The sequence below is a fragment of the Scylla paramamosain genome, chromosome 13 (genome assembly GCF_035594125.1).
Source record: "Scylla paramamosain isolate STU-SP2022 chromosome 13, ASM3559412v1, whole genome shotgun sequence".
Lineage (NCBI taxonomy): Eukaryota > Metazoa > Arthropoda > Malacostraca > Decapoda > Portunidae > Scylla > Scylla paramamosain.
In genome coordinates this window covers 7,077,089-7,149,177 of record NC_087163.1, presented here as the reverse complement: position 1 = coordinate 7,149,177, position 72,089 = coordinate 7,077,089, and the positions used below count along the sequence as shown (strand labels likewise).

The following is a 72,089-nucleotide window of genomic DNA, read 5'->3' as shown; positions in this document are numbered from 1 at the left end:
CTTAAGAACATATTTATTTTGTTGACATTGAAGATATGTTTGGCACAAAAAAATGTGCTCACATTACAACCGGACAAAGTAGTTTAAGCTTTGTCAAAATATGCAAACGTTACTTGCCGTAGCATTGTTCAAATCTGTGGGCGTTCAGTGCCCAAAGAAATACAAAAGAAGTACAATCAAAGGTGTTACTGTTAAATAGAATATGTCAAAGAACTTTGCCTCTAAGGCTCAGAGAGAGAGATATCTTGCTGACGTGCTAAGAAAACGACATACCCTTAAAAAAATGACGAGTGGATAATATTGTACCGAGATCACCTAATAAAGTGTTGCATATCGTGTTCTTAAACTTAAGAAAATCCGCTGAGGTTGCATTACAACTGATGGACATATTGTTGATGTTTAGAAAATCTCAAATTCTTCTGAGTGACAAAGGTAGTGAATTTGTGTCATCGTTCGTTTTGGAGCTCGAACATCTTTGGCAGATTTATTGATGGTTTATGGCAATCCAAGGTATGTGTGACGTCAGGCATCAATTTAATGCATTAATTGTGTTATAAAAGACATGATGATTTAATTGGTAGTTGCCAGGCTACTCAGGTGATTTTTTTTTTTTTTTTTTGCCAAGGGAAACAAAAATCCAATAAAAATAAATAAATAAAAAAAAACACTGAGATGCCGGTCCCCTAATAGGGTCAAAACAGTAGTCAAAAATTGAAGGATGTGTCTTGAAACCTCCATCTTGAAAAAATTAAATTCATAGGAAGGTGGAAATATAGAAGCAGGCAGAGAGTTCCAGAGTTTACCACAGAAAGGGATTAATGATTGAGAATATTGGCCCTTTTGACTCAGGTTTGTGCATTTTCAAAAGAACAGCAGCTACGATTCTGGGATTGCACAAATCTCATACAAACCTCTCTTCTCTAATGAGCCCAACGAAGGACTGTAACTGCATTCCTAATGTTTACTGAAAGTTATTTACTTCAAGCTTACAATAATTCCTCAGACTCTTTTCATCCAGATGATTCACATGAGAGCTCTGCTCACCCAGATCATTCACCCGAGGTCAGCTCATCCAGATTATTCAGTTGGGTTTTAGAAAATAAAGTTATGCTGAAGAATCCTGTTTAATTGGAGATGTCAGTACAGTAACCCATTTTAGCTGGTAAAGCAAGGAAATTAAAATTTTAGTACCTTTATAATTTATCTGCAATTTTTTGCTATTTCCGAAGTGGATGAGTGAACCAGACAATTCACATATTCCCTGAATGTTACATGTGTGTGTGTGTGTGTGTGTGTGTGTGTGTGTGTGTGTGTGTATGTGTGTGTATATATATATATATATATATATATATATATATATATATATATATATATATATATATATATATATATATATATATATATATATATATATATATATATATATATATATATATATATATATATATATATATATATATATATATATATATATATATATATATATATATATATATATATATGCTGACTCATTTTCATATTATTTTCATCTGGGTTCAATACATCTTAACTACAAGTAGTGTAGTAAGGATGCCGCTCAGCAGGCCACATTGTTCCTATACTATTGTTCCTAGCTTGGATCTACGCGAGTGCTCTTGACCAATCACAGCTCTCCGTACTTGCAAGAAAATAATTAGCAAAATTTGTGTAAAAGCTACGGGTGTTTGAGAGGGTGAGAGGGAAAGACAGAAAAGTGAACCAGCGCGGATCGGAGATAGTACTTCTTGTGCCATGAACGACGACGGCAAGAAGATGCCCGATACTTCTTACGCCATGGACGACGACGAAGAGAAGACGCCCACCTGCTTCGCCTGGTGGAAACGCCTCAAGAGGCTCTTCAAGCGGCGCAAGCGAGCAAAGAAGCCAAAATGCATTGCCGACGACAAAGAAGCTGTCAGCCACGATCAGGACAATGAAGTCAAAGAAAAAGACAGGGAAAAGAATCGTGCGCTCGAGGAAGACCAGGGAGAAGGGGCGATGGATGAAGGCGAAGAGGAAACGGCCGTAGGAGAAAAGCACGGCGAGGGAAACGTGGAAGAAGTAATCCACATAGAGAAGGGTATTGATGAGGTTGTGAAGGGAGAAATGGAGGAAGAAACAGTGGAAGAAGTAATCCACTCAGAGGAGGTTGTGAAGGAAGACATAGAGGAAGAAACAGTGGAAGAAGTAATCCACTCAGAGGAAGCTGTGAAGGAGGAAATAGAGGAAGAAACAGTGGAAGAAGTAATCCACTCAGAGGAGGTTGTGAAGGAAGAAATGGAGGAAGAAACAGTGGAAGAAGTAATCCACTCAGAGAAGGAAGACGAAGAGGAGGGAAGCGTGGCGGCGGAGGCGCAGGCGGAGGGCCTCGCTCTGGGCTCGCTGTGTGTGAGCGGCAAGGCTCCTGCAGCAGACGAGGAGGGCTGGACTGTGGTCCGCCGCAGGAAGAGGAGGCCAAAGGGGAAGGAAGCGCTGCCTGGCTTGGCTCAGGCGAAGGCGTCCTCGGGGGAGGCGCCGCGCCCACCGGCCAAGTCAAAGCCCCGAAAGGCCCGCAAGGAAAGGCAGCAGGCGGTGTCCAGCGTGCGCGCCTCGTGGCAGGAGGAGGTGACGGAGGTAGTGGTGCCCGTGGAACCCAACATGCGGCGCCACATCGTGGGACCGAGCGGCGCCACCCTCCGAGAACTGCTGCGAGAGTTTGACGGTGTGAGTGTGGCGGTACCGCCACCGCGAGACACCGTCACCCGCACCGTCACGCTGCGCGGCCCGCCGCTGCAAGTGAACGGTGCCGCTAAGCGCGTGCAGAGTCTGCTGCAGGACGCGCAGGTGGTCGAGGCGCAGGTGGAGGTGGTACCCGAGCAGAGGCGCCACGTGGTGGGTCCCGGCGGCGCCACCGTCAGGAGACTCCGGCGGCAGTTCCCTGGCGTGGCCGTGATTGTGCCCGCCGCGGACAACAGGGCAGCTCGCTTTGTGCGGCTGAAGGGCCCGCGCCGCCAGGTGACCGGTGCCCAGGCCTTCATACAGGCCTGCCTGGAGGCTGCCCACGCTGCCCACACCACCCCCGGTCACGTCCGCCCAACTGCAAACCATCTCCCTGCAAATCACCAAGCCCGCACTCACGCCCACGGCCCCTCCTGCCATACCGCCCACCACCCTTCCCGCCGGTGAGGCGCCTCTTCCTGAGCATCCTAATCCCTGTATTCTAAATTGAATTGCATTGTCATAAAGTAAAAAAACGTCTCTTTACTTTGTTTTAACGTAACATACAGACATTTTTAACGTAGCATAAAAGTAAAGAGGCGTTTTTAACGTAACAAGGTAAAGAGGCGTTTTTAACGTAACATAAAGTAAAGAGGCGTTTTTAACGTAACATAAAGTAAAGAGGCGTTTTTAACGTAACATAAAGTAAAGAGGCGTTTTTAACGTAACATAAAGTAAAGAGGCGTTTTTAACGTAGCATAAAGTAAAGATACTTTTTTAACGTAACATGAATCAAAGAGACATTTTTACCGTAACAAAGTAAAGAGACGTTTTTAGTGTCGTAACAGTTCTTTAATGAATGTCGTCAGTAAATAAACGAAAGGAACATATCAAATCTTAGGATTTGATATTGTTTCTTTCGTTTAGTAATGAAAAATTTACGTAACAATGTCGTCAATAAATAAACGTTTAGAAATGAAAAATTAACGTAACAAAGTAAAAAGACGTTTTTAGTGTCGTAACAGTTCTCTAAAGAATGTCGTCAATAAATAAACGAAAGGAACAATATCAAATCTTAGGATTTGATTTTGTTTCTTTCGTTTAGTAATAAAAAAAAAAAATAATGTAATTGCGTGACCTTTAAGAAAAAAAAAAAGATAAATAACAATTAGTAGAATATGACTAAAATAAATAGTCTATTGAAAATCAATAGTCTGGACCCTTAAATCCTTTTGGTTGTATATCAATAAATAAAGTAACTCAAAGAACCATCTAGTATCCTGTAATCGTCTAAAGCCTCTAAAATTATAAGGAATTTCTTCCCACAAAGTTTTACTTAATAGTGTTCTCAAAATGGCCTCCAGCGGCCTCGGATGATGTTGTCATTCCTCAGGTTGTAAAGTCTAGCAGGGAATATCAGAGATATATAAATCACAAGAAGTAAAACAGAAAATAAAACAATTAAAAAACAACACACCTGGGGAAATAAAAATAAATAAAACAGTATTACAAAACTTACCAGACAACGTGCTCGAAATACTTACCAGACTTTTCAACATCCGCAGCCATTTCAGCATGCCAAAATCATACTCATCCCAAAATCAGAACAAACCATCAACTGACGCTATTAACTATCGCCCAATTTCACTCCTAAAAGTACCCGGAAAATTTTTCGAGAAAATTATTAACAAAAGAACCAAAACATTTCTTGAAATCAATAAAATTTTACCAGACTCCCAACATGGTTTCAGGACAGCAAGATCAACTAACACAGCATTAGCGATAACAATAGAACTAATATCAAAAGCGCTTCTGGATAAAAAACAATGTTGCATTGCACTAAGGGACGTCTCAAAGGCGTTCGATAAAGTATGGCAAAATGGGTTAAAGTTTAAAGTAAGCCAAATAAAATTACCCAGCATCCTTAACAAGTTATTATGCAGCTTTTTAGACAACCGGACAGCCTCAGTATCCTTAAAAACTACTCAGGTCCACCATTCCAGCTACACAGCGGGGTACCACAAGGCAGTAGTATTTTACCCACACTCTACACCATCTATACCCACGACATTCCAGTACCAATCACAGACACCACAAATATACAATATGCAGATGACATCACACAAATAATCACATTCGCAGGCAAATTAAAAAAGATGTTAGCAAAAATAACGGAAAGTGAAATAAAAAACATCATCAATTACGAAAAAAAAAAATGGAAAATCAAAACAAACACACAAAAATTCACACTATTGCCCTTAACAATGAGAAAAATGGAACCAGTAACCATAGATGGGAAGAACATACACTACGCAAAAGACGCTAAAATTTTGGGGCTTAAATTGGGAGTAAATGGACACACAAAACATATAAAAGACATCACGAATAAAACACAGATAGCCTTAAATACCATCAGGAGATTCGAATTCTTAGACACCAACATCAAATTACATCTTGCTAAAGCGTGTACTACCAGTACTGACATACCCGGCCTACGCTCTGAACGCTCTATCAAATTCTCAGATACTAAAACTACAAAGAAAACAAAACGGACCACTTCGCTTTGCCTATAACGAAAAATATCCTTTCACCAAGAATACAGAAGAACTACATACACTTGCTAAAATAGAACCAATTAACAAAACACTATACAGAAGGGGAAATAACATTAAACACAAAATTATTAACACTCAAAGACACAACCTACACAACAACAATACACAAACACGAACAAGGAGTAGAACACACTTGGTTGAAGAAACCAATAAACAAGATATCAAAGCAACCTCCGAGACCACTATTCACAGGATAAAACACCACTTCTTATACTTCCACTAACTTCTAAGTCCACTATATAAAAATAAAGATGAACATATAACAAATAAATAAGTAAACAAATAACTCACTCAACAGGACGGCTATTCGTCTTCTTTCACTCTATCACTTCCTTCATAACTTCACCCAATCCTCATCTTCTACTCTTCACACTCTTCTTTCAGCCCACTGTCTATCCCCCCTTCCCATAATGATGGAGCAGAAACATGGGCACGGAAAAAAAAAAAAATGAAAAGATGAAGAACAGAGATGAGAATGTTGAGGTGGGTAATGAAGTGAGGAGAGTGGTATGCATTACAGAAGTGATAAGATAAAAAAAATTAGATGGTTTGCTCACGTAGTAAGATTAAATTAAAATAAATAGTCGGGAGAAAACAAAATGAGATGGTTTGCTCACGTAGATAAGATTAAAAGAGCCTGGAAAAAAACAGTTGAGGGAAGAAGATTGAGGGAGACACAGGGAAATGGAAAGATGGAATTCTAGTAGAACTGCAGAAGATGGGAATCTTATTAAACGTTATTATTTCACTAGTTCTTTACAATTTTTTGGTGTACTCGTTCCGTACCCTCACGTCATAAACTCGTAATACAGTGTTTCATTGAGTAACAGTCCACTACTGCCTGGCCTGGCAGACCGACGCCGCATGCAGTATAGTGTTTGCTTAGCGTGAAGTGTTTGCAGCGTGTCATCGGCACCTTGATAGACTGATAAACTAAACACACACTCACACACACACACAAAAGAAATGTCGTGCTTTTAGGTAAAAAAAAATATATATGATCACATTACTTCTACATGCTACCGTGAGTGGTACACTGGCGTGAAAGAGTTACCTCTCGTAGCTTCGCCGTTCATTTGATGTAGAGAATACAGGGTGCGGTCGCTCCCGAGTCCAGGGCGACTCTCGGGCTTATTTCTTTTTTTTTTTTTTTCTTTTTTTTTTATGTAGGAGGGAAAAAAATGTGCCCTGAGATGCCGGTCCCCGAATAGGGTCCGAAACGGTAGTCAAAAATTGAAGGATAAGTGTCTTGAAACCTCCCTCTTGAAGGAATTCAAGTCATAGGAAGGTGGAAATACAGAAGCAGGCAGAGAGTTCCAAAGTTTATCAGAGAAAGGGATGAATAATTGAGAATACTGGTTAATTCTTGCATTAGAGAGATGGGCAGAACAGGGGTGAGAGAAAGAAGAAAGTCTTGTGCAGCGAGGGCGCGGAAGGAAGAGAGACATGCTGTTAGCAAGATCAGAAGAGCAGTTAGTATGAAAAGAGCGCTAGAAGACAGGTAGAGATACAACATTGCGGCGATGAGAAAGAGGTTGAAGACAGTCAGTTAAAGGAGAGGAGTTGATAACACGAAAAGCTTTTGATTCCACCCTGTCTAAAAGAGCGGTATGAGTGGAATCCCCCTAGATATGTGAAGCATTCTCCATACATGGACGGATAAGGCCCTTGTACAGAATTAGTAGCTGAGGGCGTGAGAAAAACTGGCGGAGACGTCTCAGAACACCAAACTTCATAGAAGCTGTTTTAGCTGATGAGGATGAGATGTGAAATTTCCAGTTTAGATTATGACAAAAGGACAGACCGAGGATGTTCAGTGTAAGAGAGAAGGACAGTTGAGAGTGAGTGAAGAAGAGGGGATAGTTGTCTGGAAGGTTGTGTCGAGTTCATAGATGGAAGAATTGAGCTTTTGAAGTAGTGAACAATACCAAGTTTGCTATACCCCAATCAGAAATTTTAGAGATATCAAAAGTCAGGCGTTCTGCGTGAACTGTTTACTTCCTGAAGGGTTGGGCGTCTATGAAAAGATCTGGAAAAATGCAGGGTGGTATCATCAGCGTAGAAGTGGATAGGGTGAAAAGTTTGGTTTAGAGGATCATTGATGAATAATAGGAAGAGAGTGAGTGACAGGACAGAACCCTAAGGAATACCACTGTTAATAAATTTAGGAGAAGAACAGTGACCGTCTACCACAGCACACACGCCACCACAGCACCACACAGTCTACCACAGAACGGGCAGAAAGGAAACTTGAGATGTTACATAGTTACAGAGAGAAATATACAAGCCGTAGGAGGGTAGTTTGGAAATCAAGGCTTTGTGTCAGACTTTATCAAAAGCTTTTGATATGTCTAAGGCAACAACAGAGGTTTCACGAAGATCTCTAAAAGAGGATGACCAAGACTCAGTAAGGAAAGCCAGAAGATCACAAGTGTAGTAGCCTTGACGGAACCATACTGGCGATCAGATAAAAGGTTGTGAAGTGATAGATGTTTAAGAATCTTCCTGTTGAGAATAGATTAAAAAACCTTAGATAGGCAGGAAATTGAAGCAATAGGACGGTAGTTTGAGGGATTAGAACGGTCACCCTTTTTAGGAACAGGCTGAATGTAGACAACCTTCCAGCAAGAAGGAAAGGTAGATGTTGACAGACAGTTGAAAGAATTTAACTAGGCAAGGTGCAAGCACGGAGGCGCAGTTTCGGAGAACACTAGGAGGGACCCATCAGGTCCATATGTCTTCCGAAGGTTTAGGCCAGCGAGGGTATGGAAAACATCATTGCGAAGAATTTTAATATTAGGTAGCATGAAGTAGTCAGAGGGTGAAGGAGAGGGAGGAACAATCCCTGAATCGTCCAAGATAGAGTTTTTAGCAAAGAGTTCAGCGAAGAGTTCAGCTTTACATATAGATGTGATGGCAGTGGTGCCATCTGGTTGAAATCAAGGAGGGAAAGAAGAAACAAAGTTATTGGAGATGTTTTTGGCTAGATGTCAGAAGTCACGAAGGGAGTTAGATCTTGAAAAATTTTGACACTTTCTATCAATGAAGGAGTTTTTGGCTAGCTGGAGAACAGATTTGGCATGGTTCCGGGCAGAAATATAAAGTACATGAGATTCTGGTGATGGAAGGCTCAAGAAAAAGAGTGAGGAATGTACGCCTCCATGCCAGACACTATCGCCTCTGTTATGCGCTCAGCACACAGAGACGGGTCCTTGACATAAGAAGCAGTACTCATTCCAAAGAAAATCAGCAAAATACCTCCTCAGGTCCCCCCAACTAGCAGAGGCAAAATGCCAGAGGCACCTCCGCTTAGGGGGATCCTGAAGAGGGATTGGAGCGATAGGACAAGATACAGATATGAGATTGTGATCGGAGGAACCCAACGGAGAAGAGGCGGTGACAGCATAAGCAGGAGGATTAGAGGTTAGGAAAAGGTCAAGAATGTTGGGCATATCTCCAAGACGATCAGGAATACGAGTAGGATGTTGCACCAGTTGCTTTAGATCATGGAGAATAGCAAAGTTGAAGGCTAGTTCACCAAGATGGTCAGTGAAGGGAGAGGAAAGCCAAAGCTGGTTGTGAACATTAAAGTCTCCAAGAATGTAGATCTTCGCAAAAGAGAAGAGTCAGAATGTGCTCCACTTTGGAAGTTAAGTAGTCAAAGAATTTATTATAGTCAGAGTCAGAGGAGTTAGGTGAGAGGTATACAGCACAGATAAATTTAGTTTAAGAGTGACTTTGTGGTCGTAGCCAGATGGTGGAAAACTCGGAACATTTAAGAGCGTGGGCACGAGGGCAGGTTAAGTCGTTGCGCACATAAACGCAACATCCAGCCTTGGATGAGGATAGAGAAAGTAGGAGGGAACAGAAAAAGGGGCTACAGTCAGTTGCCTCAGACACCTGAGTTTCAGTGAGGAAAAGAAGATGAGGTTTAGTAGAGAAGTGGTGGTGTTCTACAGATTGAAAATTAGATCTAAGACCGCAAATGTTGCAGAAGTTGATGAAGAAAAAGTTGAGGGTGGTATCAAGACAATTAGAGTCGATAGCAGAAGAGCAGTCTTACCTGGGGACATCTGTGGTCCTCTCCCCAGACGGGGACTCTGAGGCTGGTATAGGAGTCACCATGATAATTTAGAATTTTGAGTGAAGGGTGTGTGTGTAATTAAGTTCTTGTAGTTTTGTGTGGAGGAAGAGAGTTGTCTTTAGAGGGCAGGCTATGCCTGCTCCCTTGTATTGTAAGACAAACGGAAACGTTCAGTGAGGTCACAGCTGGGTTTAATGATAAGTTAACAGCACCACCTGATCCAGTGCTTTAGACCTCACAGAGTAATTATCGTTTCGGAAGGTGCCTACTGCTTCCCCGAACCGAAAGCCGTCCACCAATCATGTAGGTATAATGCATCTGCCTCGTGGTCTAGGAGAAAAGGGTGTGGAGGTGACAATGTGTGAGTGCAGGGAACCCACACACCTAGGGAAGTCGGGAACAAGCTTAACATGAAGGATCAGCTACACAACCGGAACAAGGTTATATATATATATATATATATATATATATATATATATATATATATATATATATATATATATATATATATATATATATATATATATATATATATATATATATATATATATATATATATATTTCCTCCAAAATTTAATTATGAGAACACTTATGTACCGCAAAACTGTCTTTCCTTTTGATGAAGATTCGTTCAACCAAATTTCAGTAACTTCACACACACACACACACACACACACACACACACACACACACACACACACACACACACACACACACACACACACACACTCTCTCTCTCTCTCTCTCTCTCTCTCTCTCTCTCTCTCTCTCTCTCTCTCTCTCTCTCTCTCTCTCTCTTTCTCTCTCTCTCTCTCTCTATGATATATTCATGCAAGTACGTACACGTGCGCACGCATGCATGCGCGAGCGTGCACCCACCCCACCTCCACAGCCAACCTCCCACAACCACACACACACACAACCACACACACACACACACACACACACACACACACACACACACACACACACACACACACACACACACACACAGCAGGCAGGCCAGGGTAACAAACAGCAGTAATATCCTCTCGAAAACGTTTCCCGTGTCACACTTTGGCAGGTATATGTTCCCCCACTTTTCATTTTTTTTAGCTGATATATTAAAGACATCACACACACACACACACACACACACACACACACACACACACACACACACACACACACACACACACACACACACACACACACACACTCTTAAGCTTCCTTTGTATTCTTATTTGAACTGTGAGAAAGAAAGAAGAAAAAAGAAAAATGTGCAGGGAAATTAGCCATTTATAGATCACGTAAAGAATTTTTTTTTTCTTTTTTTACTTGCGTTTTAAGATGACAGTTCCATTCCCTTATAAATAAAATAAATAAATAAATAAATAAAGCACGATAACTTCCATCACCTACGTATTTGTCACCTATGAAATGAAACATGAACCGAGACAGTGGTTCATACAGATGAGGCTCACTACTCGCCGCTCCCTTTATCACCAGACACCTCCATCAAGTGCAGCGTTACCACTACCACCACCGCCACCAGCGTGAGGGACGAGGACTGACAGAGCGGACACCCAACTTTTATGATCAAGTGAGGCAGTGCGTGTTTGTTAGTGTGGCTGTCAGTTGTTGTGGTCACTAGTTTGTTTGTCATTTGCTTGAAAGTCAGATTCATGTACCAATCGCCGCACCATTACCACCACTATCACCATTACCATCACTGCCGTTACCAGCTCTGTACACGCGGCACGACCTGAAATGAATTAATGGGGTGGACTAAAGTGAAGATGAAAAGTAAAGTGAAGTGGAAAGAAAGGGAAGTGAACGTAAACAGGAGAAAAGTTAGAGAGTGGAGGTACACCTTGTTTTATTTGTTTTGCTTTTTATAGTGTCAGGTTCGCCACTGTAGCGCTCTATTGTTTTTCGCCTCTTTTATATTTGTTATAGTCCCCACATAGTCCCAGACAGTTGTTCATGTGATCATGATACAATACATACCAACAAACACTCATACCCTCTCCCACACATAATAATAGTCGTAAATTGTACCTCCTTGCTTTGTTGTTAATAATGTAGTCGGTTTTCTGTAATACCTCAGTTCAGTGTAGTAACATCACATTGCCTAACAAAGACGTAAAGGTGTGTTAATTGAAATCCCACGTAAGTCTTGTAATGACCACCACCGTCACTTCTTTTTTACCTGACGGGCGGAATGTCGGCATCGTGTCGGATTACTTGTATTTCTGTAGTGGATGCCAAGAATGTTTTAATGGTTGCGAGTCCAGCGCAGGTCATTCACCTTTGGTACGCACGAGGTGAAGTGGGGAGCAGTAACACCCACACACACACACACACACACACACGTCATTCCCTCGCACCATCTACACCCTCCCAACCCGCCTCTCTCTCTCTCTCTCTCTCTCTCTCTCTCTCTCTCTCTCTCTCTCTCTCTCTCTCTCTCTCTCTCTCTCTCTCTCTCTCTCGCGAGCGCGTGCGTATCGTGTATCATATCGTTCTTCAAAGGCCGCACATGTATTATCACGCTGCTGTATGCAATAATCAGTCAGATAGGCACATATTCATACATACATTTATTCCAGGCATTTTGCCACCGGTGATAAGAGTTGAAAGTGCATATCTCATAAAACGCTGCCTTTATTTTTCAAACGTTTGCTCACAGCGAAAAAGTCACGCCACAGCCATTGCCAGTGAATAAAAAATGAAAAAAAAAATGAAAGAAAACATGAGAGATAAAAAAAAATCTTTCCCATCAAAACTACATCGATAATAACGTATGATAATTTTTTTCATTTTTTTTGTTTTTTTTTGTCGATGCTTTTATCTATATGAAAGGCAGATGAGGTTACATGATAAGTGATGTTGCTTTAATTATGGAGGATCAGGTGTGTGCAGGTTAACTAGCCAACCAGTCGAGTGAGTGGTATTATTGTGGATAGATGTAAGATGAGAAAAAGAATTTTGCACATTTTTGTTTAGTATGTGTGTCTGTGTGTATGTAGATGGGAGGATGGGAGGATGTGGTAGGTGTGTGTTGATAGATCGGCTGATGAATGGGTGGTTGTGTTGGTGTATGACATATAAGTTTTAAAAGCACTCAAATCTGACCTTTTATCCTCATTAAAAATAAACTGAAATATTTTACTTATTCCGTCACTTTTGATAATGAACATTTCTTCTTTGCTTTTATTTAAAACATAGACTTTTCAACACTCGCCACAAACACTATTACATTCATTCCTTTGTCTCCCTGCCAGCAACTAACATCTTTCCAACCTCGTGTTCTGAGGTGTCCCTCATGAACTTCTCCAAGCCTTCTGCTCCCACGCCACTGTTACCACCCTCACCCTCACTGTAAACCTTCCTTTCCGTCCCCCAGACTCGTATCTTCCTCCGTGGTAATTGCGATGGTAGAGGCACTACTGGTGAAAGTGACAGGTAGGAGAACAAGCACTATGGGACACCTTACGGGGAAAATGACCAGGTAGAGCAGCCATTCTTCCCGCGGTGATTACTGAGTTTGCTCAGTACGGCAAGTAGGTGAAGTCACGTGAGGACAGAATCTCGGCGGTCAGTTTCACGGTGTTTTATAGCTATTATAGTGTTGAATCGTGTAGGCAATTCACGAAGGTTACAGGCCGTGGACTTTCCCCTTCGGTAAGTGCGCCGTAATGGTTAGGATTTGTGAGGTAGTTGAAGTGGAAGTAGTAGTGGCGGTGGTGGTGATGGCAGTGTGCGAGGGGCGGTGATGGTGGGGCTTGTGGCTGTGACAATCGTCTGAGTACAGAGTTGATTACGTGGTGCGTGTGGGACCGAGGGTAAAGCCTTGGTGTGTGTGTGTGTGTGTGTGTGTGTGTGTGTGTGTATGTCAAGAGACTGTGGATTGGCTAGTTTGGATGTAAGAGCAGCAATTGGAGGCGAGGTCTGCGTAATAGTAGTAGTAGTAGTACAAAGTTTAGAGTTAGTGTAACCCTCTCGCGCAACGGACCGTGAACACTCCATCAAATGTACAATATTTATCAACACCACGGGAATTGCGAGCTGCCGCAGTACATCACCTTGACGTATGTTGCGAGGAAATGTTGCTTTTGATGTACCATGTGACGCAGTGCAACAACCCGCCGTGTGTGCGGGATGCATTTCCTGTTTTAGCTCAATAGCGATGCAGCAAAATATGGCGCATTTCCATACTGCAGGTTATTACAACACAGTTACCATCAGTTGAATATAAAAGAAGATAGTCAATTATAATATTAATTATATGAAACGCAAATGTTGTTCCAAGTCTTGGAAATATTTTGCTGGAATATGTTTAAGAGGAATACATAAAATTATATTTGTAGCATTTTTATTACTTCGAAATTTAATTAGTTGCAGCATAAAAAGTCCAGTGACAAATTTTGCAAAAATAAACTACGAGTGAAATGTTGCTGAGAGAAAAAATGAATTATTCTTGTATACAATGGATGAGAAGAGAAATACAAATATGAGTTGGAAATATTCTTAATTACTATACTGTTGATTACTATTACTACTACCACTATCATCACTACTACTATTACTACTACTACTAGCAGCAGTAGTAGTAGTAGTAGTAGTAGTAGTAGTTTTAATAGTAATAGCAAACTCTGGAACTCCCTTTCTGCTTCTGTATTTCCACCTTCCTATGACTGGATTTCTTTCGAGAGGGAGGTTTCAGGACGCTTATCCTGTAATTTCTGACTACCGCTTTCGACTCTTTTCGGGGACCGGCACCTCAGTGGACTTTTTTTTTTATTGCAGTTTTATTGCCCTTGGTCGGTTCCTCTCCTACATAAAAAAAAATAAATAAATAATAATAATAAAGTAGTAGTAGTAGTACGTACGTACGTACCTATGTATGTAAGTAGGTAGTATTGCTCGAGGGAAAGAGAGAAGACGAAAAGGAGAAGAGAGAAAACACCGAAGGACGGTAGTGGATAGGGAAGGAAGGATCTTCTTCAGCAATAAAAGGTCGACTTATCGTGAGTTTGCTATGTCAGATGCAGCTGGATTGATCTTCCTCAACAACAACAGCTGAAGATCTCGCTGCACTGATACACCGTGGTGACAGATCACCCTAACAACGGACCCCTCTGCCCGAGGAGCCAGGTGCTATAAAGAGTTCATTTTTGTTCGTCACGCTGTGAAGACCTACAACTCAGGGAATGCCTTGATCTCAAGCCTCGAGGATTTATCTCCCTCTTTCTCCTCAAGCCGTTCATTGTCTCGACAGTGACTTAATGACAAACGGTGTCCACATTGTGGGGTACCCATCGATGCGCGGCACCTGCTGCTGCCGCATCACCACCACTCCCCAGCTCTCCACGAGTTCCACATTTCAGGAGTGCTCGGGACCGGGAATCTCCAACCTGCTGTTCGGGCCCACAGGCACCACGACTATCAACAGCTTAACTTGGGTGCGCGCTCCTTTCTCCCGCACATCTATCGCGTCATGGAGCTCTGTTCTGCCCCTCAGGATATTCACAACGCCTCCGCGCCCCTACAGCGCGCCTGTCCCCACATGATTGTTCACACACGGTGTTCTCGGGTTCTCCGGGGCACAGGAACATCACGGGATACTCTGTGGGCCGGTCAAGATCCTCCGCCAGACATTCTTTCCTAGTAGAAACTACGCAGCTTGAGGTGATGTATTAGTTACTTGTATGTCGTGATGCATGGCAGGTGGGCCACAGGGTTGCCTCCGGGGTACCCAAAAGCAAGTGAAGGTGCCCTCCTGGCAAAAGCTGGGGCTTTTACTGGCCTGGGGAATGTAAAAGTCCATATCTCCGATGCCTTCGGAGCGTCGTCCGTGTCAAACGTAAGTAAGAGATAATGCCCGGCCTAACACCCCAAGTGAGGGTGGCGGGGTTAGTGCCATGCCACGCCAAGCGGCCGATCGAATTGAACCAGCAATAGATTTTGGGGTTAGTACCGAGGAGCCGACGACGTCCTCCGTTACCTCCCACACGAGGTGTAACAATTATTATTATTATTATTATTATTATTATTATTATTATTATTATTATTATTATTATCATCATTAATTATTATGAATTGTTGTTGTTGTTGGTGGTGGTGGTGATAGTGTTATTATTATTATTATTATTATTATTATTATTATTATTATTATTATTATTATTATTATTATTATATTCATAATAAACATCATCATCATCAACGTCATTACTGCTGTGATTGCGCTTCATGTTCAGGTTTTTATCCTTGTTACCATCAAACCAGCAGCCGCCTGTGCCAGCAAGGAGAAAAATTTCCCTTCAGTATCATACATTTTTCGTATCTTCCTCCCACGTCACTTCATCTCACTTCTCCCCTCGCCCTTCGCATCACCGTCATCCCCCATCTCTCCTCCCTCTCTCCACTTCCTATCACCCGCCGCTCTTATCTCTCCCTTGCCGCTACTATAGTTCACTTGCCATTTTCTCCCCAGCCTGTCTGTCTGTCTATATGTCTGTTTGTCTATCTGTCTCTTTTTTACTAGTTGTTGGCTGGTCTCTCTCTCTCTCTCTCTCTCGTCTCGCTCTCTCTCTCTCTCTCTCTCTCTCTCTCTCTCTCTCTCTCTCTCTCTCTCTCTCTCTCTCTCTCTCTCTCTCTCTCTCTCTCTCTCTCTCTCTCTCTCTCTCTCTCTCTCTCTCTCTCTCTCTCTCTCTCTCTCTCTCTCTCTCTCTCTCTCTCTCTTTTCACTCACCACTGTTAACCAGGATTTATTGGACTCCTCAGTAGACCCTGGCAAGGCGTAGTGCCAATTCAGATTCCCTTCAATCCTGCGCATCCCTGAAGACTGCATCCTTTAGTATGTGTGTGTGTGTGTGTGTGTGTGTGTGTGTGTGTGTGTGTGTGTGTGTGTGTGTGTGTGCGTGTGTGTGTGTGTGTGTGTGTGTGTGTGTGTGTGAACATCCGTGATACATTTTACTTACATATATCTTTAGGAGCTTTATTTACCTTACAAAGTGACGAGTTGCGGATCATCTTATTACTAAATACACTCGGAAAAAAAATCCATATCTCGTGGCCGTCTCAGTCAGGGTCTGGACCACCAACCTTCAGGCCTCAGCGATACGTCAGATTATTTTGTTAAGCTTAAATCCATTATCTCGAGGCTCAGCCCTTAAGCTCCTTTCGGGGAAACTTCGTAATCTGTTCCAATTAGAATTTAAGAGGCTTTCAACTTTGGAAGTTGTGATTGGTGGATCCGAGGGCCCGGGAGTCTCGTGTTTGCCTAGTTTTATCACGTCGCGAGGCCGGAAGTGTCACCCGTAGCAGGGAGAGTTGGGTTATCCTTCCATTAGTTTGACAGCTGTATTTTATGTTGCGCCGAACAAAACACTGTTGTACACTTGAATTGTGAGAAGTGTTTGCTGGTACATAAAAGATGAACACGTGCATAAATGACAGCTTCATCCAGCACCACATTCTTTTACATCTCCCTCAAGAGCAACACTCCCTGCACGCACCGCACTCCTGGTGCACATGGGCAAGGTACTTCTTTCCTCCTCCCTTTCTTCCCAGGGGAAATACATTTTGGACGAGGGAATACATTTATTTCAGTGGGGAAATTTGAGGTGATGTCAGTGAGAGATGGCTGCTAGAGTGGATGTGGGGTCAGGCGTGTGAGAAGCGAGGTATGAGGAGGATGCAGGTCCGGGGAGAACTAAGTGGGGAGTTGAGTGAAAGGAGCGAGAGGGCTTCAGCGAGTATGAGAGCTGGGGATTGAGAGGTATGAGGGGTACTAGACTTAGAAATTGTGTTGCCTGCGATGGGGCTGTGAGGCTGTGTGTGTGCTGGGTGGACTTTGTGCTCGAGTCTGTGTGGGCCGGGATGGTGCGGCTCGGATAGAAAGGAGGCGCCAGCGTCAAGACACTGCACGGCACTTTTTCAGTCACCTGTTGCGCGGTGTCGCTTCAAGGCTGATAATCTTGCCCAGTTTTCTCCTCCACTGAGCCGAGGCGTTAAGGTGACTGGCATCAGCGTTACTGTGATTCACTGAGCGCGGCACCAGTAACGCTTGACAAGAGGAATGAATGGCTCCATTACCCCGTTGCATTATTTGATATTAATTAACGCGGTCGTTACTGCCACTGGTGAGAATAATTTGCGACCATAATTTACTTTAACATTGGAGAATTAGGTGATTAGTCACGAATTAATTTCAGGTCCACTAACTTTTTCTGAGCAATGGCTCTAGTTTGTCTGCTTACTGTACCTTGCTGGCGCCGCGAGTGTGTTTGTGGCGCTGCCGTGTTTGTTTATGCGCTACTAGTGTTTGTGTGGTGCTGGAGTCTGTGTTCGTTTGCTGCTAGTGTTTGTGTGCCGCTGGAATGTTTGTTTGTGTGGCGCTGGAGTGTTTGTTTGTGTGGCGCTGAAATGTTTGTGTGGCGCTGGAGTGTTTGTTTGTGTGGCGCTGAAGTGTTTGTGTGGCGCTGGAGTGTTTGTTTGTGTGGCGCTGAAGTGTTTGTGTGGCGCTGGAGTGTTTGTTTGTGTGGCGCTGAAATGTTTGTGTGGCGCTGGAGTGTTTGTTTGTGTGGCGCTGAAGTGTTTGTGTGGCGCTGGAGTGTTTGTTTGTGTGGCACTGAAGTGTTTGTGTGGCGCTGGAGTGTTTGTTTGTGTGGCGCTGGAGTGTTTGTTTGTGTGGCGCTGAAGTGTTTGTGTGGCGCTGGAGTGTTTGTTTGTGTGGCGCTGAAGTGTTTGTGTGGCGCTGGAGTGTTTGTTTGTGTGGCACTGGAGTGTTTGTTTGTGTGGCGCTGGAGTGTTTGTTTGTGTGGCGCTGGAGTGTTTGTTTGTGTGGCGCTGAAGTGTTTGTGTGGCGCTGGAGTGTTTGTTTGTGTGGCGCTGAAGTGTTTGTGTGGCGCTGGAGAGTGTTTGTTTGTGTGGCGCTGAAGTGTTTGTGTGGCGCTGGAGTGTTTGTTTGTGTGGCGCTGAAGTGTTTGTGTGGCGCTGGAGTGTTTGTTTGTGTGGGCGCTGAAGTGTTTGTGTGGCGCTGGAGGTGTTTGTTTGTGTGGCGCTGGAGTGTTTGTTTGTGTGGCGCTGGAGTGTTTGTTTGTGTGGCGCTGGAGTGTTTGTTTGTGTGGCGCTGGAGTGTTTGTTTGTGTGGCGCTGGAGTGTTTGTTTGTGTGGCGCTGGAGTGTTTGTTTGTGTGGCGCTGGAGTGTTTGTTTGTGTGGCGCTGGAGTGTTTGTTTGTGTGGCGCTGGAGTGTTTGTTTGTGTGGCGCTGAAGTGTTTGTTTGTGTGGCGCTGGAGTGTTTGTGTGGCGCTGGTATGTTTGTGTGGCGCTGGAGTGTTTGTTTGTGTGGCGCTGGAAGTGTTTGTGTGGCGCTGGAGTGTTTGTGTGGCGCTGGAGTGTTTGTTTGTGTGGCGCTGGAGTGTTTGTGTGGCGCTGGAGTGTTTGTGTAGCGCTGTAGTGTTTGTTTGTGTGGCGCTGGAGTGTTTGTGTGGCGCTGGAGTGTTTGTTTGTGTGGCGCTAGAGTGTTTGTGTGGCGCTGGAGTGTTTGTTTGTGTGGCGCTAGAGTGTTTGTGTGGCGCTGGAGTGTTTGTGTGGCGCTGGAGTGTTTGTGTGGCGCTGGAGTGTTTGTTTCTGTGGCGCTGGAGTGTTTGTGTGGCGCTGGAGTGTTTGTTTGTGTGGCGCTGGAGTGTTTGTGTGGCGCTGGAGTGTTTGTTTGTGTGGCGCTGAAGTGTTTGTTTGTGTGGCGCTGGAGTGTTTGTGTGGCGCTGGAGTGTTTGTGTAGCGCTGGAGTGTTTGTTTGTGTGGCGCTGGAGTGTTTGTGTGGCGCTGGAGTGTTTGTTTGTGTGGCGCTGAAGTGTTTGTGTGGCGCTGGAGTGTTTGTGTAGCGCTGGAGTGTTTGTTTGTGTGGCGCTGGAGTGTTGGTTTGTGTGGCGCTGGAGTGTTTGTTTGTGTGGCGCTGAAGTGTTTGTGTGGCGCTGGAGTGTTTGTGTAGCGCTGGAGTGTTTGTTTGTGTGGCGCTGGAGTGTTTGTGTGGCGCTGGAGTGTTTGTGTAGCGCTGGAGTGTTTGTTTGTATGGCGCTGAAGTGTTTGTGTGGCGCTGGAGTGTTTGTGTAGCGCTGGAGTGTTTGTTTGTGTGGCGCTGGAGTGTTTGTTTGTATGGCGCTGAAGTGTTTGTGTGGCGCTGGAGTGTTTGTTTGTATGGCGCTGAAGTGTTTGTGTGGTGCTGGAGTGTTTGTGTGGCGCTAGAGTGTTTGTGTGGCGCTGGAGTGTTTGTTTGTGTGGCGCTGGAGTGTTTGTTTGTGTGGCGCTGGAGTGTTTGTGTGGTGCTGAAGTGTTTGTTTGTGTGACGCTGGAGTGTTTGTTTGTGTGGCGCTGGAGTGTTTGTTTGTGTGGCGCTGGAGTGTTTGTGTGGTGCTGAAGTGTTTGTTTGTGTGACGCTGGAGTGTTTGTGTGGCGCTGGAGTGTTTGCTTGTGTGGCGCTGGAGTGTTTGTGTGGCGCTGGAGTGTTTGTATGTCAATTGTATGTTGATGTAGTTGTAGCGTGCATTTGACTCCCTTATGTATTTGTATGGCAGAGGGACGTTTGTGAAGCGCTCGAGTCTTTACGTATATGTGTCTGGCAGTGGAATATGTATGTGTAGCATGAGTGACATTCGAGTGAGTATGTATCACTTCTGTGCTCGTGTGGCACCTTTCTTTATTACTTTTTTTCTCTCTCCCTCTTTTTTTTTTTTTTTTTGGCGTGATAGCCCAGTTTAGCAAAGGAAAAAAAAAGCATGTGTGGTATTTCATTGTGTATTGTTTGTCGGCAAATTCCTATAGTTGTTTTCTTAATGTATTGTATATATTACCTATGCCTGTGCTTTCATTTGCTGCAGTGGAAAATGCATTACGCTGCTCCCCTCTGTTTGTTTTCCTTGTTAATACTTTCAAAATTTATGGTCACAATTTTATATTCGGTTGTCGCTCCCTATTCACACACACACACACACACACACACACACACATCATTGTTTCCTCATAATCTAATGATGTAGACATTATTTTTAGGGATCATTATGTAGACGGTAATGATGATGAACGATGTGAGAAATAGTTAGTGTACATTGAGAGAGAGAGAGAGAGAGAGAGAGAGAGAGAGAGAGAGAGAGAGAGAGAGAGAAGGGGTGGGGAGGACTGAGATAGATCGACGGAGAATAAGAGGTAGAATTAAATTTAAGAGAGACTAAAAGAATCCGTCGTTAAGAAAATTAATATCCTCATCGAAAAAGAAAATATAAATCATCGTAGGATCTCTCTCTCTCTCTCTCTCTCTCTCTCTCTCTCTCTCTCTCTCTCTCTCTCTCTCTCTCTCTCTCTCTCTCTCTCTTTGCGGAAGGCAGAACAGATAAGCCAAAAAAAGTCGAAAATAGATCAATAAAAGTAAAAAAAAAAAAAACATTATGAAGGTGTGTACAATGCGAGTTAAGCTGGAGGGGGAAGATAACAACACTTGCGAATACGTAGCACGAAGATCAAGTTACAAAGTAGCGTAGCATGATGACGTTCCTTTTCTAGTGCAATTGCGTTTCCTAGCACCCCCGCGGAGCAAGGGAAAACAGGAAGGTAAACCTCGGCTTCTGTTGGCTCTCTCCGTCTGCTCCCGCGTTCATTCTCTTTCCTTTTCCCTCTCTCTCTCTCCTCCCCCGCTTCTTTCACCTCTCGACCTTTCCGCCGACACACACTTTTAGCGGCGTAATACAGGACGCAGCGCTAATGGAACTGCCCGCTGATGTTTAGTGTCTCACGGGTAAATCGGTGTCTTAGGCAGGAGAGTGGAATATTTCCCTCGAGGCCAGTCGAATATTCCCCCTCGGCTCCGGGATATTTTCGCGTTTTGTGCGGTTTTGATTGGGACAAGTTTTCGGAGAGAGGTTTTTATGAAGGTTTTATTTATTTTGTGAGTTTTGCGGTGAACGAGCACGGGCGTGCTAATGTGTTTGGGTGTATATCGTATTGGTTTTTGAGAGAGAGAGAGAGAGAGAGAGAGAGAGAGAGAGAGAGAGAGAGAGAGAGAGAGAGAGAGAGAGAGAGAGAGAGAGAGAGGGACAAAGAGAGAGAACCCCCCCACCGCTTGGCTGAAGGCATGAAGAGACTGTTCAAAACGATATGCTGACTGTTCTCTCCAATTTCGACCTTGTTTTACGCAGAGGAAAAGTAAAAATGCCAGAGTACGCGCTAGGAGCATCAGACAATGTAGTTCATGAGTGCTCCAAAGCGTAAAGGACTGAAGTAGTGTTGAGGACAGGTTTGAAAGCATTCGAGGTTGTTCAAGGAAAGGGTGATGATGCTGCACACACTCATCATCTCAATAGTACCTGTGTGTGTGTGTGTGTGTGTGTGTGTGTGTAAGAGAGAGAGAGAGAGAGAGAGAGAGAGAGAGAGAGAGAGAGAGAGAGAGAGAGAGAGACTTTATAGCCCGGGAATCTTGTTACGCACTACATGGGAGAGAATCTAAAAAGTTTGCGTTTCACGAGTCTGAACATGCGTCACAAATTAAAAGCTTTTTTCCGCCTGGTTCGTGTGTGTGCCATGAGCTTTTACCGCTTTTACACTCCGTTATCGGCGAGGACAGATGCTCTATGTACACTGTCACCCAGAATGTTTTACCTTTACACGGTCCGAGCCTCCCTCCTTTCTCTCGGCGGCAAAAATGTATTGCAAAAATAGCATGTAAATGTAGGAGGTTGTTCATCGAAATATTATAATAAGCGTCGTGTCGTGGAATTCCTGTCGTCATGTTCTTTACCTTATTGCTGTTCTTTGGCCTTGACGCATGCCCAGAATCCCTATATATAGTCTCCTTGCATCCGCACCTCGCTGCTTTCTGGGAATGGCACCCGAAACCCAGCACGCAATGGTAGGAGGAAAACATTTCTTCTGAAAAAATTACAGGTACTTTTTGATGAGGTACGTCATAATTTCCGATCCAGATAAGATTGTAAGGTATCACTGAAATACTCTTGGAATCGTTTACTTTAACACACACACACACACACACACACACACACACACACACACACACACACACACACACACACACACACACACACACACATTTGCTATTATTACTAGTCTAGTTACTTAAATAATTCTTTAGATAGTTTACCTAAAATATTGCCAATTGGTGTTGGTGTAAACAATATTCATAATTATGTACATATATGTGACTGTCGGGAAGCTTCGGCTTGACAGTCTCTGCCATCTTTCTTCTTTTGTAAACATGTCTTTCTCAAATGTATTTATGCAAATGGGCAATAAACCTTTACTTACTTACTTAAAACCTTACTTACACACACACACACACACACACACACACACACACACACACACACACACACACACACACACACACACACACACACACACACACACACACACACACACACACACACACACACACACACGCACACGATTCTGATAACAATTTAAGAAAAAGGATTATGCATCGGGCATGGGAAAAACAGCAATAAGAACCTGACAAATCATATATTTGGCCCTTGAAAATAGTCCAGATTACAGAACAAAGCTAAGTTACAACAACCCTGCTCAGGTCGCTAAGAGTTTTTCCCTGACAGTGTATAGTTACTGTCTCCCTTGAATGGGGTGTGTTGTGAGTCATGTCTCAGCTTTACCTGTAGATTGGCCTCTATGTTTCTTCCGGGAAGGTAGCTGCTGTCATTCAGAGAGATCAAGACCAGGACTGTCATTAATCACACACACACACACACACACACACACACACACACACACACACACACACACACACACACACACACACACACACACACACACACACACACACACACACACACGTCCTCATTGCCTCCTTGTCTTATTTGTTCCGACACCAGCACGCCTCCGTCCACTCCTCACGCACCGCCATCACACACCAAGCACAGATTTGGTACAAAGTTGTATCGTCAGCCTCATTTTTTTTTTTTTTTTTTTTTTTTTCGGTATTACGAGTACGAAGTCTGCAGTTAAGGTTCATTATAATACATGTTGTCGATGTATATTTAAAAATTAATCGTAAAACTATCTTACCTATCATCCCGCGGTGAATGTTACTATTAGTCGCCTATGTAGTCAGGCTGTTTGCACGAGCGGTGGTCCTTTTCGAGTCGCTTTCATTCAGAGACCTTATAAAACCCGGTACGTATATTAGCCTTCCATGAATTTCTGAATACCTAAATCAGTTTCAAACGTTATTTTGCGCTACAGCTCCTTCAGAATTATGTTTTTTTTTTTTTTATTGCCTTTTTTTATGTCCTTTTTTCATTTTTTTTTTTTTTATTATTTTACATTATCCTTTTTACATTATCTTTTTTTTATATTATCCTTTCATGAATTTATGAATAATAGTTTATGAATAAATAAATCAGTGCCAAACGTTATATTCCTCTGTAGTTCCTTACAAATTACGTCTTTCTTATATACTTGTATTTAACCACCTTTGAAGCTTCCATTTAATATAAAATTATTTACTAATAATTGATCAAAACCGGATATAAAATTTAATGTTTTTTTTTTTTTTTTACATTATCATTTTTTTCCTTCTTTCTTTTCATATATCACCTTGAAACTTTCTACACACGTAGGTAGGTATCATAGCTACTTCTTGGTAAAATTTCATGTAATCTGAAGCGGTATTTAACTTTTCACCAAAAAGAAGCGTTGACTTTCCCCTTTTAACACTTTTTTTTTTTTTTCAGTTTGATTCGCGGACAGTACGGAAGACTCGAGCGTTTTCCAATCAGGTTCCCACATCAACGTACCACACCGATGACCACCACACTATGTAAAAGGAAGGCCCACTCAGTCAAGAGCCCCAGGTAGGTTCATTTAGTGTCATTGGGTCTCGCCTCCTTTCCTCCTCCCCTTCCTTCATCCCTCCCACTCGCCCCCTCTCGCCTCGTAATTTCCCTCGGGTAAACACCTCATAAATGCTATCCAGGTGATCCCTTTGATCGAGTAAAGAAAAAAAAAGTAATAAATTCCCGCTATTTTGGTTCAGGAGATTACAGGGAGGGGTGAACCATTAACCAAAATGCCATCCGGGTTTACGGGACGCCATTACCCGAACCAGAGTATCTTAACGACGCCGCTTCACACTTCACTTCCGTGTTATCTCCTGCGTATCTCAAAGTAATCTTGCCTAATGGTGGAATTTGTGGCGTGAAACGAAGAAAAGGATCCGGCTGCTTTAGCACGGGAGTGGCCATGCATATTGGAGGTGGAGGGGAAGGGTAACGAGTGAGGAGGGAGGGAAAAAGGATGGTGCTTGGAGAGTCTGTGAGAGCGTGGGTGTGGATTTAAAGTTCTGAGAATACCTGGAACCGAAAGAAAAAATAGTATGAGAATGGTGGAATATGTGAGGCGTGTTAAAGGTTCCAGGAGGTGGTGGTGGACTTTGGGAAGAGGAGAAGGTATGGTCGAGGGTACGAAAAGAAGAATGAATGACAAGATTAATATTGTACCAAGAATGTGAATGATAGCGCCCAAGTATCTGTAAAGAACGAAAGTTTTGATGAGGAAGGTAATTTGTCAGAGAGAGAGAGAGAGAGAGAGAGAGAGAGAGAGAGAGAGAGAGAGAATCAATATATCTTCATTAAATGCAAAAAAAAAGATGAATAAATAAAAAAAACAAATATTAAATAAATAGCTGCAAGAACAAATAACTTTATACAAATGCAGGGAAAGAAAGCAAATCAACAACAATCACGAACACCGTCAATTACGAACCAAAGCAACCTTCGCCAACCAAAACTGAAGCCCCATCCTGCATTCCCGTATCATTTTCTTCCCTCTCCCCTGCATCAGGCTGGCGACGCTGCTTCTTTCAGGCGAGAACCCAGGGATTTTCCCGCCTCGCTCTCTTATTGTGTCTCAGGGAATGGCGCACAGATTGTAATATTCACAGACTTGCACAATAATATCTTCGCTCTGTCGCTGCCGTGAGATACGCGTCTGATTTATCTAACGGAGTACAGTGTGGGTGTGCGTGTGAGGATAGAGAGAGAGAGAGAGAGAGAGAGAGAGAGAGAGAGAGAGAGAGAGAGAGAGAGAGAGAGAGAGAGAGAGAGAGAGAGAAGGAAGGAGGGAGAAGGAGAAGGAGAGGGAGAAGGGGAGGGAGGGAGGGAGGGAGAGGGAGAAGGAGAGAGTGAGAGTCATACACAGAGTGCCATACTCGAACAGACTGACAGACTCAGACACAAATAGACACAGACAAACAGATACACAAACACAAATACAAACAAACAGACACAGACATAAACAGACAGGCAGGAAGGCAGACAGACAGACAGACAGACACAAACACAAATAAACAGACAGGCAGACAAACACACACACACACACACACACACACACACACACACACACACAAAGAAACACATACAGAGTGCCGAAAGGGTGTTATTAACCTTGTAATTCAGGCTAGCACGCGCCACACACCACCTGGCCGCGTCACGCAGACACTGGCCAGACAATGCTCATTCAATTTCCGAAATACTGCTTAGAATATTTGTGCGTTATGAATATTCAGGAAGAGCCAGCCATAACTCATACGAATTTTAAGTTTAAGGACCGCTTGCAAACACACACACACACACACACACACACACACACACACACACACACACACACACACACACACACACACACATATACACACACGTTGCTAAATAATATGATAATGTGATACTTAAAAACTTATTATTATTACACACACACACACACACACACACACACACACACACACACACACACACACACACACACACACACACACACACACACACACACACACAGACACACACACACACACACGTTGCTAAATGATATGATAATGTGATACTTAAAACTTGGGTGATAAAAGAATAGTGGTTGTTCCGGCATTCATCTGATTCAAAGAGTGTATTAAGATTACCTTATGGATTTCTATTTAATAAACCCAGTGTCTTGGTGCCGTGGACCACAAAGGTTTCATAACAACTGTAAAATCCAAAATCTACCAAAGAAAGCTAAACACGCACCCAATTTCCTCCTTTCGCAAAACCGAAGAGAAAGAGAGCACTGGTAATGTTTTCATATTTAGATCAAAACGCAACATGTAATTTCGAATCTCCCTTCGTAACTCCAGAAGCCTGCCTGGGTTGATATTAAAAAAAATGTGATGTAGCAATAATTTCCCAAACCAACGATCAATAAACTTTCAAACTGAGTCCATTAGCGTAAGATGACTCGCCTCAGCTTCGTCACATTATGAGTGATAATAGCAACAGTAATGTATAATTTCAAGGGGGGAAGGTGATGCCACACTGATGTCCTAAGTGTGTGCACAGTGCACATAAAAAGGAAAGGAGTGACGTCATGCTTCGTTCTTTATAGAAACAGACACACACAGACACAGAAACACACACCAACACACACAGATACTCACACACACACACACACACACACACACACACACACACACACACACACACACACACACACACACACACAGATTCGATGTTTAAGAGTAGTATGACAATAAAATTAACAGATCTTGCAGACACTATAAGAGAGAGAAAAAAAAAATCTTGTCAATATGAGATGATTTAAGAGAGAAGAGTTGAAATCACATGTTAATCTGATAACTTAGACTGTTTTCACAAATCACCATTGTGAGGCAAAAAACTCAGCTAGCAACACAGCAATGAAATGCACAAGACTTGCACTGCTCAAGCCACACAGAACTTGGGTTAAATACTGCCCCTTGCAATGCTGGATGGAATGAGAAAGAATCTGAACTTGTTACATATAACCCTTGGGGAGTAATGAAGACCAAAATCAATAAAACCAAAGCAATAGAACTCCAATAAATGCACCTTTGTTACTTATCCAAGCATTACTAAACGTAACGACTAACTTGAATGACTAACTGAATATTACAACGCTGCAGTGAGGTGTGGAGAACATAATGTATCTTCTGACTGCACCACACTAGCTATGGGATAAGATTTACCCTCATTACTACTACTCCAAATGTAAGCCCAGTACCTCCACAGACTGCCTTGTGGAGAGAAATGTACTGCTTCTCCCGGCTCCGGAAAGATATTGTTTCTACTTGTCTTCTACTTGGCTTCTGAAATGTATTAACTTCTAACTGGCTTCCCTGGTAGACGTATTAATAGAAAGCCAATTTATCTGCCACGCTTACTTCCAATGTACTTAAAACTGACTATCTGTCCTGGGCAGTCTATCAATTAGTGAAGCTTGTAAGATCCGAGGACTTGAGACTGACTGAGAGAACACAAAGCACAGTGGAAGCGAGGGAGGTAAGTCGACTTCTGACTGTGACTGTTAAAATACAAACTCAATTCAACTGCCTTGTAACTCAAACATCTCTTCTGCTTCTGGGAACTAAGAGAAGTTGAGATTTCTGATCGTGATTACTTAAAACAAACTTAAATCAACTGCCTTGTAATCCAAACATCTCTGCTGCCTCTGGGAACTTTAGATACGTAGTTTTAAAAAGTCATGAAGGGAGTTATGTTCCTGCCTTGTGACTTGACATAGAAACAGTAACACAATGAAAGGGAAAAGAATGATATGGATGTCTTTTGCAGCTACTTGGTGGAGTGAGGAAACGTAATCAGTACTCACTCACACACAAACATGCACTCATTGCTCATTGCTCACTCATGCTGCTCATTCATTTACTGAGTAGAAAAATGTACACAAATGTTAATATACAAAAAAAAAAAAAAGCAGGATAGACAAGGAAGGATAGACAAGGAAGGATGGGAATGAGATATTGCAACTTGATTTACACACACACACACACACACACACACACACACACACACACACACACACACACACACACACACACACACACACACGCGCGCGCGCGCGCGCGCAAAAGGAAAGAAAAGCAACGCCATTTCCATCTATAAACCAGGCTGACATTCCCGTAAGAGAGACAGCCCTGATAGGACGGTGATAACACATAGACAGGTACTGGTACTTCCTTGCTGCCAGTCAACCACCAGAACTCAATGCTAAAGCTCGGAATACAGTTAGTAGTAGGCATTATCACAAGCTCATGATACAGATACAAAAATTCACTCTTTCCTTCGTCTCTATAAATACATACCGTAATTATTATCACTTGAAGGATTAAAAGTGTGTGTGTGTGTGTGTGTGTGTGTGTGTGTGTATATATATATATATATATATATATATATATATATATATATATATATATATATATATATATATATATATATATATATATATATATATATATATATATATATATATATATATATATATATATATACATATGTGTGTGTGTGTGTGTGTGTGTGTGTGTGTGTGTGTGTGTGAGAGTGTGCGTGCGTACGTGCGTGCGTGCATGCATGCGTGTGCGCGCGCGCGCGCACAATGAGTGTTGAGTGAGTGAGAGGATAATCACCTAATTCTTGACATTTTCCAGGATCCAAGGGTGTTGCAGGACCTCAGTCAGGGGCAGCCTGTCCTTGGGGTTGCATCGGAGGAACTTCACAATAAGATCCCGTGCCTTGGCCGAGACGTGAGAGAGGAAGTGAATATCGACCTTGCAGATGCGGGTGTAGGTGTCGCTGCTTCTCTCAGTCTCCAAGGGCAGGTTGCCACTTAGGAACTCATAGCAGAAGACGCCCCGCGACCACAAGTGTACCTTCTCGTCGTGCTCCTTACCTTCCACTATCTCCCAGGGGATGTTGTTCAGTGTGCTGTACATTATGGTTCGCCTAGAGAACGGAGCGTGGACAGACCAGCCAAAGTCAGATATCTTGAGATCACCGTGAAGATTTAGCAAGAGGTTCTCCGGCTTGATGTTTCGATGAATGACCTTCTTGGTGTGGCAGTACATCAGTGTCTGTGTGAGATGCTTGATGAATCTAGTAGACTTCTGTTCGTTGAATCTGCTGTCCTCCTGAGAGTGCAGTTCCTTGTACAGTTCCCTTCGTAGTACATACTCAAGGATGAGGTAAACACGCGTGTCGTCGTGGAAGTAGCCTTACATACGCAGGATGTTGGTGTGTCTAAGTGCGCCTGGATCTCAATTTCCTGCCTCAGCTGATAATCGCCTTCTTTAGCTGGAATTTGAACAGCACCGTGAGAGCCGTGATGTATTTCCTCACTTTTTCCCAGGCTAAATACACATTGCCAAACTTCCCCTTGCCCAGTGACCGTCTGACTTCACTGAGGCGTCCCTGCTTATCACACACACACACACACACACATGGAAATTGTTGGTGAAAACCTCTGCTTTGTATCAATTTACTTCAGAACTTTATTTTCCCCACAAGAGATGTCATTTTGTTTCCAGGGTTTCATGAGATTACATGCGTATAGTGGACATTTACGGTAATTTTATATAGTTTAATTTTCTTATATATAGTCACAGAATCATCATAGCAAGAGTACAGTATGAAGTTAAACATGAAAGCTACGTATGAAGTAATGGTTGTTCAGGCTCGAGGCTTCATGAGTTGGTTCGAGAGCCTGACTCATTATCATCGTTGGCCTCTCATTACTTAGAAATTCCTCTGCCCTCATCTCGCGTCGACCGTGTTGAGATTTTAAACCAAGAATTGTGGATACATACCTATGCAGGTAAGAGTAGAGTGCGCGAGATGGATAGGCACATATGTAAGGACTTAGTGGGCAGTAGCAGAGAATCATGTGAGTGGAGAACTTGCGAATGAAATTAGGTCGAATCGTTTGTCGGTCATCCTGCAAAATTCCTCCTCAGTCAGCACCTCGAGACACGCGGACTCACCCAGGCATCCTCTGCTGCTCAATAGTTTCATTGCATTACTAATCGCCCTTTTGCGTGTATGTGAAATTCAAGAACTTCTATAAATACGTTGAAAGTAAGGAACACATCACGAAAGTAAGTAGAATCATTAGCATTTCTTGATATATTGACTGACATGAAGCTGGTAGCCACAGTGATAACCCAAAAGTATGTGTTGCACTCGAATCCAGTGCTTGTATATAAATTCCATCCGAGTGATTTCACACACGAAAACATGTGAACTTCACCCCAAATAATTCCCCCTGATAAGTTCCTCTAATCAAACCCAATATTGTGAGAGTGGAATCCTTCTGAGGAAAATCTTGTGGGTGGAATGCTCGTGGGGGAAGTTTCCCTTTGGAGAACTTAGTGTACAAATCCAGGCGTAAGCTCCTGGACGACGAGCCGACGTAGTAAGGCTGTCATGGGCAACAAAACCCACACTTTGTCATTCTTCATACAGTGTAGCGACATGCAATGCCGCAGCACTCTGAGGGAAGAAAATATTTTATCTTCTTAGAATTAGGAGAGTAGGAGAGTAAATAATTGTTAAGGAGAAATGCGTCGTTTATTACAAGATCGCAATACACGATAACTATTGACTACGGTGTTGGATACTAAAGAAAATATATGGCCTTTGATTTCTAATTTATTTGGTTCATAATTTGCACCGCTGTCCTTCCAAAATTAGCAGAAAAAATAGTGGCACACTTTCGAGATACTTGTTATCAGGTAATCAAACATTTATTTATTCTACAGTTGCTTTAAGTATGTCTTTTGGCAGCAAAATTGTACAAAAGATGACTGACGGTTATGATAATAGCCTAAGTAAAACCAGCGATAGAGGAAGGCCAGGAATGCAACACGTCACCTGGGAGCGAGGAACTGAGGGTAATTCATCAAGAAGTGAAGTGGAGGGACGAACAAAGCTGTGCGTGTAACCTCCAACAGGAAAAAAAAAAAAATGCCACTTGACACGAAACACTCTTATTCTGGTAAACATTATCATATTCTTTGTTATTTACGTGATTGCCGTTGCATTAATTCGTTTTCGTACTACGTACTATCTCCAAACTCACTTAGAAAAGATACAACTGGTTCAATGTATATAACAAATCGATAAAGTATACAACGCAGATAAAAAGAAAAAAAAAGAAAAAGGTAAATAAATATACAAATGAAAGTTTCGTGTGGCGGAGTGAAACAGGCGTGATTACGTATTGATGGCGAAAAAGTCGATGTTGTTGAGGCAGACGAGACGACCTTGTTATTTAGCTGGTCGGGAGAAAATTTAGCAGCAGTTCAGAACATCTAATTGATGGCTTAATTGCTTGTAAAATGTCATCAGCTCTGGTTGATGGACGCCACGTTTGAAAAAATAAATAGAAGCAGGATTTGAAAAGGCCATGTTTGAATTCAATTGTCAACTTTTTTTTTTTTTACTCTCTCTCTCTCTCTCTCTCTCTCTCTCTCTCTCTCTCTCTCTCTCTCTCTCTCTCTCTCTCTCTCTCTCTCTCTCTCTCTCTCTCTCTCTCTCTCTCCAGATATCATCATGTTGCTACTGTTTTTTTCATTGTCTCGCAGCGTACGTGAAGTTTCGCACGTAACAGGTGGAGCCATCTGGTGGACGGGTTGGAATGAGACCTGGTAAATGTATACGTGGTATTTCCAATTACATTCCACCACTGCAGCCGCTTCCATGAATTCCACTTAAATTTTTCAGGATGATTACGACGAAATTAGTGTGTGTGTGTGTGTGTGTGTGTGTGTTAATATCATACTTGAAAATATTCTTGGGCATAAACATAACATACTCGTATTTGCAATATTCCCCTATTTGCCAGGCCTTTCGTGCAGTAACCACACAATACGTCTTTGTTAAGTCTTACTCTTACATCAACATGTTTATGTATTTATTGTCCAAAATCATTTTCTCCTCCATAAGTCATTCCAGTGAATCTAGCCATGCTTAGGTTCGACAAACATCAATCAATCACTCATACGTGTATTGCTGCAACTCTTATCTCATCGTTTAAGTTTTTTAATTAGTTTTATCTTAATTGAATGCATATAATGGTCTAAATATGTAATGTTCTTTGTACGTCTTTTAAATTGTGCACGTTTTGATACACCAAACATGAAATCTATCGTAAGTTAGTTTTCATTTTAGGAATGGTTGTTTTGTGACCATCACATCCAGAATATACAAGGTTCGGCATGTACCTGCAATCAGTGACTAATGAATGTCATACCGCTTGACTGCGTGTTTTAATTAGTCATTTTGCATCTATAGCTTTGTCTCGTGTGCCCCAGGAGTCAGGCCAGCCACTTCGGAATGTCTGTTCCCAGAGGTCAGACTTAACTACTACTCGTATGTTGTACAAAAAGTAGCGGAAATTTATATAATTATTTAATATGAATAGCAAAAATTAGACAATATGAACTATTTTAGTAAAGTATAGTTAAATATTGACATTAATTTATGTGATTGGGGATATTCAATCATGGATCGAATTCGGATTGAAGGTGTCGGAGGTTTGTGGAACTAGAATGGTCATATTGACTGTATTTTGATCACGACTTCAAAGACATCGTTTCAAGGTTTCGGTAACAGAAGTGCAGCCGTTTGTTTCTACAGTATGGCTTTTTTTTTTTTTTACATAGAGAATGAGGAATTTCTCTAAAGATTGGCTTAAAGTACAGTAATTATTCGGGTTCTGGTTATGGAGAGCTGTTATTTCTGTGGTTCAGTTCAAGTACTTGCCCCTCCAGACATAATCCAGACTGCAAACACACCACTGCCTTCAACTAATTGCAGTTTCATGCATCTCTGATGCCTTCCTGTTAGTACAATTCTTCACGAGGAGCTCCCTGAATACATTGAAATTTTGATCAGCAATAGCGAATTATCGTATATAGTTGCCCACATGCCCTCCACATGTTCCGTAAAGGCCATTAATGTCTCATATCCAGATGTCTCACATCCAGTGGTGTATCTAGTGTTAGGCAAACAGGACCCTGCCCCCTCTCCCCCCCCAACACCCTCTTAATGGGAACGCCAGTTTGGGCTTGTGAAATCAAGACCTCAGTTACAATACTAAGAATACATACACACATAGCAAGGCTGTCTCCACCAAAAAGGAGGTTAGTCAAGACCAGGCACACAACTTTCACATTCACACTCATCCACATCACTTTCTTAGCCCCTTGTCTCTCGACACAGAAGAGAAGTATTCCTTCCCTCAATTTACGCTGTAAAGTGAGGGCAGGAGTGCTTCTTCACACAAAGAGATAGACAACAAACTTCGAGCTTTCTTTCAGAAAAAGACGATGAGAAGAAGCACCTGATAGTTTTAAATAGTTTTAAAATTCTATTCAATATTTCACGATATCAGTAGCATGAATTACGGAATCAAACGATTTACAACAATGCCGTATATAGTTGTGTGATGGGTATATAGTATATATATACCCATCACACAAAGAGAGAGAGAGAGAGAGAGAGAGAGAGAGAGAGAGAGAGAGAGAGAGAGAGAGTTTTAGTATGTGTGAACCCGGTTAATAATGCGTCTCTGCCAGATATACTCGTATATATATATATATATATATATATATATATATATATATATATATATATATATATATATATATATATATATATATATATATATATATATATATATATATATATATATATAATTTTTTTTTTTTTTATTTATTTATCTTTTTTTAGGAGAGACTCCGGCAACAAAAATCTAATAAAAAAATAATAAAAAATAAAAACACTGAGATACCGGTTCCCGAACAGGGTCCAAAGCGGTAGTCAAAATTTGATGGATAAGTGTCTTGAAACCTCCCTCTTGAAGGAATCCAAGTCATAGGAAGATAGAAATATAGAAGCAGGCAGGGAGTTCCAGATTTTACCAGAGAAAGGGATAAATAATTGAGAACACTGGGTAACTCTTGCATTATAGAGGTGGACAGAATAGGGATGAGAGAATGAAGAAAGTATTGTGTAGCGAGACCACGGGAGGAGGGAAGGCATGCAGTAAACAAGATCAGAAGAGCAGTTAGTATGAAAATAGCTCTAGAAGATACCTAGAGATGCAACACTGCGGCTATGAGAAAGAGGCTGAAGACAATCAGTTAGAGGAGAGGAGTTGATGAGGCGAAAAGTTTTTGATTCCAGACTGTCTGAAAGAGCGGTATGAGTGGACAACCCCCAGACATGTGAAGCATACTCCATACATGGACGAATAAGACTCTTGTACAAAGTTAGCAGCTTAGAGGGATGAGAAAAACTGGCGGAGTTGTCTCAGAACGTCCAACTTCATAAAAGCTATTTTAGTTAGAGATGAGATGTGAAGTTTTTGGTTTATATTATATGAAAAGGACAGACCGAGGATTTCAGTGTAGAAGAGGGGGACAGTTAAGTGCCATTGAAGAAGAGGAGATAGTTGTCGGGAAGGTTGTGTTGAGTTGATAGATGGAGGAATTGAGTTTTTGAGGCATTGAGCAATACCAAGTTTGCTCTGCCCCAATCAGAAATTTTAGAGGTATCAGAGTTTTGTGGCTTCCCTGCGTGAACTGTTTACTTCCTGAAGTGTTGGACGTCTATGAAAATATATAGGTTCAGGTTTAGGTTTATGGGGGGATAGATAGTAAGGGTGAAAATAAGAAGAAAATCGGGGAAGATAATGGGTTGGATTAAGTGACGAAGGAAAGTGGAAGAATAAACAGATGACAGACAGACCGTCATGCTCTATGTTAATGTGATTATTTAAGGTATCTATGATTTGTTGTTTTTCTTCAATAGTGTGTTAGTAATAAATTCTCCTCACGTCCCTTGTCTGTACCGCATGGTGCTACCTTTCAAGGCTGACACCTATCTAGTTCCCCTCGTGGGTTGTGGGAGGGACCTGGATCCAGGCAACGCCACGACTCAGGGCGCAGTAGTAGACGCTCAAACTTGTAATGCTGTCTGTTATCAACCTTGCATGTGATGACGAGTGTATGTGACAGTGTAGTGTTTTATTTAGTATATACTGGATTAGGTGTAGCTTGTTCTTTTGAGCCAAAAGTGATTATTGGTTTGTTGGTGATCCAGCACTGAGTTGATATATGTATTGCCTTTGAGAATAGTCTTTAGTTTTTTTGTTTCACTTTATTTCCCCTATTATATAGTGTAATGTTGATCTGTTCTACTTTTGATAAATAATCTAATTCTTGTGTAGTTTTAGTGTATGGGTATTTTTTTGCCTTGTGCAAAACGGAGTGTTTTATTCTGAATTCGCTGTAATGATAAAATTTGTGAGTTTGAAGGAGCATTTAGAGTGTAGGTTGAGTATGTCAGGATTGGGAGAGAAAGAAATATATATATATATATATATATATATATATATATATATATATATATATATATATATATATATATATATATATATATATATATATATATATATATATATATATATATATACTGACTCATTTTCATATTATTTTTATCTGGGTTTAATACAACTTAACTACAAGTAGTGTAGTAAGGATGCCGCTCAGCAGGCCACATTGTTCCTATGCTATTGTTCCTAGCTTGGATCTACGCGAGTGCTCTTGACCAATCACAGCTCTCCGTACTTGCAAGAAAATAATTAGCAAAATTTGTGTAAAAGCTACGGGTGTTTGAGAGGGTGAGAGGGAAAGACAGAAAAGTGAACCAGCGCGGATCGGAGATAGTACTTCATGTGCCATGAACGACGACGGCAAGAAGATGCCCGATACTTCTTACGCCATGGACGACGACGAAGAGAAGACGCCCACCTGCTTCGCCTGGTGGAAACGCCTCAAGAGGCTCTTCAAGCGGCGCAAGCGAGCAAAGAAGCCAAAATGCATTGCCGACGACAAAGAAGCTGTCAGCCACGATCAGGACAATGAAGTCAAAGAAAAAGACAGGGAAAAGAATCGTGCGCTCGAGGAAGACCAGGGAGAAGGGGCGATGGATGAAGGCGAAGAGGAAACGGCCGTAGGAGAAAAGCACGGCGAGGGAAACGTGGAAGAAGTAATCCACATAGAGAAGGGTATTGATGAGGTTGTGAAGGGAGAAATGGAGGAAGAAACAGTGGAAGAAGTAATCCACTCAGAGGAGGTTGTGAAGGAAGACATAGAGGAAGAAACAGTGGAAGAAGTAATCCACTCAGAGGAAGCTGTGAAGGGAGAAATAGAGGAAGAAACAGTGGAAGAAGTAATCCACTCAGAGGAGGTTGTGAAGGAAGAAATGGAGGAAGAAACAGTGGAAGAAGTAATCCACTCAGAGAAGGAAGACGAAGAGGAGGGAAGCGTGGCGGCGGAGGCGCAGGCGGAGGGCCTCGCTCTGGGCTCGCTGTGTGTGAGCGGCAAGGCTCCTGCAGCAGACGAGGAGGGCTGGACTGTGGTCCGCCGCAGGAAGAGGAGGCCAAAGGGGAAGGAAGCGCTGCCTGGCTTGGCTCAGGCGAAGGCGTCCTCGGGGGAGGCGCCGCGCCCACCGGCCAAGTCAAAGCCCCGAAAGGCCCGCAAGGAAAGGCAGCAGGCGGTGTCCAGCGTGCGCGCCTCGTGGCAGGAGGAGGTGACGGAGGTAGTGGTGCCCGTGGAACCCAACATGCGGCGCCACATCGTGGGACCGAGCGGCGCCACCCTCCGAGAACTGCTGCGAGAGTTTGACGGTGTGAGTGTGGCGGTACCGCCACAGCGAGACGCCGTCACCCGCACCGTCACGCTGCGCGGCCCGCCGCTGCAAGTGAACGGTGCCGCTAAGCGCGTGCAGAGTCTGCTGCAGGACGCGCAGGTGGTCGAGGCGCAGGTGGAGGTGGTACCCGAGCAGAGGCGCCACGTGGTGGGTCCCGGCGGCGCCACCGTCAGGAGACTCCGGCGGCAGTTCCCTGGCGTGGCCGTGATTGTGCCCGCCGCGGACAACAGGGCAGCTCGCTTTGTGCGGCTGAAGGGCCCGCGCCGCCAGGTGACCGGTGCCCAGGCCTTTATACAGGCCTGCCTGGAGGCTGCCCACGCTGCCCACACCACCCCCGGTCACGTCCGCCCAACTGCAAACCATCTCCCTGCAAATCACCAAGCCCGCACTCACGCCCACGGCCCCTCCTGCCATACCGCCCACCACCCTTCCCGCCGGTGAGGCGCCTCTTCCTGAGCATCCTAATCCCTGTATTCTAAATTGAATTGCATTGTCATAAAGTAAAAAAAAAACGTCTCTTCACTTTGTTTTAACGTAACATACAGACATTTTTAACGTAGCATAAAAGTAAAGAGGCGTTTTTAACGTAACAAAGTAAAGAGGCGTTTTTAACGTAACATAAAGTAAAGAGGCGTTTTTAACGTAACATGAATCAAAGAGACGTTTTTACCGTAACAAAGTAAAGAGACGTTTTTAGTGTCGTAACAGTTCTTTAATGAATGTCGTCAGTAAATAAACGAAAGGAACATATCAGATCTTAGGATTTGATATTGTTCCTTTCGTTTAGTAATGAAAAATTAACGTAACAGAATGTCGTCAATAAATAAACGTTTAGAAATGTAAAATTAACGTAACAAAGTAAAAATACGTTTTTAGTGTCGTAACAGTTCTCTAAAGAATGTCGTCAATAAATAAACGAAAGGAACAATATCAAATCTTAGGATTTGATATTGTTTCTTTTGTTTAGTAATAAAAAAATTTAATGTAATTGCGTGACCTTTAAGAAAAAAAAAAGATAAATAACAATTAGTAGAATATGACTAAAATAAATAGTCTATTGAAAATCAATAGTCTGGACCCTTAAATCCTTTTGGTTGTACTCGTATATCAATAAATAAAGTAACTCAAAGAACCATCTAGTATCCTGTAATCGTCTAAAGCCTCTAAAATTATAAGGAATTTCTTCCCACAAAGTTTTACTTAATAGTGTTCTCAAAATGGCCTTCAGCGGCCTCGGATGATGTTGTCATTCCTCAGGTTGTAAAGTCTAGCAGGGAATATCAGAGATATATAAATCACAAGAAGTAAAACAGAAAATAAAACAATTAAAAAACAACACACCTGGGGAAATAAAAATAAATAAAACAGTATTACAAAACTTACCAGACAACGTGCTCGAAATACTTACCAGACTTTTCAACATCCGCAGCCATTTAAGCATGCCAAAATCATACTCATCCCAAAATCAGAACAAACCATCAACTGACGCTATTAACTATAGCCCAATTTCACTCCTAAAAGTACCCGGAAAATTTTTCGAGAAAATTATTAACAAAAGAACCAAAACATTTCTTGAAATCAATAAAATTTTACCAGACTCCCAACATGGTTTCAGGACAGCAAGATCAACTGACACAGCAATAGCGATAACAATAGAACTAATATCAAAAGCGCTTCTGGATAAAAAAAAAAAAACAATGCTGCATTGCACTAAGGGACGTCTCAAAGGCGTTCGATAAAGTATGGCAAAACGGATTAAAGTTTAAATTAAGCCAAATAAAATTAGCCTCAGTATCCTTAAAAACTACTCAGGATCACTATTCCAGCTACACAGCCGGGTACCAAAAGGCAGTAGTATTTCACCCACACTCTACACCATCTATATCCACGACATTCCAGCACCAATCACATACGCAGATGACATACAGATACATACAGATCACATACGCAGATGACAACACACAAATAATCACAATGCATACTACTCTCCTCACTTCCATAACCCACCTCAACTTTCTCATCTCCGTTTATCTTCTTTTCATTTTTTTTTTTTTTTCCGTGCCCATGTTTCTGCTCCATCATTATGGGAAGGGGGGATAGACAGTGGGCTGAAAGAAGAGTGTGAAGAGTAGAAGATGAGGATTGGGTGAAGTTATGAAGGAAGTGATAGAGTGAAAGCAGACGGAATAGCCGTCCTATTGAGTTAGTTATTTGTTTACTTGTTTATTTGTTATATGTTCATCTTTATTTTTATATAGTGGACTTAGAAGCCATATATATATATATATATATATATATATATATATATATATATATATATATATATATATATATATATATATATATATATATATATATATATATGTGGTCACATTACTCCGACATGGCACCAACCTGTACCTCGCTCCCGGTGTACCGTGCATGGTACACTAGAGTGAAAGTCACCTCTCGTAGCTTCGCCGTTCATTTGATGTAGAGAATACAGGGTGCGATCGCTTCCGAGGCCGGACCGACTCTCGGCCTTAATTTATTCAGCCTGTAGGTACAATGCATCTGCCACGTGGTCTAGTCCAGGGAACCGACACACACACCTAGGGAAGTCGGGAACAAACTTAACATAAAGGATCAGCTGCACAGCCAGAACAAGGCTCCTTCATAACAAATACTTTCCCGACCACACCCGATTGCCCCACACTTGTATGAGACCAGAAAAGAATAGACCTTTGTTAAAACCTAGCAGGAGGAGGTGACTAAAATTACGAAATATGTATTACATAATCTGTGTGTGTGTGTGTGTGTGTGTGTGTGTGTGATCATATTCCCATTTACATGAACATGATCATCCCTTTTGTGACGAAGATTTCAGAATACTACACAAGACAGAGTCCAATATGAACACAAAATCATTAGAGGATATATATATATATATATATATATATATATATATATATATATATATATATATATATATATATATATATATATATATATATATATATATATATATATATATATATATATATATATATATATATATATATATATATATATATAAAGCACATAAATCCAGAATTGAATAATAACTCAACATTGTCAACTACATATTGTAAGATAATGGTTCGGAGCTCCGTTCCGATAGCATTATCATAGCGTTAGGAATCCAGCTGTTTCAGTCCCTCTCTCGTTGCCATGCGGGCGTGCTGTATGTGGATACTTAATGTTTTCTGTTGATCCAGTTTGTAATCTTGGTGCTTGTGGTACTTTGTCTCATAGTGCCATTGCATGTGAATTTTATACAACTTTTACTTTGTGTTTTATTGTTTTTAGCCTGAAGATGCCTGCAGAAAGGCGAAACGTACCAAATAACAAATGAATAAAGTTGATGAAGACTTCGGAATTGAATTTCCCTACAAAACAAGCTATCAAGGAGACCTTTATATAATATATATATATATATATATATATATATATATATATATATATATATATATATATATATATATATATATATATATATATATATATATATATATATATATATATATATATATATATATATATATTTTTTTTTTTTTTTTTTTTTTTTTTTTTTTTTTTTTTTTTTTTTGCATAACTTTTTCTGATATGACTGTGATTGGATAAACACAAGGGAAATGCAGTGATAATTCACACCATTATTATAATCTTACTGTTCTGTTCGCCTCCAAAATATTGTGACAGGCGCTAGCCATGCTTGCCGTTTTCTCTCCTCCACCTAGGCCCACCGTGAGTGGGGAGTCAGCCGATGCATTGCACCGGTGCCCATGGGGTCTTTGGGGGGCCCAAAGGTAGAGATGGGGCCCCGCATCTCTACCTTTACCTAATGGCTGATGGGGTGGGAACCTTAAACTATTCCTGCACCTGCACATTTTAGTTCTCACAACGCCCCTGCCTCCACGTGCACACCCCCACCACCTTTTATAAATCGTATCCACCCTGAAATAGTGTCTCAGAACTATGATTCAAACATAACAAAATTAATAATGTAAAAGTAAAAAAAATAAATAAAGTTTCAAGGCTGACAAATTAAATCCAAATCAAATCTTCAGGAGCAGCTGGGTAAATTAAAATTAAGTTATTGTTTAAATATAGTTATTTATTACATAATTAACATAGTTTTATAAGTATAGCTATAGATTTTTTTTAACTTTCAAATACCACTGATGTTCAATTTAATTTTTTTTTTTTTTTTCTAGATAGATCATATTCATATAGTAATTTGCCAACTCCAGTACAAGTTTTTCTTCATTCACCTGTTATTTCCATCACAGAATACCTCATTTTCTATGAGGAAATTAGAGCAAAATAACTTTTCTTTGCAATATACTTTAAATGAATAGAGAAAAACTGTTTATGTGGAGTATGGAAATTACATTTAATATTTTGTACACATAAGGACGGAAATATTACACTTGGATGGCATCGTTTCATGAAGACTGCACCGTGAGTGTGGTCTGCTTACATATACATGATAACAATTACATAAATACATAACAATTATCATACTGGTCTGTTAAACACTTTGCACTAACTCTTGTGAGGAAGATTACTTTCCCTTTTCACATTCTGAGCCTTAACAATCTGCTACAAAGATATATGAAGTAATCTCAAAGCCAACTGACCATTAACTCCAGTATCAAGCCACTAATGACCTTTAATTACCACCAATAGATGTACTTCACAAGCACTTCATGAAATAAAAAGTGTGCTCACATTTATGTGTGACCACATACATACTTTGTTAAAAAATTCCAATCTTGTGAGATAAAGACTACATAAAACAATTAATACAATATTGACTATGGGAGATGCAGGAGAGCCATTACACAAAGAGGGAAGAATTATACTTAATTTTTTTGTTGATTTATAAAAAGGCTTTGATAGTATATTAAGAAAATCAGGAATAGTTACTATGCTGAAAGACTTCTAACTTAAGACTGTGTGCATCATCATAAGATAATAATAGTATAACTGTAAATCATACTAGTTATGTACTTATGAACATGTCAAGGAACTCAAAAAAAAAACAAATCTGCAAGAAAACATTGAATATCTAAGAAAACTGGAACCTTTAGTCAGAAACCATCACACAGTTTGCATCTGTTTATACTATGTGGTTAAAAGTCACTATACACTGCCTATTCTATTTTCATTTCATTCAGAGAGAAGTGCAGGAACAACAGGAAACCTATACAATATACTATATACAAAACATTTATCCAAGCTAATAATGGGCTTACATAGCCTATGGCACTTATCATCCATGATTTAAATTTCAGTAGCTGGAGAAAATACATCTAATACAGCAGACCACACAACCACTGAGGTACTATTTGTGTTAATAAAATTCTGTCACACAACAGCTTCTGGAAAAGAAAAGTTAGTGGCCTGGCACTAAAAATTTCTTTCCCCCCTGAGCAGTAGATACCATTGGCTGTGCTAATGTTGTTGTTGTTACAAACTTACTAACCTGCCAGATAATTTTCAAGTTAAACATTCTGTTTGGTCTCAGCACAATAACTTTTTACACAAATTATTGATTCACTAATATCACTGTCAAATCATAAACATTTGCATATATGATATCCCTTTCCTTTATTGAAGTTTGATCCCAGCTTCTTTGTGTACATGCACACCGCTTTCAGTCATTCTCAAAAACATACCACCCTCATTCATTTGCATATATAATTTATCTATATTAATGCATTTTATTTATGCATATGTAAAACCCTCTGGTGATGCAGACTGCCAAGGGAAATCAGTAAGACAGTGTAGATCATGAGAAGATTCTCACAATTAACTCACAGTGCCACCAAAGTAAGTGATCTTTATTAGGTCAGGAAAAGTGAATTCTTCAACATAAATTTTCAGTTGCAAAAACAACTTTCACAGGACTATTTATAAATGCTTAAATGGAATTTTCTTTTTAAATACATCTGTGAGGCTGAAATCCTGTAACTTTCCTAAATATATAGTGGCACTTCAAATGTTACAGTATCTATATTAACTCCAGTACTACCACTGATCCTACTAAACCTGTCCTTTGCCATTATACTAGTCTTGATTCTTGTTATTAATATTCAACTGATTTTTACAGAAAAACAACAGGGAATAAACACAAAGAGATCTCCACTAAATACTTAAGATGAATATTTTGGTTCGTCAATTAATATTTTGTAATATAAAATTCAGACTTAAACGCATTAAGAATGATCAATCATACAACTTCTGTAACACTATAAAAGTGATGACTAAATTACTGCTGACTAGAAACAAAAGATCTCTGAAATGTGTCATCTTATGATACTTCATGATACAAAAATTAGTAATCATGATTTTAATTTTCATGCTTAAATGTCATGAAATGAGTTGTATAAAAATATCCATCATAATGCCTACCACTAATATATCACTTCACTCACAAGATTGGCCACAACAGAACCTTCCTGAAGCTATAACATTCATTCATGTCATGTTATAGCTTCGTCCAATATGTTACCCATTTCAGTACATTCCCTTACAGAAGGAGATCTCACTTAACACTGTCTATCCTTTCCTTCACTCTTAAAAATTAACATTATGTCTGTACCCATTCTCAGAATACCCTATTCTCCAGTCTCAGATTTCATGCAAATCTTACATTTCTACCATGTGACACACATCAAAGTTACTACATTGTACCCTTGTACTCTTCTAATATTTCCACTGACTCAAAATAATGCCATCTCTACTGTCATATGACTAGTTGCCTTGCTTGACCTACTGTCCACATTTCATAACAATTTCAGTTAACAAAAATTTTCTTACAATTCTTCCCTCTGCTATCAATAACCAAAATGCTTTTCAGCAATTAGTTTCCTTCTCTAAGGTGATCTTTGTGGTATCTTGCATTGTTCTATCATACTGACAAGATACTGACCCCCATGTCTTATTTCCTATCTTATTGAATTTTACTTTCCTCATATGTATAATCACATTTACATCAGAGTACAATATAACATGACCCAGTTTTAAGATCTCATAACTTTACTCAACATTGTTTACATTAAACTTTAGTTTCACACACACACACACACACACACACACACACACACACACACACACACACACAGTGTATGGCATCAGTGTGTCCCTCAATATATACTATAAATGTGACATTGTCAGAGTACAAATAGATCAGTATTGTCTCCACCATATAATATTAATGGGACTCCTGCTCATAACCTTTAATATAACACATTTTTGTATTATACATCCCCTGGGCAGATTACCCAACCTACTTCAGTCCTTCCTCAGCTCCACAACATTCTTCTAGATTAACAGAGAAGCATATATCTCAGTCTAAACTCATATTCTCAAGTGGTAACCTCCAAAACTTTTTAATCCAATCAAACCAACCTGTTTATTCTAAAACTGCCATTTCTCACTAACTTTTAACCTATCTCTAAAAGTTTAGTATTATGGTACCTATTCTACCATGCATTCTCCAGGAAAACTCAAAACACACAGTTGATCTAAAACCCTTGCATCCATGTGTACTAACTTATCTGTTATAGAACCAACTGTTATAAAACCAATTAATCTTTGCATCATTTTTGGTCACATGGTACACCATTTGGTTCTCTATCAAGTTTTCATATGATATTCATTATCACTCTTAATTAAATATCTGTTATCAATCTCAATTAAATAATACAAGTACGAACAACCACTGCAACATGTTAGTAGCTTTTGTTTGAGAAGCATAACAGAATATGAAAACAATTCAAGCTATGAATCTTGTTTGTTCTACTGCTTTGAAAATGCAATTTATTTTTATTATATTTTTCAAAAAGTACATTTTTCAAAAGTAGCAAACATCTATGCTTGAAAATATACCAGTAAATATAAGCTGAACATATTTTATCATAGAGAAATGGAGGATACTTTACAGTATGAGTGAGCCAAGTGTAGAAGTTGAGGCATTTTGAGAGGAGAGAGAATGAAAGAGAATGGAGTAGGTGAGTGAGATTACACAGTTCTATGTAAACAAGGTGAGATGGATAGAGGGATAAGAGAGAGAATTCATTTGAAAGTCATGAATGGGAGAAATGTTTCTACAGACATAAAGAAGTTTCAAGAATAGTATTCTCCTACCTACATTGATATATGGATCAGAGACCTGAACATGGAATAAGCCATAACAATCAAGTGTGCTGAAATTAATGATCTGAGAGGGGCATGTGGTATGAGTAATGAAAGTATATGAGGGGTGTTGTATGAGCACCTGTGCAGATGGTGTAAATTGGGGAGTAGTGGAAAGGTTGAAAAGGAATACACTAAGATGGTATGGCCATACTGAGAGGATGTAGAGGAGAGTTCATAAAGTCTTAAATAGAAAGTTGCAGTTACTAATAGAAGAGGAAGGCCACAAAAGATGGAAAGACAGGGTAAAGGAGTACATGTGAGAAAGAAGGGCTTGAATAAGCAAGAAGGGAATGTCTGGGTAGGGAGGGGTGGATGATCTGCCATGGCCATCTCTTAGAGGATATGAGATATCAGAGATAAATGGATAGACAGCCAGACAGACAAAAATAAAATAAATAAATAAATAAATGCAGTGAGAAGCAGAGTACTGCTGTTCTATTCCTGCAGTTTCATGACAAAACATTAAGAAAACTAATCTTGGGGACATGTCAACAGCTTATTAATGTATTTTACGTATTTACAATTAAAATCAAGCAAGATATTTTTTCCAATGAAAATATAAAGCTAGGTAATGACCCAATCATAAAAGCACAATGTTAAAACACCATTCATAAACAATTCTTTTAACAAATCTTCCACTGTCAACAATTCATTATTCTTAAGTGTAAGTTCACTGTTTAATTATCTATTGCATGTCTGACTAGAGTAACAAGTAGAAATATTTAATACATACTGGTCCTTACATCACAGATCATTTGTTGTGTTGCTAGTGTCTTCACAGAACACAGTGATTGGAATTTTCTATGCTATGGTCAGGAATCAACTAAAGTGTATAGGAATGTGCAAGATAGAAAACTGTATTATTGAAAAGTTCAGGCTTTTATCAATTACATATCTCATTAAATCCATTTACTATTAACTTTATGATATATAATTGCTGAATAATGTAGTGTACTGCCAAAGCAAAATGATAATGGCAAGATTAGTTCACTAATAGGCACACATATGTAGTAATGCTGCATAAAATGCCTTGGTGAAAAAAGTGCTTTATATTGATTACAAAAATCTGTGCAGTTCTGGAGCAAAATGAACATAGCCTGGGATTTAATCTGCTCACCAGACCTACTCTGTTTCTTAAGTTATAATATCTTGCTATCAACTTTTAACAGAGATGTACTTTTAAGTCTCGTTATTTTTCACTGGATGTTATCAACCATTCTGCACTGAAAGGTGAGTCTTAACCCCAAAATCTGGCCTTATCACTGTGAAAACACAAGACAGACAAATGGACATGTCAAAAACTCTTATCAGTACATATCCATGTTCCTCAGTTGATAAGAACAGACTTAAAAACAACATTGCAAAATAGAACAAAAAGTACGACTAAGAAGAACATCAGCACATGTATGATCAAGAGTATCATTCTGCATGAAATACATCACTTACTTCTTTTCAGTAGTTTTTCTAGTGGATTGGTTTCACTTGCTGTATTTTTTTTTTTTTTTTATACCATCCCACATGTACAGAAAGTGGCTTGATGCATATAAATAAAATAAAATCTATCCACAATTTGTGGCTGAAAAAAAAATAAATAAAATGCAGAATTAGTTTAAAGTGACATCTACATATGCTGAAAAAAGAGGAAAAATAAACTTAAGTGCTGCAGAAGATAACAATCAAACTGCTTTCCTTGGCTCAGGAAGTCTAGATAGCTTGCAATTCTCATTAATAAATATGATGATTTGATGAGGACCCAATCAAAAAATGTGATGTAGGAATTCAGTTATCAATGATTCAAAAGCATAATTTTTTTTTAAATTAATCTTGATTTCTTTTCATTCTTTATAACTAATAACAATATAAATCCATGAAACAGATTTTTTAAGAAAAAAATAACTGTATATTTTAGAGAACATTTATATATTATTTTTAATAAAAAGGATGGAAATGATCTGGTTTTGTCTCTTTTCATTCTATAGCTGCTGTTCACGTGCAGTACAAGTACAGACCAGTCATGTAGGTGTAACCTTCCTGTCCTACAAGAGTGGAAGGCCACCGATACTGCCTTCCTTTGCATGTACATCTTAACAAAACCAATTTACATGTGAACTCTTGCTACACAAGACCATGGATACTTCAAACCACAAAAAGGTAAGACAGAATATAGATTATTTATAAAAGTAAATAGATTTAATGAAATAAGCCCCATCCATACTATTTTCATCTAGATGTCCATAATTTATTTTGGGATGATATTTATCTAATAAGTGGAATGACTTACTGTCTTACATGAAAATTCAAGCAACAGCACAGCATTATGAAGCTTGACTGACTAGAATCTTATAATAAGGAATTTTTTGTACATTGTGTGTGTATACTTCTATATAATGTTAACATAGTAAGTGAATCTTTCCAGCTCTGTCTTGTAGTCTTCAACATGCTCATAGGCACAGAACTCAGAGCTCACTTGCCGCAACACCAACTCACCAGTGTTACTGGCAAACACCTGAAAGATAAAAGATCAACATTACAATATGTAATGAATTCAGATTGACTTTTGTTCCTTGCTAGACTCTAATGTCCTTCTAAGGGTGCACTTGTGTAGCCTTATGCCTCTCACATCTGATCCAATTATTTTTTACACCAATCACTTTTCTGTCATCCTCTTCAATTGATTTCCTAATTTCTTACTCTATCCATATGCAATACTCTAAAAACATTCTTCACACACCTTATCTCTATTAAAATCTTCCCTCCTGCTCTTTTACTATACAAACCTTCTTAAAAGAAACTCAACTTCAATACACTGTCTAACCTTCTTTTCTGCTCCCTTACTCTAAACATGTTCCTTGCACATCTCATCTCATCACTGAATTCAGCCTTATCTTCTCTCCTGCCCCAATGTTCCATGTGTCAGGCCTATGCAATACTGTTGCTGCTGCACTTTCATGCAAACTCCTCTACATTCCCTCCAAGCAAGCTACAACCAAAGACTATTCACAATCATTCATTACTTCATTCCTGTTGCAACAATATGAGATACCCTATGCTGTTCTACATTCAATAATTCATAAAAAATGCTTCCTTCATGTCTCACCAACAGTATTCACAAAAACTCACCAACGGTATTCACAAAAACTCCCCAAACAAAATCACTGACTCAAACTCATGAAAATACTCACTGCATTGAGGGGCTGGTGTGATGCTCTCTGTGTGGAAGCAATGTGGAGGGAAGAAAGACTACCATCCACAAGTCCTCCAGCTTCAATTGTTAACACTGGGAATATATCCCCAGCACTCAGATCCCAAACATGTAATCTGTTTATAGAAATGGGAATGTACTAGATATCACTAATTACAGGATTTTATTCCAATTTCAGAGGATACACCAAACATGACTGGTGTTACATCATTACACGGAAACCAAAGGGCATACCATATTAAAAAGACCTTGATATGTGGCAGTCCACTTCCTGATTTTTCAAAGACAAGGAAATAAAAGGCATCATAATCCAAGAAGTTAAATTCTGAAATGAAGTACTAGCACACTGAGGGACAATGTCATCCCATCCAGCACTTATTATCTATCAACAATGATCCATATGAATCAAAATTACTTTCACCTTACCTTCCATTTGAATCCAGGACATAAAACACGCAAGGTCTTGCTGGAGACCACTGCACATCAACAATTGGTGAAAAGTCTTGTGCAGACTGCCAAGAGGTCAAGGGATGATCAATCTCATTGCTGTGAAGCCGCACAACTCCATCCCCACTTCCAACTAGCAGGTAACGATTGTCATGGGGACACACAGCCAGACACGTGGCTTCACATCCTGGCTCTGTAATACACCATTCTCAATAAAGTGAAAGATTAATTCCATCCTTATGACCATTCTATTTATCTGTCTCTAACACTTCATCCCTTTAAGGAGGATCCCCTCAATGGAGTGAACATGGTAGAAGAGCTCTCACTTCTCCCTTTCCAAACATTTCCTCTGTACTTGTTCAAGCACTTGGTCTTTACTATGCCTGTACTGGTTTCTGTTTCACACATAAAGTCCTTTACCTTATCCTTCCACCTTTAACATGGCCTTTCTCTCCTATCAGAACCTTCAAGTTCACTTAGCTATACTTCCATTATCTTTCCTGCGATCACAGAAACCTTATAACATAATATTCAATGTCTTTTTATTTATTTTATTTATTCATTTTTTATTATGTAGGAGGGACACCAGCCAAGGACAACAAAAGAATAAATAAATTAAATTAAATTAAATTAAAAAAGGCCCACTGAGATGCTGATCCCTGAATAGGATCCAAAGTGGTAGTCAGAAATTGAAGGACAAGTGTCTTGAAACCTCCCTCTTGAAGGAATTCAAGTCACAGGAAGGTGCAAATACAGAAGCAGGCAGGGAGTTCCAGAGTTTACCAGAGAAAGAGACGAATGATTTAGAAATACTGGTTAACTCTTGCATTAGAGAGGTGGACAGAATAGGGGTGAGAGAAAGAAGAAAGTCTTGTGCAATGAAGGAGGGGAAGCATGCAGTTAGCAAGATCAGAAGAGCAGTTAACATGAAAACAGTGATAAAAAACAACAAAAGATGCAGCATTGCAGCAATGAAAAAAAGCCTGAAGACAGTCAGTTAAAGGAGAGGAGTTGATGAGACGAAAAGCTTTTGATTCCATCCTGTCTATAAGAGCAGTATGAGTGGAACCCCCTCCACCAGACATGTGAAGCATACACTATACATGGACAGATAAGGCCCCTTTACAGAGTTAGCAGCTGGAAGGGTGAGAAAAACTGGCAGAGATATCTCAGAACACCTAACTTCATAGAAGGTGTTTTAACTATAGATGAGAGGTAAAGTTTCCAATTTAGGTTTATAAGTAAAGAACAGACTGAGGATGTTCAGTGTAGAACAAGAAAACAGATGATTGTCATTGAAGAAGAGGGGATAGTTGTCTGGAAGGTTGTGTCAAGTTGATAGATAGAGGAATTGAGTTTTTGAGGTATTGAACAATACTAAGTTTACTCTGCCCCAATCAGAAATTTTAGAGAGATCAGAAGTCGGGCATTCTGTGGCTTCCCTGTGTGAACTGTTTACTTCCTGAAGGGTTGGACATCTACAAAAAGACATGGAGAAGTGCAGAAATTTTAGAGAGATCAGAAGTCGGGCATTCTGTGGCTTCCCTGTGTGAACTGTTTACTTCCTGAAGGGTTGGACATCTACAAAAAGACATGGAGAAGTGCAGCTTAGGAGAGGTTAGAACAAGTTTGATGAATAATAGGAAGAGAGTGGGTGACAGGACAGAACCCTGAGGAACACCACTTTTAATAGATTTAGAAGGACAATGACTGTCTACCACAGCAGCAATAGAATGGTCAGAAAGGAAACTTGAGATGAAATTACAGAGAGAAGGATAGAAACCATAGGAGGGTAGTTTGGAAATCAAAGCTTTGTGCCAGTCTTTCAAAAGCTTTTGATATGTCTAAGGCAACAGCAAAAGTTTCACCAAAATCTCTAAAAGAGGGTGACCAAGACTTAGTAAGGAAAGCCAGATCACCAGCAGAGCAGCCTTGACAGAACCCATACTGGATAGATGTTTAAGAATCTTCCTGTTGAGAAACAGGAAACAGAAACAGAAACAGAAACTTTAGATAGGCAGGAAATTATAGCAATAGGACAATAGTTTGAGTGATTAGAATGGTCACCCTTTTTAGGACCCTTTTTAGGAACAGGCTGAATATAGGCAAACTTCCAGCAAGAAGGAAAGGTAGATGTTGACAGACAGAGTTCAAAGAGTTTAACTAGGCAAAGTGCAAGCACAGAGGCACAGTTTCAGATAAAACAAGAAGAACCCCATCAGGTCCATAAGCCTTCCAATGGTTTAGGCCAGCAAGGGCATGGAAAACAACATTGTGAAGAATTTTAATAGGTAATATGAAGTAGTCAGAGAGAGAGAGAGAGAGAGAGAGAGAGAGAGAGAGAGAGAGAGAGAGAGAGAGAGAGAGAGAGAGAGAGAGAGAGAGAGAGAGAGAGAGAGAGAGAGAGAGAGAGAGAGAGAGAGAGAGAGAGAGAGAGAGAGAGAGAGAGAGAGAGAGAGAGAGAGAGAGAGAGAGAGAGAGAGAGAGAGAGAGAGAGAGAGAGAGAGAGAGAGAGAACAAGCCCTGAATCATCCAAGGTAGAGTTTTTAACAAAGGTTTGAGTGAAGAGTTAAGCTTTAGAGATAGATGTGATAGCAGTGGTGCCATCTGGTTGAAATAAAGGAGGGAAAGAAGAAGAAGCAAAGTTATTGGAGATATTTTTTAGCTAGGTGCCAGAAGTCACGAGGGGAGTTAGATCTTGAAAGATTTTGACACCTATTAATGAAGAAGTTTTTGGCTAGCTGGAGAACAGACTTGGCATGGTTCTGGGCAGAAATGTAAAGCACATGAGATTCAGGTGATGGAGGGCTCAAGTACATTTTGTGGGCCACCTCTCTATCCTGTATAGCACGAGAACAGGCTGTGTTAAACCAAGGTTTGGAAGGTTTAGGTCAAGAAAAAGAGTGAAGAATGTATGCCTTCTTGCCACACACTATCCTCTTTGTTATGCACTTGGCACACAAAGACAGGTCTCTGACATGGAAGCAGTAGTCATTCCAAGGAAAATCAGCAAAATATCTGGTCAGGTCCCCTCAACTAGCAGAGGCAAAAAGCCAGAGGCACCTCTGCTTCTGGGGATCCTGAGGAGGGATTGGGTTGATAGGACAAGATACAGATATGAGATTGTGATCAGAGGAGCCCAACAGAGAAGACAGGGTAACAGCATAAGCAGAAGGATTAGAGGTAAGGAAAAGGTCAAGAATGTTGGGTGTATCTCCAAGATGGTCAGGAATATGAGTAGGGTGTTGCACTAATTGCTCTAGGTTGTGAAGGATAGCAAAGTTAAAGGCTAGTTCACCAGAATGGTCTGTGAAGGGAGAGGAAAGCCAAAGCTGGTGGTGAACATTAAGTCTCCTCCAAGAATGGAGATCTCCACAAAAGAAAAGAGAGTCAGAATGTGCTTCATTTTGGAAGTTAAGAAGTCAAAGAATTCCTTATAGTCAGAGGAGTTAGGTGAGAGGTATACAGCATAGATAAATTTAGTTTGAGAGTGACTCTGTAGTCGTAGCCAGATGGTGGAAAACTCGGAAGATTCAAGAGCGGGTTAAGTCGTTGCACACATAGACACAACATCCAGCTTTGGATTGAAAAATGAGGATAGAGAAAGTAGGAGGGAACAGAAAAAGGCTACTGTCAGTTGCCTCAGACACCTTTGTTTCAGTGAGGAAAAGATAAGGAGGTTCAGTTGTTATAAAGTCCACTTGTAGAAATTTAAATTAACAATGAAGTTTATGATGGTCACATATTTCATACAGCACATCTCTCATTTCTTTGGTATATATATGTGGGATTTCTTGTGTTGCATACAAAGATAAAAACTACTCATATTACAAATATTTACCATTACAATCTCTGTGAAATTTTGAACATTTAAATTATGTACATCTTCTCTTGTAACTGACAACTGTAAAATATTTTAAGGTTAAAAATTCATTTTGGTTAGGTCAAAATCATTCTTAATACTTATAACATTCTCCTTTTTGTAATGTTTCATCCTACTTGCTTAAAAAGCAAGTTATGTGAAAAATACACATAGGTGATACATGAGCATATGATAATACACAATGACTTTTCTGCAAAACACTTCAATTTTTTTCTAATCACTCACCAATATCAGGTAAATAAGCCTTAGGGTAAGTCTTGCCATTATGACGGGAGCAATGAGCCACTGCTCCATTCACTGAGGCAACATAAAGCTGACTGGAATCACTGGGGTCTATTCTTAAGCTGTGGCACGTGACTCCCCCAGTCAGGTGGTGTTCTCTGTTACAATAAATTTGTAAATATAACTACATGAAAAAATTACTTCTTATGATAACTTGCTTTCTGTTGTATCTTTCATTAATATTATTTGTTTCATTAATATTTACTATTTCATAATATTTATTTCAAGTATTTACAAACAAATTATAAAATCAGCATTAAAACTAATTATAGAATATAAATAAGTAAATTTTTCCCTAATTTTCAATGTTTTATACAGTAAAATATGCTAAATCAGAAACATGATGAGACTGCTGCTAGATAAGTAAACTAAATCTCAATACAAGGTAAATGCATGATATAGTACATCAATAACTTTTTTAATATTTTAATTCCCCTTTCTAGTGACTTCCTTAAAACAAGACAATCCATTCCACTTACCCATACAAAGTAGTTGCTACATCTATGGTTGCAGCACGATTGAGGGCAATTCTGGCCCAAGGTGCAGCACCTGTATGTGGGGACACCCCAACCTTACTTTCCTCAATGCTGTTGCTGCTGTACTTCTTGCCAATGCCTATATCCATGAGAGCATTAGTGAAAGGCACCCGAACCACCACCCACCACGTCACTTTTCCATCATTACTGAGTGTGACCACCTGTTGCAAAAGGAGCCATGTTACTACAACATATATACTAGTAACCAGCTATATATCGGTATCAGTACTGAAGCTATAATGTGAAAAAAGCACTACACACCTGAAATGAACCCTGTGTGTCTGCCTCTAGATCTTCAGGTGTAGTTACAGACTGGATAGCCACAATTCTACTGCCTTCACCACCATCATCCACATCACAAGCTGATTCAAAAGAAACAAGGCAAACAACCATAAAATGGCCTTTTTTTTCAACATCAATACATTCCACACTGTAGTAATATGTTCAAAACAAATCAATAAAAAATCATTAACAAGTATTACCAGTAATAAATGATGGAATTCTGACCCTCCAATTAACATCATCAATCTCAATTTTGAGACAATGGAATTTGAAGTGTTCCCGCAGGTCCCAGGCAGCCAGTGAACCATCTTCTAAGCCTGCCAGAACCAATGATGGCTTGGATGGACTGAATGTAGCAGCTACAGGTGAAGCTCGACAACAAAGGAGTTGCTGTGGTCGTGAAGGTTCTTGTACTGACCAAAGACAGACTAATCCACTTTCACTTAATTCCATAGCATCCTCCTCCTCCTGAGGGTTGCAGGAAACTAAAGTGAGGATCTTTTGCATTTAAACACATTCTTTACAAAACAAATTTACTATATGAATACTATTGAAAATATACATATGACTGTAAGGAACCTATATGTCATTACCATTATCTTTGACACTTCATCATTTTCTAAGAAACAACCAGTAAAGAATAAACCAGAAATGCCCCACGAGATTCAATAAAAAAAATTTTCATTTATGCCACATTCAACTCAATCTTCACATTCTTGCAGTACAGAAGACCAAACTTTGGAAATGAATCAAGATGAAAATGGAAAAGATAAAGTATCCTAGATTGGTATAAGCAAAACTAGATATATAATGAAGACACTCTTCAAAAACATTTCCAAGAGAGCAGTAAAAAGGTACAAATAAAAGTAAGATCTCTTTTAGCATGGAGATATGCCAGAACCTACATGCTTCATATTACTGATCTTCCTCACACAAAGTGCCATGATGAACTACACCAAAAGATAGCTACTGGCCACAACACACTCATAACTTGATATTTAATCTTACCAAAGGCTGGTATCCATGGCCAGAGAGTAACAGAGTTGGCTCAGCAGCACAAAACTGCACAAAAGGTATTGGTCGTCCCTGCAAGAGAGGCTTGACACTGGAACCAAGAGGGGCTGGTGGATGAGAGAAACCAAGCCCCTCCATGGAGCTTGATGAATCAGCAGAGCTAGATTCTGCCAGATCCCAAAGCAGCTCCTCTTCCAGGATTGCTAGCATGACCTATAAAATATAAAGAAAAATATAATATCCTATACACAACACTGAAAATTATCAATACAATAAAATAGGTAAAAGAATAAAATCATCCCAAATCTTTGTTTTTGAGTTAACTTCAAATATCTTTCCCACAAACTGTTAATCTACTTTACCTGGGATGCTGAAGTTAAAAATGAAGTAAGATATCCAGTGTTGGCATTTTTTCTTGGCATTGTTGAATACTCTCTTGGATCCATATCTCCTCCAACCCCCATGTAATCCTGTGGGCCCGGTAGCTGGTTGTCTGTCCCAACACTGATGTGTACAGGCTTCTGAGTCCATTTGTCACGTGTTATAATTTCATCCGTTTGTACTTCTTCACAAAGTGCATCCTCATTGGTTTGTACATGTACCTTTCAGGTGAATTTTTGTTATGAGTTAAATGTATTCAGATTATATTGTAAAAGAAAGAAAAAATAAAGTTTTGAGAAAAGTTGTACAACTGATATGGCAAGATTATGGACAAAATATAGTGAGCTAGAATTTTTAAAGGATGGCTAGCTAAGATACCATCCATGAGCCAACTCCCTAACTTAGCCATCAGGACAGCAAGCTGAGCTAAACTTGAGCTTCACCAGCTTTAGGATCAGAAAAAAAGTAAATAAATAAAGATAAATAAATGGAAAAAAAAATAAATAAAATATATATATATATATATATATATATATATATATATATATATATATATATATATATATATATATATATATATATATATGGAATGTATGCCACATGCCATTCACAATCACTTCCATAATGCTCTCTACTCAAATTACTAAGTGTCTCACATGTTTGCAATAGTGTAAAGTGTAACATGTAAAGTGAACATTCAAGGTTGAAGGCACATGACCAGGTTATATCTTTGTGCTTGAAAATAAGGAATATAACATAAAATTTGCACTATACAAGCACATGGAGACTATTATGTGTAATACATGCACCCATTATCATATTCTAAATTTTGGGAACTGGTACACATATACCTGAATTCAAATAAAAACTGTGATAGAAGTATACTTCTCATGCCAATTCCCTCTTCTACGTTAAATGCTTGTATTACATAACTCTCTCTCTCTCTCTCTCTCTCTCTCTCTCTCTCTCTCTCTCTCTCTCTCTCTCTCTCTCTCTCTCTCTCTCTCTCTTCACAATGTCAGTATCACTTACCTGTTGTCTATTGGCCTGTCCAAATGTTGAGATATAAGTCTCATAGGAAACAGGTGACAAGGTAAAAAGGTCCACATTCACTATATCAAGCTGTATCATGCTCAGCAGTGCCCGTCCTCGACATGTCATAGTAGATGATACCTACAAAAAAATTTATGCATAGCTTTAGTATGTTTTAAAGGGGGAAGTATGACCATGTTTAATTCTGATATATATATATATATATATATATATATATATATATATATATATATATATATATATATATATATATATATATATATATATATATATACACACAACAGTAGTTTTACACATAGAAACATCAAATAACCTGCAGTCATATTCACCAGAAAATCTTCAATATGGGAAAGAAACAAGACTAGCACTACATACTAAAGACAATATCAATGAAACAGAGTTCAGTAAATAAACACTGACCTGTGCCATCTTCTGCTGTTTCTTTGCTCTTTCAAAGTTAACAAAAGTTCGTGAAGTTTTTGGTCTGGCAACTTGTGTTTGTGGCTTCTGTTTATCTATAATATCTTCAACCTCTGGTATTGGCACTGAAAAAAAAAAAATAAATAAAAAAAAAATAAGCAACTAAAAACACAAATGAATAAACTGACATAACAAAAAACAGAAAGCCTTTCATTGTCATTAAACACTATCATCAGTCACTTATATCAGTCTTTTCCTGTCAGTTACCAACCTTGCCAAGAATAATAAACAGGTTTAGAATTACAGTGATAACTCACCTGGTTGTATTTTCTTTTCAGGTGATATTGAGTTCCTGGACTCTTCTGGAACATCAACACTAAAGGTACGTTCCAGCCTCTTTTCAAATCTATTTTCCTCTTGTATGGCAAGCAAAACAGCAGCCACTTCAGAATCAGCAGAGTCTACATCACTTTCTTCAAGAGAACTTCCTGATTCTTCATCTTCACTACTTCCTGAGCTATCCTCATCTTCCACCCCTGATCCACTGTCTTCTTCAAAATCCGATTCATAATCCTGAAAGCACCACCAGATGTTCATGGCATCTATCCACTTGTATAACAATAAACACACCAATGATGCATAGATATGCTGCTGCTCATAACTATAACAGCATGAACAATAACAAACACCTTTAGTAATCCACTACCTATATACAGCACCATTAAGGCATCATTTCTTGGCTGCTGTGTCTCACTCTTAAATATGAGAGGAAAATACATAAATAAAATAGAACAGAAAAAACAACACCAGAAATCATTCTCACCTCAAAATCGTCCTCATAGTTATCATCATCATCTCCAGCATCAGAAACTGGCAAACCAGTATGTGACTCTGGGGGCTGTGCTCCACTCATGCCCTGCAAAGACAGCGACTCTACATCCATCATGGATGCTCCTCTCTGCTTATCTTCTTCCTCTTCCTCATCTATCTCCACCATTTTAGACAAGATGGATTCTTCCATTTCAACTTCATCTCCACTTAGCTCTTGAGGAGATGACAAAGAGATTCCTGCAAAATTCAGCAACTTTCAGATAATCCATAACATACTGAAGAAGAAATAAAATTGCACAATTGAAACAGGAGACAATAAAATTACATAATAGATATATGTGGCTAAGTGGATATAAATATAAAGGTTCTGTAGGTCAAATTTTTGTCTCCTAAAGATAGTTTACTAAGGCATGTTCATATAGCCATACAATGAGAGAGAGAGAGAGAGAGAGAGAGAGAGAGAGAGAGAGAGAGAGAGAGAGAGAGAGAGAGAGAGAGAGAGAGAGAGAGAGAGAGAGAGAGAGAGAGAGAGAGAGAGAGAGAGAGAGAGAGAGAGAGAGAGAGAGAGAGATTTACTGACAGTATACTATATATTCTAATCAATCATGACAACCAACCTGATTCCATTGTTTCAATACTAGTTGGAGAATATTCCACCACTTCTGCCTCCTGACTATTGGACATTTGTCCGCTGATTACCACTGGTCCCAAGCTCATTCCCTCCGAACCAGAATCTGTTGATAAAAATACAAATTATAATTACCACCACTACATTTTTCATGAAAATGTCTGTAAAGTTATCTGACCAACTACACTGGTATCATATTGGAGTGCCTCCATATATCTAGGGTAAGTACATAATAAGAAACCAAATTTAATAAGAAAATTGAGAGTGAAGCAGCTTGCAAAGGACCAAACAGATGATGATGTGATAAGACTATAAATGGATTTAGTTACCCATGGAATGAAGAACAAAGTATTTGCATAATACAGAAAATACAAGGGATGACAGCTATTCAATGTCTGTACCTTCTATGCAACATTATGAGCATCCTCCACTATACATTACAGCTTCTTATTTTAAAACAAATGTTATGGCGACTGTCCACCTACTCTTTTATGTACAGTGGTACCTCCGTGTACATCCACTTTGGAATAAGTCCAACTTGGTATACATCCTGTTTGGACGCAAAAAAATTTGCTTGCTATACAACGTTTGTTTTGAATAAAACTTGCATGCTAGAACCTGTATAGGTCAAAATGAGTCATGACACTGCACACTACCCTTGTTTACCTCTCTCAAGGCAAAGTCATGACTGCCCATGAGCACTGTTGCCAGGCTGGCATCTCCCCTCCTTCTCAGCACCACCCTAGTAGGCACTGGACTCTTCTCAGTAAGGTAAAGTAAGGTTAAATTTTCATTTATTTCATCTAATAGCTTTTGTATTTATCATATTTGACAACATATAAGACACACCTTTTTTTTTTTTCATAAAAATGCCACAACAAACCACCCTGCTTCTTATATGGTAATGTGAGGCCTCCCATATATTTAATTTTGATATTTCCGTCACCTGTACACCCCAAGAAGTACACAACCATATAATAGGCAAAGGTGCTCTATCATATTTTTCAGCCATAATATGATGTAAGGAAATGTTGAAAATAAAAATGCAGCCCTATTCAGTGGTGCACCAAATGTGTTGTTGACACCTTGGCAACTGGGCTATGTTTTTCATCTCAACTCTGTGACTAGGCCATTACCTCTGTTTTATTACTGCAATCCTGTAGGATATTTTTACTATTGCAATTGTTTGCTTTTTGTTCAGCTGTACCACTAGCTTGCTTTAAACATTACATGCTAAAATACATTGAAAAAACTTTTTTTCCTGAATATGCCCTGCTAAAATGTGGGATGCATTTTATATGCCATCAAATATGGTATGCATTTTAGTATCAAGCAGTGTTTGAATTATTTTATACAACCCCATCAATGTACTGTATAGAATAACAATAACAATAGGATTTTTTTTCATGGAAATGGATTAATCATTTTCCCCTTATTTTTTTATGGGAATAATTTGTTTGGTATACGTCCTGGTTGGTATAAGTCCAAGAATCTGGAATGGATTAAGGATGTATACCAAGGTACTACTGTAAAATGACTTTGTAATACATATTATTGAATGTGTGGAAGATTAAAATCGGCCATAATATACATTGACAGTTTCTGAAATTTTCGTTCATGTTACTTTGCTTTTTTTTTTTTTTTTGCCTTTGGAGAAAAGGGGATGGGTCTCTTATGATGCAAAAGGAGTAAGCCAGTTCTGTTGCAGAGGCTCAGATGCAGAAAGACTTGAGTAGGGTATGAAACTTACTGTCCCAGTGAAGATCAGCCCCCTCTTCCTCCAAGAGCCTATGTACTTACATAGATAGCTGGCTAAGATGGATTTCAGTAAAATCTTAAGGAGAGTGTGTGTGTGTGTGTGTGTGTGTGTGTGTGTGTGTGTATTTACCTAGTTGTAATTTACAGTGCCTGAGCTATGCTCATGTGGTCCCATCTCCAAATCTACACTTGTCCAGTTTTTCCTTAAAGTTGTGCACATTCATTGCCAATACTACATCCCCACTTCGCTTGTTCCAAACTTCTAAATTTCTCTGTGAGAAACTATATTTCTTTATGTTATTCAAGCATCTTCCTTTTCTTGTTTTTTTGCTGTGTCCTCATGTGTATCTGGTATTTTCTACTTTTCTTAGCAGTAGTTTCTCATTTTCAATTTCTTCCACTCTATTCCACAATTTATAAATCAGTATTAAGTCTCCCCCTTTCTCTTTGTTCCAATGTTGGCAGGCTCATTTCCTTTAACCTGTCTTCATATGTTAATTCTTCCAGTTCTGGAACCATTTTCATTGCCATCCTTTATATCCTTTCTAGTTTTTTTACATGTTTCTTCTTGTGGGGAGACCACACTGATTCAGCATATTCCAGCTTCAGTCTAATCATAGTGGTAATTATCTTTCTCATCATATCTTTATTCATGAAGTGGAATGCTGTTCCAATATTTCTCGCCATTTTAAATGTACCTCTGAATATCTTTTCTGCATGTTTCTCTGACTGTTGACTATCCTGTATTATCACTCCCAGATCTTTCTCTTTTTGTACTTTTATTATTTCTTCATTTCCCATTTTATATGTCCATTTTGGTCTCTTCACTTTTTCCCATTTCCATTACATGACATTTTTTCACATTAAATTCCATTCCCCATTAAACTCCAGTCCCAGGTTTTATTCAAGTAGAATTTCAGTCTTTGTAATTTTGCATCATCTGCAAACAAACTCATGTGACTCTTTATTCCTTCAGACATATCATTTATGTAGATCAGGAAAAGTATTGGTGCTAGCACTGATCCTTGTGGTACTCCACTATCTACTTTTCTCCATTTTGATTTTACATTTTACTAACTTTCTCATTTCTCTTCCTTTTAAGTAATTTTACATCCATATTTTTTTTTTTTTTCCATTTAATCATCCTATATTTTGTAGCTTCCATAGTAACCTGTTGTGGGAAACTTTGTCAAAAGCTTTCTTTAGATCTAAATACATACAGTTTACCCATCCATGCCTCCCCTGTGTTATATTAGTCAAATAGAAGCCCACTGAATTTGTTACACATGATTGCTTTTGTCTAAATCATACTGTTTTTCTAATATTATATCATGTTTTTCTAGGAATTTTGTCCACTGCTTCTTTATTACTTTTCACAGATCTTATATACTAAGCTGATCATTGATACTGATCTATAGTTTAGTGGTTATTCTTTTTTTCCACTTTTATTATAAATTGGCACTATGCTCTATTCCATTCTTTAGGCACTCTTCCAGTTGATATTGAGCACTTTATTATGTCATATTAGTTCAAATAATTGTTTCCAGCACTTTTAAAATGAAACTTGATACTCCATCTGGTCCTGTTGCTTCTTCCAATTCCTCAATCATTTTATAAACACACTTGCTTTTTTGCCTTCTCATCTTGTGGTTCTTTAAATTCTGATTCTTCTGTGAAAATTTGTTGAAATTTTTTGTTTAGCAATTCATTCATGTCTTATGGGTCTTCATATGTTTCATTTCTATCCTTCAACCTTTCTAGTGAGTGTGTGTGTATGTGCACATCTTGTCTCCACATGGTTATCCTGTGTATAGGTGACCCTATACACAGATAACCTGATATATAGACTGATCTATATCAAGTAGTTAGGTATTGGAAGTATATGGAGGAGGCAGTAGGCACCTGCCGAAACAATAATTACTCCCAGTGAGGTCTAAAGCACTGGATCAAGGGGTACTGTGAACTTATCATTAAGCCCAGCTGTGACCTCACTGAAGGTTTCCCTTTGTGTCTCACAACACAAGGGGGCAGTCACAGCCTGCCCTCTAAAGACAACTCTCTTCCTCCACACAAAACTACAACCACCTAACACACACACACCCTTCACTTAAAATTTCAAAATTCATGGCAACTCCTACACCAGCCTCAGAGTCCCCATCTGGGGAGGGGACCACAAATGTCCCCAGGTCGGACTGCTCTTCTGACAACAACCCTAAGTGTCTTGACACCCCCTCAACTTTCTCTTCATTAACTTCTGCAACATTCGTGGTCTAAGATCTAATTTTCAATCTGTAGAACACCACCTCTCCTCTTCTAAACCTCATCTTCTTTTCCTCACTGAAACTCAGGTGTCTGAGGCAACTGACAGTAGCCCCTTTTCTGTTCCCTCCTACTTTCTCTATCCTCATTTTTTATCCAATGCTGGATGTTGCATTTATGTGCACAATGATTTAACCTGCTCTTGTGCCCACGCTCTTGAATCTTCCGAGTTTTTCACCATCTGGCTATGACTATAGAGTCATTCTCAAACTAAATTTATCTATGCTGTATATCTCTCACCTAACTCCTCTGACTATAAGAAATTTTTTGACTATTTAACTTCCAAAGTGGAGCACATTCTGACTCTCTTCCCTTTTGCAGAGATCTCCATTCCTGGAGACTTTAATGTTCACCACCAGCTTTGGCTTTCCTCTTCCTTCACTGACCATCCTAGTGAACTAGCCTTCAACTTTGCTATCCTCCATGACCTAGAGCAATTGGTGCAGCGCCCTACTCATATTCCTGACCATCTTGGAGATATGCCCAACATTCTTGACCTTTTCCTGACCTGTGATCCTTCTGCTCATGCTGTCATCCTCTCTTCTCTGCTGGGCTCCTCCAACCACAATCTCATATCTGCATCTTATCCTGTCACTCCAATCCCTCCTCAGGATCCCCCTAAGTGAAGGTGCCTCTGGCATTTAGCCTCTGCTAGTTGGGGGGACCTGAGGAGGTATTTTGCTGATTTTCCTTGGAATGACTACTGCTTCTGTGTCAGGGACCCATCTTTGTGTGCTGAGCGCATAACAGAGGTGATAGTGTCTGGCATGGACACTCCTCACTTTTTCTCAACCTAAACCTTCCAAACCTTGGTTCAAAACAGCTTGTTCTCTTGCTATACATGATAGAGAGGCGGCCCACAAAAGGTACTTAAGCCTTCCATCACCAGAATCTCATGCACTTTATATTTCTGCCCGGAACCATGCCAAGTCTGTTCTCCAACTAGCCAAAAACTCCTTCATTAACAGAAAGTGTCAAAATCTTTCAAGATCTAATCCCCCTTGTTACTTCTGACATCTAGCCAAAAATATCTCCAATAACTTTGCTTCTTCTTCTTTCCCTCCTTGATTTCAACCAGATGGCATCACTGCTATCACATCTATTTCTAAAGCTGAACTCTTCGCTCAAACCTTTGCTAAAAACTCTACCTTGGACAATTCTGGTCTTGTTCCTCCCTCTCCTCCACCCTCTGACTACTTCATGCTACCTATTAAAATTCTACGTAATGATGTTTTCCATGCCCTCGCTGGCCTAAACCCTCAGAAGACTTATGGACCTGATGGGGTCCCTCCTACCATTCTCCGAAACTGTGCCTCCATGCTTGCACCTTGCCTGGTCAAACTCTTTCAGCTCTGTCTGTCAACATCTACCTTTCTTTCTTGCTGGAAGTTTGCCTACATTCAGCTTGTTCCTAAAAAGGGTGACCGTTCTAATCCCTCAAACTACCGTCCTGTTGCTTTAATTTCCTGCCTATCTAAAGTTTTTGAATCCATCCTCAACAGGAAGATTCTTAAACTTCTATCACTAATAGTAAGTATGGGTTCCATCAAGGCCGCTCTACTGGTGATCTTCTGGCTTTCCTTACTGAGTCTTGATCATCCTCTTTTAGAGATTTTGGTGAAACTTTTGCAGTTGCCTTGGACATATCAAAAGCTTTTGATAGAGTCTGGCACAAAGTTTTCATTTCTAAACTACCCTCCTACGGCTTCTATCCTTCTCTCTGTAACTTCATCTCAAGTTTCCTTTCTGACCGTTCTATTGCTGCTGTAGTAGACAGTCACTGTTCTTCTCCTAAATCTATTAACAGTGGTGTTTCTCAGGGTTCTGTACTGTCACCCAATCTCTTATTATTCATCTACAACCTTCTAAACCAAACTTCTTGTCCTATCCACCCCTACACTGATGATACCACCCTGCACTTTTCCATGTCTTTTCATAGAAGTCCAACCCTTCAGGAAGTAAACATTTCACACAGGGAAGCCACAGAATGCCTTACTTCTGATCTTTCTAAAATTTCTGATTGGGGCAGAGCAAACTTGGTATTGTTCAATGCCTCAAAAACTCAATTCCTCCATCTATCAACTCGACACAACCTTCCAGACAACTATCCCCTCTTCTTCAGTGACACTCAACTGTCCCCCTCTTCTACACTGAACATCCTTGGTCTGTCCTTTACTTATAATCTGAACTGGAAACTTCACATCTCATCTCTAGCTAAAACAGCTTCTATGAAGTTAGGGATTCTGAGATGTCTCCACCAGTTTTTCTCACCCCCCCCAGCTGCTAACTCTGTACAAGGGCCTTATCCATCCATGTATGGAGTATGCTTCACATGTCTTGGGGGGGTGTTCCACTCATACCACTCTTCTAGACAGGGTGGAATCAAAAGCTTTTCTTCTCATGAACTCCACTCCTCTAACTGTCTTCAGTCTCTCTCTCATCGTCACAATGTTGCATCTCTAGCTGCCTTCTACCGTTATTTTCATGCTAACAGTTCTTCTGATCTTGCTAACTGCATGCCTCTCCTCCTCCCGTGGCCTCGCTGCACAAGACTTTCTTCCTTCTCTCACCCCTATTCTGTCCACCTCTCTAACGCAAGAGTTAACCAGTATTCTCAATCATTCATGCCTTTCTCTGGTAAACTCTGGAACTCCCTGCCTGCTTCTGTATTTCCACCTTCCTACGACTTGAATTCCTTCAAGAGGGAGGTTTCAAGACACTTATCCTTCAATTTTTGACTACCGCTTTGGACCCTTTTATGGGATTGGCATGTCAGTGGGCTTTTTTTAATTACTGGGTTTTTGTTGCCCTTGGCCAGTGTTCCTCCTACATAAAAAAAATGGTGTCTACTCGCATATAAATTGTATACATATTCTTAGGAAGTACCTACTTGAAATAAATTGCAATCTATGACTACAGCATTTTTGCATTCACTTGTAACCAAGCCTGTCATAACATAACCAAAAGTAACCAAGGAGAGAATCTGGCAATGAGAGACTAATGTTTTTACTACATATTTTGTATGATTTATTCTATATATATATATATATATATATATATATATATATATATATATATATATATATATATATATATATATATATATATATATATATATATATATACTTTTTTTCTGGAGCTATGCAGAATTTGGAAAAATGTTAGTGATTTTTGGGGGTTTATATGAATATGCTCAGACCTGCAATGGTCTTCAGAACAGCAATGAGCAATGTAAACCTAACAAATTAATATGAAATTAAATTTTCAAGACAGTACTTAAGAGACTTGACAACTTAATTCTTCAGTAAGTTTTAAAAAGATCAGCATCTATTTATACTGACTTGACAATACTTTGCACCTACCGTGAGCTTCATTGTCGCTATTTTGTATTCGTGTTTGAGAATATCCTGAAGGCGATTTCTGAGGGGTCTGTGAACGGCTGACTTTAGTTTCATCCTTACTTTGTTTCTCATCCTTTTTAGACTTTCTTTCAGACTTGGCTTCAGTTCTGGAGGTCTGTCTGGTCTGAGACTTCTCTTTGGGAACCTTATCCCGAGCATCCACATTCCTGCTGCTCCTGCTTCTACTGGGTTCCTTCTGATTGCTTGGTGGTGCTGCTGGAAAGAAAGGGAAGGTGATGGGATAAAAACTGAAATGAGAATAAGGAATTATTGTAACAAAGCGAAAGGGAGTAAATTGTGAAATTTTGCATTTTCTACATTATACTCAGCCAAAATTAAATTACACAAGTATTTGTCACTTACCTTTCTCCCTTCCTCGGTTTTGATTACTGGAGGACTTTTCATCCCTTGTCTCTTTCCTGCCTTCCTTTGTCTTTTCCCTTCCAGTACTTTGGGATGGTTTTTCTCCTCGAGAAGAGGTGGATGGTGCCTTTGAGTCTTTAGAGGTTCTTCTTTCTGCTCTGTCTTTACTGCCTGACTCATGTGATCTACTTGTTTTCTCCACCTTGGTACTGGACCGTTCACTCCTTGAAAATATAATTTTTTATTTTTTTTCATAATCCACATCCATAAAATTTTCAACAATTTTCAGATTAGCAGGACTCTAATTGGTTCCACTGCTTCTCTTGACATAATCTTACTCCAATATTTCAGTCACATGCAGGGATGCATTCTTACTAGTATCACCAAAATTCATATAGTATTTTTGAATGTCTACTTCATTCCATTACAAGCTTTTGTAATGACTAAGTCTATAGGAATATGTATTAATATTAAATTCTATTTCTTCTCTGTAGCATTTCATATTCTGCAAAACCAAATCTCTGTATCATTCAGCTCATAACCTTTTGTTTAAGATGCACATCATTTATGCTCTTGATGGTCCATTCTATCCTCATGTGAGTCAAGGAACATGATATAAGTCTCAGGCTATACTTTCCACATTTACAATATTCAAGCTTTCCTACACGTACTGTACATATTAGGTATACAACTTTCCTTTTACCATGCTTTGGTCTTCCCTTACATTTTCCTAAATAGCTGTACCTATTGGCTTGATTAATTACTAAATAAGCATTAAGCACACTTTACCTGGCATCTTTATTAGGCCTGGTAGAGGCAGCTGCTGGCTTTTGTGGCCTTGAACCTGATGAGGAAGTCTTGTCTGGTGGACGAGATGGAGTGCTGTGTGTTCTGGAGGATGAACTGGACACTGAGGCAGCTTTGGCAGGTCTACTGGATGATGATGATGATGATGATGATGATTTAGTGGTTTTACTGGTTCGACTAGATGTGGCATCTTTGGCTGTTCTGCTTGATGATGTAGTTTTGGATGGAGTTTTGGATGATGATGCTTTTGATGAAGACCTTACATTAGATGAAGAAGATTCTGATGTCTTGGAGGATGAAGTTTTGCTAGTAGTGGGTTTTGGTCTTGACTTCTCTGATCCTCCAGTCGTCCTTAAGTTTTTTTCTCTTTCTCTCATTGTATCACGGCCAAAATCACTGTTTTAACTGAAATGAAACTTGGATTACGAAATGTATGTATAGAAATGTTTTATTTCCTTGATTCCTATCTATTGGTTTCCTATTTTGTCTCACATAGCATTAGGTTATATGTGGCACTTAGTTTAGGAAGTCTATAAGTGCCACCTATAAAAAACTGAGAAAATGGCATTCAAAGTTTTATAGTGTTCAAAATAGTATATCTTTGAAACCAACCACACAAATTTGATGGATTATGCATGAAAACACATGACTATGGAGTGAGCCCACTAAAAGTGCTACATTTTAACAGTATTTCAAATGATGAAACAATAAATGTGGCTTTCTTGAATTTGAGTGTGATTGCATTCACTATTGCTTCCCATTAAAAAATCAATAATAAATCAAATACTTTATATAATACAATGAAACTCATACATATTGCTAAAGAATGTTGTTGGATACAGCCAATATATATATATATATATATATATATATATATATATATATATATATATATATATATATATATATATATATATATATATATATATATATATATAAAACATTAGAATCTGACAGAGAGAATGATAACCAGATAAAACATCATATAGGTGTACAGTACAAACTGCACAATAATGGTGAAAAAAAGAGTATTACTTAATTTTCTACTCCAAGAAACTGTAATATGGTGTACTTACACAAAATTTTGTTCATGTGAGCCCACAAATTTTGCCTTCACAACTTTACCAGGATGAAGACTTGTATATTCTTGGCCCAGATTTCTCTGTTTCTTTGCAACATTTTTTGTCTAATTTTCATGGCTGTGCTTTGGCATGCCAGATCATTTACTAAGCTGATCAATATTACTGTTGAGATCATTCATGCAAGCACAAAAACACTATATGCTAATGAAAAAGCATAAGATAAGAAATGTAATACAAACACCATGGTGTTTGAATGTGTACTGGAGAGAGTGTTGCAATGCACACTGTGATTGGGCAATGATCAACCAGATGCTATCCACTGGACAATGTGATAGGCTAAGTGTGGCCATCATTTTTAAAAATACATATAGTGGCACTCCTCAACTTCCTGCTTACAGAACACAGCAGCCTCTCCTCACCCAACAACAAAGCTCAACAATAGTTGTAAATAAAGGGTATTTCAACCACTTAAGCACTTTCAGAGGAGTGCTCCTATGTGCTTTTAAGATAGAGGGAAGGTTGGGGAATACATTGGTATGCCTAACTCAGTTTGGGCAGGGGTGGCACTTATCAACTTCCTGAACTAAGCGCCTCATATATGATGAAGAAAGCAGTGCTGAAAGTGTTGAAATAGTGTGGTTATACATGAAAAATGAACAAGGAGAAAAAGACTAAGGTGATATGTATGGAAAGATTCCAAATGGGTGGTGTGGGGGGCTTTAGTGTGGAGAAAGCATTAATGTGCCACCTAGCACTAAATGGGAGAGCTTTACCAACCCTGGTCTAATTGTGTGGATATTCCCACAAGTCTTGGTAGTTGTCTTTGGGTAGCAAGATGGTGTTTCTGATATTAATTTTACATGATATAAGCAATATTTCTATCTGAGATATATACACTGAAAAAAAAAAATTACCTAGCTTTGGGACTGAAGTTATGTGAATGAGGTGAAAATATATATATATATATATATATATATATATATATATATATATATATATATATATATATATATATATATATATATATATATATATATATATATATATATATATATATATATATATATATATATATATATATGGTTGGGACGTTGCAGAAACTGTTTCCCTTTGTTTTAATGTAAATGTTTGCTACCTTGACAATTACCTGAGTGACAGGAGACTAACTCGATGACTCAACTTGACTCGTGAGCCATTCATAATAAAAATGTTACGTAAATGGGCCACATCTGCTTTCTAAAATGACAATGATAAAAACTAATATGATAATAAAAACAGGAGCCTAGTGGTGCACCTAGAATACAGTGTTGTTCTCTAATATATAGGCAATTACTATTGGTTGCTAGTATTGACAGATCGACTTGCATCACCCTCGTCCTCATTTTCATCTCGATACTTTCATATTCAACATAATTTACCAAAACAACAAAGTGCACTTCATCAGCATACCTCATTCTTGTAAATTAGCTGCTTAAAAGACATAATTACCTTTTAGATTAAGTACAAATAGCAGAAAACTCACCTGTCACCTGACATCCCCTGCTTGCCTTCCCTCGTCGTAACCAAAACAAACCCTGGCATCTCCCACAACGCCCCGCGCTAGACAGTTGAGCACCGCCTTCCGTCATGTGAGAGGTGTCATGCATTTACCTATTTTTATAAAAGAATAGCTATGACTTTCAACAAAAATTACATATTATTTCAATTTCAAGTGGTTTCCAGCCTAGGGGTAATATAGTAAAATGTAGGGGACCCTTATAAGTTGAGGCACAGACCGCTTTACATTGGATTTTCATACAACTTTTTGTAAATTATGCGGTTTCTACGTACTTATGCAAACTTTTTTGTGGGTTACATTATCTTTTAGTAACATTTCAATAACTACAATACATGAAATCTAGCAAAAAAAAAAATACAAATATCCTTACTTAATACTTAATAAAAAAAAAAGAAAAAAAGAAAAAGAAAAAGAAATCAATAAAGCTAGTACAGGTATTGCTAGAGTGGCTTTAATATGAACCTAATGAGTGCAGAAATGTAGGCAGTCATTGTAATCAAGGGTTATGGATTCCGGGCCATAGATAAGGGTCATCTATGAAAAGCGGGTAAAAAAAATAAATGAATAATTAAATAAATAAAAATAAAAATAAAAATAAAAATATCGGTACCATGTTGATCTAAAATGTGGTAGGATGTTATGGGGCCGTTTATTCTCAACCGCAACTAATGATTTTAATCCTCTACTAATGACAGTATAACACTTGTTAGTTCATATCGATATACTATTCTTTGGAGCAGAAATAAAACTATAAATACTAAAATGGTTTGACCTACTCTATCACTTCTGTTATTGGTTATGTCTTAAATTGCAATTACTCCAAACTTCCATTAGACTACTGAGCTTGAAGAGAAGGTTTCAAGGAATATACAAGTAAATACAAGTGAATATCATATACTTGGATTTTAAATAGCAACGGACCTGAAGATCCCAACTAGACTGATTATTTTAACTACATAACAACCAGCTACAGGCGGTATTAAAAGTTAAGTTACTGTTTTTTTTTTTTTTTTATCAGTGATTTCAGGTAGCAGAGAAAACTGCGTACACACATAGCTACAGAACAGAAGAAAAATGTAATCCTTGACTTGTATTGTGTATGTGGGAGGATATAAATGCTTGTTGGATGAAAAGATACGAAAAAAAAAAAGTTCTAAAATAGCATGTTAGATCGACGTTTCATCAAACAGACTCAGCTATCAGGTTTTTGGTGCAGAGTCAATAGAATACCAAAGAAATTTATGGACAAGGATGATGGATGAGCATGATGGGCTTGATTGTGAGGGAGGCTTGAGTCGATACAGTTTGATGGCAGAAGGTCATAAGACTATTCATGATATGGGCATTTTTTCCTAATGTCTTTAGTCAGATTTCTGGCTTTTAAACTGGATTTTTTTAGGATTTAGTGGAATTTAAAAAAACATTTATTGTGCTATTACTTGATTATTTCTTCGTCTTCTTCTTTTTTCTTCTTCTTAACAGATTGTGAAAAAATAGGGTATATAATTATGTACTTTTATATAATCATGTAGTTAATTTTCGATTTTTCTGTGGAACTAATTTCTCAGTCACGTAATTTTTATTATTATTACTATTATCATTATCATTATTATTATTATTATTAGTATTATTATTATTATTATTATTATTATTATTATTATTACTGGATATCATAGGGCCTTTCCGTGGAAAACTGCTACTTATTTTTTTAATCATTAACATCATTTATTGAACTCAGAAAAAATGTAGATTTTTTTTTTTTTTTTTTTGGTGGAGAGTGGTTGTGTGGCTTTACTGCAAAAAAAAAAAAATATTATTTTTGGAAAAAAATATTTTCTGTATTCGAAAATTATTAATCATGTTTTTGAGCTTGTGAATGAGGTAATCAGGATTAGTTATTTGTTGAAAAAGTATCTGTAATATAATTTTGCAAATAATTTGATATCCCCGGTTGCGGATGCAGATGCGGATAATTCTTACACATATAGCAGTAATACAGAGTGCGTCGTGTATGCGACACGAAGCTCCAGAGAAAAGATAAAGAGAGAAGAGGAAAAGGAAATAAAAGGAAAAGGAGATACAATAAAATAACAAAAAAAAAAAAATGTATATGTTTTAAGAATAATAACATAAGAAAATAATGTTGCAAAAAGCCATCAGGCCTATACGTGGCAGTCCCTATATGAAACATGCATACCTATTTCCACTGTTATTCAAATCCATAAACTTGTCTGATCTTTTCAAGCTCCCTAATGACTCAGCACTAACAGCCTGATTACTGAATCCATTCCTTTCATCTACCGCTCTGTTTGGGAACCAATTTCTACCAGTCTCTTTCTTAAATCTAACTTTTCAAGCTTGAACTTATTATTTTTTTTCTATCCTGATTACTGAACCTAAGAATTTTGCTTACGTCACTCTTGTTATATCTCCTATACCATTTCAAGACCTCTATCAGGTCCCTTTTTAACCTACGCCTCTCTAAGAAATATAAACTTAAAAGCTTCAGTCTTCTTTCGTAGGGAATATCCCTCATCTCCTGTACAATTTTAGTCATTCTCCTTTGTAATCATTCTCATAGACTTGTATCCTTCTTATGATATGGAGACCAGAACTACACAGC

At 39.4% G+C, this 72,089-nt stretch overlaps 1 protein-coding gene, 1 long non-coding RNA gene and 1 pseudogene across 5 annotated transcripts; 1 reads left to right on the top strand and 2 right to left on the bottom strand.

Annotated features, from left to right (window-relative positions):
* Positions 1-28,907: 28,907 nt before the first annotated feature.
* On the bottom strand, positions 28,908-29,888 carry LOC135106652 (aurora kinase-like; annotated as a pseudogene).
* Positions 29,889-30,097: 209 nt separating this feature from the next.
* Positions 30,098-49,115, top strand: LOC135106392 (uncharacterized). Of its 2 annotated transcripts, none has more exons than XR_010271278.1 (3): positions 30,098-30,371; positions 47,199-47,370; positions 48,600-49,115. It is a non-coding gene; the product is annotated as an uncharacterized LOC135106392 (long non-coding RNA). The 2 variants fall into 2 exon arrangements; XR_010271279.1 differs by lacking the exon at positions 30,098-30,371 and adding an exon at positions 40,119-40,195.
* Positions 41,108-69,559, bottom strand: LOC135106391 (cytoplasmic dynein 2 intermediate chain 1-like). Of its 3 annotated transcripts, none has more exons than XM_064015368.1 (18): positions 69,431-69,559; positions 66,809-67,231; positions 66,020-66,243; positions 65,618-65,872; positions 58,168-58,284; positions 57,543-57,787; positions 57,037-57,292; positions 56,720-56,844; positions 56,279-56,419; positions 55,228-55,467; positions 54,860-55,078; positions 54,052-54,319; positions 53,831-53,931; positions 53,513-53,730; positions 52,977-53,131; positions 48,848-49,061; positions 48,402-48,537; positions 41,108-47,725 (listed from the first exon to the last, which is right to left on the bottom strand). In XM_064015368.1, exons 2-18 carry the CDS (start codon positions 67,201-67,203, stop codon positions 47,600-47,602), a joined length of 3,435 nt encoding a protein of 1,144 aa, XP_063871438.1. In that variant the 5' UTR covers positions 67,204-67,231; positions 69,431-69,559; the 3' UTR covers positions 41,108-47,599. The 3 variants fall into 3 exon arrangements, with proteins under 3 accessions (XP_063871438.1, XP_063871440.1, XP_063871439.1); XM_064015370.1 differs by having other exon boundaries at positions 65,618-65,869; XM_064015369.1 differs by having other exon boundaries at positions 66,809-67,242; positions 69,431-69,447.
* Between the last annotated feature and the right edge of the window lie 2,530 nt (positions 69,560-72,089).

What these genes read in the sequence shown, in the direction of transcription:
- LOC135106391 (XM_064015368.1), bottom strand. Translation starts at nt 67,203, where the DNA reads ATGAGAGAAAGAGAAAAAAACTTAAGGACGACTGGAGGATCAGAGAAG. An exon ending in AGGCCTAATAAAGATGCCAG is followed by an intron (nt 66,244 to 66,808) that starts GTAAAGTGTGCT and finishes TATATTTTCAAG; the next exon opens with GAGTGAACGGTCCAGTACCA. An exon ending in TAGCGACAATGAAGCTCACG is followed by an intron (nt 58,285 to 65,617) that starts GTAGGTGCAAAG and finishes TTTTATCAACAG; the next exon opens with ATTCTGGTTCGGAGGGAATG.